Source organism: Vitis vinifera, chromosome 3, assembly GCF_030704535.1.
Source record: "Vitis vinifera cultivar Pinot Noir 40024 chromosome 3, ASM3070453v1".
NCBI classification, from domain to species: domain Eukaryota; kingdom Viridiplantae; phylum Streptophyta; class Magnoliopsida; order Vitales; family Vitaceae; genus Vitis; species Vitis vinifera.
Genome location: NC_081807.1, coordinates 17,580,890 through 17,652,978, shown reverse-complemented (window position 1 = coordinate 17,652,978; position 72,089 = coordinate 17,580,890). Strand labels below are relative to the sequence as shown.

The 72,089-nt window shown below is 31.9% G+C and overlaps 3 protein-coding genes, 1 long non-coding RNA gene and 1 pseudogene across 4 annotated transcripts; 3 read left to right on the top strand and 2 right to left on the bottom strand.

The window, feature by feature from the left end:
* The first annotated feature begins 22,449 nt into the window (after positions 1-22,449).
* LOC104878284 (uncharacterized) lies at positions 22,450-29,559 on the top strand. The gene is made up of 5 exons (XR_785217.3): positions 22,450-22,854; positions 23,004-23,078; positions 23,250-23,391; positions 23,927-23,989; positions 29,264-29,559. It is a non-coding gene; the product is annotated as an uncharacterized LOC104878284 (long non-coding RNA).
* Positions 29,560-32,432: 2,873 nt separating this feature from the next.
* Positions 32,433-36,888, bottom strand: LOC100253706 (2-oxoglutarate-dependent dioxygenase 19-like; annotated as a pseudogene).
* A 13,054-nt stretch (positions 36,889-49,942) lies between these two features.
* On the top strand, positions 49,943-51,043 carry LOC104878944 (uncharacterized). The gene has a single exon (XM_010649936.1). The coding sequence runs from the start codon at positions 49,943-49,945 to the stop codon at positions 51,041-51,043; it is 1,101 nt and encodes a 366-aa protein (XP_010648238.1).
* A 419-nt stretch (positions 51,044-51,462) lies between these two features.
* LOC132253519 (uncharacterized) lies at positions 51,463-52,041 on the top strand. Its single transcript, XM_059735698.1, has one exon. The coding sequence runs from the start codon at positions 51,463-51,465 to the stop codon at positions 52,039-52,041; it is 579 nt and encodes a 192-aa protein (XP_059591681.1).
* Positions 52,042-69,150: 17,109 nt separating this feature from the next.
* On the bottom strand, positions 69,151-71,500 carry LOC100265791 (uncharacterized). Its single transcript, XM_002266720.4, has 5 exons — positions 71,232-71,500; positions 71,062-71,136; positions 70,867-70,943; positions 70,594-70,775; positions 69,151-69,446 (listed from the first exon to the last, which is right to left on the bottom strand). Exons 1-5 carry the CDS (start codon positions 71,435-71,437, stop codon positions 69,354-69,356), a joined length of 633 nt encoding a protein of 210 aa, XP_002266756.1. The 5' UTR covers positions 71,438-71,500; the 3' UTR covers positions 69,151-69,353.
* Positions 71,501-72,089: the final 589 nt, after the last annotated feature.

Sequence of the window (72,089 nt, the reverse complement as noted above, 5' to 3'; positions counted from 1 at the left end):
GTGACCTTTAGCTTGCGAAATTTCGCAGCCATCTTGCACACCTACAAAATCCTCCTAAGTGCTTCCAGATATTTGCGACCGACATTTTTAGATTTTTTGCTTCAGATATTTGATGTCTAAATCCCCATTTTCTCCTTGTAATCCACCAATTATAGGATTCCTTAGTTATTATGTAAGAACAAAGGGTGAATAACCTCATATATATTGTTTTGTAATTTTCATTACACAGACATATCTCGGGAGCTTGTTCTCAAAGACAACTTTTTGTATAGTTTTGAAGGAAGTAAAATACAAAGCTTTGCTCTGCCTTACCTACTCATTTTGATTGTATTTTTTCTTACTAGCCAAACAAGCTCTAAGGATGTTTCCTCAGAGAATGAGTGGCTAGAATTTTTGTCTCTTGGAGCTAAGGTAGCCGGGTAAGGTCCCAAATGCAAGAATTGGTAGTTTTGTTGTTTCAGCTGTTAATGAAGAGAAAGTGTGACCCGTTAATATTTCTATGTTTTTAGTTAACTTAAAACGCCTTTAATTCACTTGGGTCAACACTTGGTAAGGCAAGTGATCTCCGTTCATTGAGATGCACTAGTTTACCTCTTGCGAGCCTTTGGGAGGTGACTTGAAGGTAAGATTTTCTAGAATTGCCAACACTTGGTAAGCTTTTGGACTCTAAGGAGACATCCATTAGTTATCTCTTGCGAGCTTGAGAAGGGAAGTCCAAGGTTAATGATCACCTTGAATGGTAAATCCTAGGTGAGAGGCATGATCCATTGCAAGTTGCATCAGTGAGAGAGATTTAGTGTTTGAACTCATTAAAGGGAATCATCTGTATAACACTGGTTAGAGAATTAACTATATGTTAATTCTCTAATGCGAGGAAAAGATTCAAGTGATCGAAACTCTATTCTTGCATGAGGAGCCTAACCCCAGTGAACCTAAAACTCCAAGGAACGCTTTTCTTCATAAGTAATTCCCATTACTTTATTTTTAGTTAGCTTAAAATCAATCATTTTTCAACCAAAGTTTATGTTTTCTTTTGAAGCTAACCTTGAAATGAAAAAGCACCAATTCAGCTTTGAATTGGTATCAGTTGTAAGTTGAAAACCCTTCCCAGTGAATGATCCTAGAGCCACTATGCTATATTAGCTAAGGTTATCCTAGTGCATGGTGATATAGGTTATAAATTTTGTTGATTACTCCTGTCTGAGGACCAAATTCAAGGCACACCAGCTAGGCACGTAATCAGTCATGATTCGACGTAGGTCTTGTCTAGTGTGCATCACATACACTAATGCACGTACCATGGGAAATCCATCAAAATAGCCAAGACAAGTCATGCCTCCAATTAGGAAGTAGTGCACTAGAGTCTCTACTAGATTGTCTAAATCCATGAATTGACAATGGAAAACTTATCTACTTACAAGGAACCCATGACTTATATCCTTTATGCAACTCCTAATGCACCCAAGTTATGTACAATATAAGATATATGAGTTGAATGCTCAAATCAATGTCAATGCATACAAGAGATAACAAGGGAACAGTTAAGTCCAACTTTGTTATATCATGTCTTGCTTTTAAAGGCTCAAACCCAACGATGTGGACTAGAAAAGAAGTAAAGCTTTCTCATTTGAAGGTATTTGGTTATGTCTTATATATACTTAATAGTGATCATGGCAGAAACAAACTTGATGCTAAATCACTAAAATGTAGTTTCATTAGTTATGATGATCAATTATAAGTTTTGAGATGACCAGAATAATAAATTGATTCGAAGAAAGAACGTCATATTCAAGAAGAAAATTTTGTATAAGAATAAAGATTCAACATAGTCTACTAGTTCAGTATAGCTTGAACCTATTTACTTTGAGCCGAATGATGTCTCACAAAGTAATCTGGTAGGTAAGATAAGTCAAAATTGTCAGATTGAGGAAAACACTACATAGGATGTTGATATACAATAAGATCTAATTTCAATCTCTAAATCGAGGAGATCCAACAAGCCACATGTACCAAACATGAAGTATTTGACTTATTTGCTACTAACAGATAGGAGTGAACCTAAATGTTACGATGAACATGTCGATTGGAAGAAAATTGCGAATGGGAGCTTGCAATGAAAAAGGAAATGAAGTCTCTTATTTCTAACCAATCTTGGAAGCTAGTATAGTTACTAGTGGGTAAGAAAGATGTTCATAATAAGTGGGTGTATCAAGTTAAATAGGAGCATGATGGCTCCAAGAGATATAAAACTAGATTGGTAGTAAAAGGATTTTAGCATAAAGAAAGAGTTGACTACACAAATATTTTATCTCTAGTTGTGAAATCGACTACAATTTAGTTTGTTTTGAGTATTATAGTAGCAGAGGGTCTACATCTTGAGCAACTAAATGTGAAGACAACTTTCCTCTATGGTGATTTGGGGAGGGAAAATATATGCATCAACCACAAGGTTTTGTAGTGAACAGTGAAGAGAATTTGGTGTGCAGATTAACAAAGAGCCTATATGGTTTAAAATAAGCTTAGAGACATTATAAAAGGTGTGATGGTTTCATGCAAAAAAAATGGGTGTCTCAGGTGCAATGTAGACCATTGTTGTTACTTTAAGAAGGTTAGTTATAAGTATTGGGATTGAGCCCCTAAAAGCAACACATGATGTATCAAAGTTATACTTTAGGTTATCATTTTTATGCATTGACATTGATTTGAGCATTCAACTCATATCACTTGCATTATACATTTCTTGAGTGCATTAGCAGTCGGACAAAGGATATAAATCATGGGCTCCTTGCAAAACGATAAGTTTTTCACGGTCAATTCATGAATTTGGGCAAACCAATTAATTCTATAATGCACCACATCCTAATTAGAGGGATGACTTGTCTTGGCCATGGTAAGTATACTAGTGTGTATGGTTACACATTAAATAGGACCTACAATGAATCATGAAGTAAGCTTATTAGATTGTCACAATTCATTAAGCTAGTATGTTGCATGGGCTCTTAACCTTGAGAGGATATTGAGCCTATACTGAAATCAACAAGAGGCTTTGACCTATGGGTAAGACCCTAAAGTGGTCATATATTCCCTACGAATTAGGTCATTGTTAATGAAAGCTGGTGGCAACAAGTATTCTCAATAAAGGCACTGAAAGGTGAATCTCAATAATGGACTACACCTAGGGGGGGGGGGGTGAATAGGTGTTGTTGAATTATAAAAGTAAAAAAAAAAAATCCCAACAAAGATTACCAAACCTTAGAATTTCTCAAGGTCAATAAACTTCTCTTCCAACAATTTTTCAACAAAGCATGATATCCACAATCAAGTATGTATGCACCAACACTCTCCAAACAATTTATAAATGCAATTCACGTGCAAATGCAAATGCAAAGAGTAGAGTGAGAGAGAGACAATTAACACAGGATTTTAACGTGGAAAACCTCCGAAGAGATAAAAAAAAACATGGGCTTACAATCGATCGAAAACATCCACTATGAAGAATAAAAATTAAATACAAGGTTTTACCTAGCTCAAGCCTACCAATCCTTCTTGGACCACTTGACTAGTACCTTCCATTTTCAGCCTCTCACTTTTTTCTTCTGGAGCACACTTGGAGTCCACACTAAGCTTGATCTCAACCTCTTCTTGAATCCACATAAAAAGAAATTGAGTTTTTACCTAAACCCAAATAGATTAGAAATTAAGAGATGAATGAAGAAAGAATCAACCTATTTTTTTTATTAAGAATATCCATTGAAAACAATTTGGAAAACAATAGGAAACTTACATTTTCTTGGCAACCAAAGACCCCAAAATAGGAAAAGAGAAGATGATTCGACTCATGGTAGCTTAGCTTTAAAGGCGTATCAACAAAATTTATACCTTAAAAACTATTACTAAAGTAGCCAAGCTACTATAGCATAGTGGTTCTAGGATCGTTCACTGGGAAGGGTTTTCGCAAACACAAGTGATATTCAAATTAGGAAAATAGGTGATTTTCTTATGGATGTTAGCTTTAAAAGAAAATGTAAATGTTTTAGAAAGATTTAAACTAATTTAAGCTAACATTAAAGACTAAAATTAAAGGGTGTAAAACAAGTTTCTCAAAGATAGGATAGCTATGCTCTGGCTCTTATGCAAATTGGAAATCTCAGGATAGGCTCCTCGCGTTGGGGTTGCAACTATGGTGATGCTTGCTTCTTGAACCGGTATGGATTTAGCAAATCAAGTTTTAATCCTTTAAAATGGCAAAACAGATGGTAGTGAATTTCATCAATGGTTATTCACCTTAGACTTCCTTTGAATGGCTCGTAAGAGATAACTAGTAGTCTAAAGCTAAAAGCTTACCAAATATTGGCAACTCAAAGTCATTCCAGGTGATAAACTCACCTTTCAATGGCCATTGAAATTGGTTCTAACGGATTAATGCAAAACTTGGAATTGAAAACCTCACCTTCCAATAGCTCGTAGGAGATAACTAATGGATAGAAATCCAAAAGCTTATCAAGTATTGGCCGTTGGAAGTTCTCAAAAGGAAATAAAACCAAACTTTGCATTAATGAACCATTAATGAAAAACGACAACCTTACCTTCCGGGTGCGAGAAATTTCCATGGGAGTGTATCCAAGCCATCACATAACATCCATACTTTGAGAAACTAAAAGGTTTTAGCCTCTCATCCTTGGGGATTTCATCCACCAAGGATGTTTGGCTACTAAGAAAATAGAAATGGGGAAGAACCGGAGAAGAGAGAAAAAAAAAGCTTTATATATTTCTATATCTATATATCCATATTTGTTACAACGGATGCAAGGGGATATAAATAGAGAAGTTTTTCCAACCTTCCTAGCTAATAAATCTTATGATTGGTGGATTACAAGGAGAAGAATGGAAATTTATACAAAAATATCTAAAAGAAAAGATCTAAAGTGGAGTCGGCAGAAACAGGGGAAAATTCGCACCACGCATGGGGTGTGCGAATGGTGTGCGAGTTTCGCACACCGTTCGCACAGCTGAGGGGGTGTGCGAGTTTCGCACACCATTCGCACGGCTGATGGGGTGTGCGAGTTTCGCACAAGCCTGGAGCAGTTTTCTTCCGAAGGCCATATCTTCCTTGTTTCAGCTCCAAATCGTACACGGTTTGAAGCGTTGGATTCTTGACTTCCAGAGATTTCAAATGGTATATAGTATGTAAAAAATGGACTTTGGGAAGTACTCCAAAAGTTCCAAAGAAGACTGCAGCTGCTGTCCTCTGTTTTCCTCTTTGCTTCTTTTTGCTTCTCTTTGCTTCTCTTTGCTTTTCTCCTTTTGTTGGCTTGCTTTGGTGTAGCTAAAAGCTTGCTTTAACTTGTCCAAGTAGCTCCTCCATCATTTGGCATGCTTGAATTGATTCATAAGCTGATATAAACATGTAAACTTGCCACAAAATGGTTAAAACCAATTACTAAGGACCTTAATGAATTAATTGGGTTAAATGAATATGATTACTACTCAAAGGTGCTTAAAACCATTATAATTAGGTCTACAAAATAGCACTTTTTGGTAGTAATCAGAAGAGAACTAAAGGGGATGGTTGATGTTGTGTGTCTCTCACTACAGCACATGAAGCAAGATTTGAGTTTTTAAATGAAAGAAACCCTTAATCCAACAGATGAGATTTCATAAAAAAAAAAAAATGTAAGTTGGATCGATTCGACCTAAAGCTAGATCGATCCTGGAATAGAGCATTTTGAACACTTTGTAAAATAAAATAAAAAAACTGCTTCCTAAACCTTTCTAACTCCTTAAAAAATATTTTAAGTAAAACAACATTTAAATAATATGGTTGATTCAATTCCTTCCAACCCCAACCTCAACTACAAACCTTGGTCTTTTGACAAACTCAACAAATTGATCTCCATTAGCCAAGTAGTTCATAGAAGGATTGGAAAAATCGAGTTAGGAGACACTTAAGAATTTTTTTCCGAAATTGCCAACTTAGCTAAACACTCACAATCTCCCCCTTTGGAAATTTTAGGACAAAACCCTTTACAACACGAACAAGTACAAGTAAGCCCCACCCACTCTTATACAAGGCCACTTACTTACCCACTCAAACTCACAACCTAGGTACTACAAAACCTATAATTAAAAGCTCACAAACAAAGCAATTAGTAGTACCTGTGTAAAGTAACTAAATATACATAATATATCAACAAGTATATCCAAAAGGTCCAATGTATATTCAAATCCAAATGAGACAAGATCACATATCAACATGTATCTCAAAATATCTTATATCCAAAATAATCATCAACATGTAGATATCCAATCACCAAAATAATAATTGTAATGTTTCTCTCCCTTTTTGTCCTAGAAAGAGACAAAGGGCCATATTCTCCCCCATTATATCCAAAAAAAAAAAAGACAAAGGGATGACAATTCAATAGTTAGATATCTAACATACAAATCAACAAACATCCACATTTTAGCAAAATGTCAAATATCCAAAAATCAAGTATCCACATGTTACCAAGTTTCCATATCAACATCCCAAAAAAATTAATAGGATACAAGAATCTCCCCCTAACTCCCATCACAAGATATAGGAAACTCCCCCTAAATCTCATCACATGGTTTCATTTAAAAAGTTCCAAAAAAAATGCTCTATCACCATGAAAATAGATTCCAAGCATGAAAAATGTAAAAAGAACACTCACAATGAGCAAACAAAGCCTAGGATTAACATTGCTAGAAACCAAGAACAATCCAAAGCAAAATGAAACTCCAAATAAAAAAATCTCTTGTGAAAGGATTCCACCAAAAGAAAGCATCCAAATTAAGCTAATGGTGGAGAGAAAAATGTACAACCCGAATAACCAAGGTTGTCGAAGAAGATAGCTTAAGCTAAGAAACCCGTGAATGAGCCACTTTTGAAAAAATGACACCAATGAAACCTTGACGTATAGATTTTCGACGTTGAAAAGAATGATGATAGAGAAGGACTTCGTCGGATGCAACCATGGTGGTGGAAGTTTGTGCAATAAAGGAGAGAAGAAGATGATGATGAGAACCCTCTTTGAAAATTTTGGAAATTAGGGCTCAATTGAGAATGAAAGAGGGGTTTTTAAAGATTGGGGATTTTGAGTTTTTCATTTTTTTTTACACGAAATGACAATTTTACCCCTCAAACCCTCTTTTAAAAAACACAAGACCAAGGACAAAATGGGAATTTTCTTCACTAAGAGATAAGTGGTGTCGATCTTGGTGGATCAATCCAAGTTTCGTTGAAGAGCTCTCAACGGAAAAAAATTATGCAACTTAATTGTAGGAAACTTTTCACAAAAATTTCAAAGTGTTGAAGCCAAGTAGTATCGATCTTGGTGGATGGATCCACATTTCGTTCAAGGGCTCTCGGTCACTAGACTGTGCACATAGTAGATCGATCCACAAATTCAACAGATCGATTAACACTACTGAAAAATGACTTAGGTAAAAAAAACTTATACTAGCTCATAAGAAATACACTAAGAAGCTTTCTAAAGACCAAAAAGTGATTCAACAAAGTTGAGAAACATGAGGATGACACACTAACCTTCTAGTCAATGAGCTAGTATTGAATCATATTGATAAAAAATGCTACCAAGAACTTAAGATTAAATAAAATTAATAAACATAGAGATTGAGGAACCTTCCCAATTTATCATATGAATAAGTAAAAAACCAAATGATTATCAACATTCTAACAAGGAAGCTTAAACTCAAAGAAGACTCACTCATGACACCATAAAACAGTGAGAATGTTAATTACTTTCCACTTATAAACCTATATCCACCCATAAAGCTAAAAATCATTTTCAAGACACTCTTCCTTCCTAGACAAATTCAAGATGATGTTCCATGAAGTCAATTTATACATCTCTTGACCATATTTCTATTTAACATGACCTATTCACATCCCAAAAAAAATTTCATACATCATTTGCTTTTCACATTAAGCATTGAAATGATTACACAAACATGATCTTCACCCTTAGGATCAATTTTTGACTTGAGGATAATTAAGATGACCTTTACAACAACACAACATGAGGGATGTCCTAATTTTGCAATGGAGGCTTTTTACACCTAAAACATTGCCAAGATGCCATACCCATTCCGGAAAACTTCATATTTTCTTTTTCTTTTCTTTTCTTTTTCGTTTTTTTTTTTTTTTACATTTAATTTCAAAGAGAGGGCAAATGAACAAGGAACAATCATCTTAACCACTGAAGGAATTTTTTGGTGACTTTACTCACTCTTTAATACTCATTAAATAGGTATAAGTTTACATTTAGACTTTAAATAGCATTATTCACCATTTATGCAATCACAAGGTTCAACCATGAGCTTTTATTCACTTAAAAGAAATGATGCTAACCTTTGTAGTTTATCTAACCAAATCAAAATACCAAAGACTCAATATCATGCTTATCAATCAAGCCATGGAGATAAAACCATCTTGAAGCTTTTAAGATCATTATGAGTCAATCTAACTTTCAAACAACATGAATAAGCATGTCACTCACATGAACTCAACAATTATAATGGAAAGCAAGTGAAAAATAGAGAAAAATTGAACCAAGACAAAAAGAGCATCAACTTAATGACATTTAGGGACTTAGGAAGACAACTAGGACTCAAAGATATGCAAGAAGATGTCCTAAACAATTTCTAGAGGAAGTCAATTAAGTGTGCATAAATCTTTGGATTTTCTAAGTGATTTAAACCTAGACACATCCAAAGGTTTAGTGACAATATCAGCAATTTGACCATCTGTTGGGAAAAACTCTAATGAAACAACCTTGTCTTCTACCAAGTCTTGAATGAAGTGATGTCTAATGTCCACATGTTTTGATCTAGAATGAAGAACATGGTTCTTTAACCTATCAACAACATTGGTATCATCAAATTTCCTCCTCCTATCAATCCTAACTTTTACAATGGGATGCTATTTTTCATTTTGCAACAATCTATGTTGCAACAAGTGATTAACACAAGAAATTTTAGAACTTCCACACACAAGATAAGAGAATGAAGGAGATTTTTGGCTAAAAACATGGTAATTATAACAAGTTCTCAAGTCAATCATCCCACATGCATCATTCAAGTCCAACACTTTGCAAAAATTTTGTGAAAATTGGACATTGAACTCATTCCCACACATTTGGCTTATGCTAATTAATTTAGCCTTTAAACCTTCAACATATAAGACCTCTTCAAGATTAGGAATGTCAGGGACACAAATGGTACCTTTGCCTTTCACTCTAGCCACATTACCATCTTCAAATGTCACATTTCCTCCATCAAATTCAGTGAATGAAGTGAACAAATATTTATTTGCAGTCATATGATGTGAACATCCACTATCAAGATTCCATGAGTGTGACTCACTAGCTTGAATGAAGTGAACAAATATTTATTTGCAGTCATACGATGTGAACATCCACTATCAAGATTCCATGAGTGTGACTCACTAGCTCTAAGTGCAGTATAGATAACAAGACATTTCAACTCATTCTTTTTCACCTAAATTTGTTTAACATTTGAGACTTTTTTTTTTCATTCAAAGTGCTCCTTTTCACTTCACCATTATCAGAGATCTTTGAGCTCTTCTTGGACACTTTCTTATTCTCATTTAACAACCTACTCTTCAAGCTATGACATTCATTCATGAGGTTGGTCAACTTCCTTTGAAAATTATCAAATAATTTTTCATAACATCTATCAAAAGTGTCTCATTTTTCCACAATGATTGCAATGAAACCTGTATAGAAAATAAGTACTGCTGTGATTTCAATGAATAATTACCCACACTTTATTGATAGAAATTCTGTGTTATATACAAAGTGGAAGAAAAGCTAATTTAGGAAACACATATACGGTAATGCTAGAATTGTGCTAATGTTACAACAAACAGCTAAATAATACAAAAGTAAAATCAGCTCCAAATATAGAATTGATGACCGAATATTTGTCATGATTTCAGGCTAAACATGCTCTGTTTTGATTTTAGTAGAATTGACACATGTTTCCCTTATACGCCCCTGCAAGATTGGCTTCCATCGGCAAGACCAATCTTGGTACGTAGCAATTCTATGCGCTACTTTGACAGTGGCTTGGTTAACAAATCAGCTAATTGGTCTTGAGTGTGTACATGTCTTACTTGAAGGCTTCCTTTTTGGACTAAGTCACGCACAAAGTGAAGATCGATTTGAATATGTTTCATGTGCGAATGATTGATTGGGTTGAAACCTAGATGTGTGGCTCCAAGATTGTCACATAACAAATGGGGAAATTCTTTGAGTGGAAGTGTGAGTTCTTTGAAAAGGGTAGACAACCACATTGTCTTGGAAACCGCAATAGCTAGTGCCCAGTATTCAGCCTCGGTTGTGGATCTTGCAACTGCACGTTGTTTCTTGGAGCTCCAAGAGATTGGATTAGGACCTAAGAAACTGATGTATGCAGAAGTTGACGTGCGGTCATCCATATTTCTAGCCCAATCGACATCAAAGTATGTCCTTAGTACAGGAGTTCCAGCTTTGTGGATCTGAATACCATAAAAAATGGTTTGTTTTAAGTAGCGGATGAGTCGTTTGGTTGCTGTCCAGTGATTTGCAGTTGGCTTGTGCATAAATTAAGAGAGTTTGTTAATTGCAAATGAGATATCTGGGTGTGTCAAGGAAAGATATTGAAGGCTGCCAACTATTCGACGAAACTCAGAGCTATCCACAGCAGCCGTGCCATCAACCAATTGAAGTGATTGGGTTATAGACAAAGGGGTTGACACAACTTTTGCACCACTCATACTTGTGTTGTCTAAAAGTTCATGGATGTATTTATGTTGTGAGAGAAATAATCCTGCCTTTGTAGGAATGACTTCAATCCCCAAGAAAAAATGAAGAGAACCTATATCCTTGAGAGAAAACATGTCACCCAGTTGTTTAATAATGGAGGCCACTAGAGTTGGATTATTTCCTGTGATGACAAAATCATCAACATACACCAGGAAATAACAAAGAGTGGAGCCTTGACTGTAAATGAAGAGAGAAGAGTCTGCCTTGGAGTTCTGAAAACCCAATTGAAGAATGGCGGTTTTGAGGGTAGTGTACCAAGCCCATGGGGCTTGTTTAAGCCCATAGATAGCCTTCTTTAGTCTGCAAACATGGTGAGGTTTGGACAAATCTTTGAACCCCGGAGGTTGTGCCATAAAAACAATTGCAGTTAATTCACCATGGAGAAAGGCATTATTAACATCCAATCGCCTCAAATCCCATTCATTCATGATTGCAATAGATAATATAACTTTAATAGTTGCTGGTTTAACTACAGGGCCAAAGGTCTCTGTGTAATCAACACCAGGACGTTAATTATAGCCCTTAGCAACGAGACGGGCTTTGAATCTATCCACAGACCCATCAACTTTCCATTTTACCCAAAATATCCACTTACACTCCACGGGATTGCAATCTGAAGGTGGTAAAACGAGGTCCTAAGTCCCATGTTTCATTAGAGCAGTGAGCTCATTGGACATGGCTTCACGCCAGTGAGGTTGAGATATGGCTTGGCTCACACTCGTTGGTTCAATGGTCTGAGGAAGAGGATGTTTTGACACGGTATGGATTTGTTTGGGTTTGAAATTTTGGTTCATTGATCTTGTGGTCATGGTATGAGTGCGTTAAGGATGAGGATTTGTTTGGTTAGGGTTTGTGAAATTCGGATTTGGGAGAGGATGATCTGCACTGAGATGTGTATCAGGAGAAAAATGGTTAAATTGTGTTTACAAATTTAAGGAAGACCTAGGCTGATTATCATCTAGAGGAGTATTCGGATGGGTGGGGTTGTGGTCTAAGGCTTACAAGCAATCATGAAGTAAAGAAGTAGAGGGTTCGAAATTACCTGGGAAGGATGCAACGATGACAGGTGAGCCTTCTAGAGGCAGCGAGGTTGCTGGTGCGTTAGAGACCGTTGATGAGGACACTGCAGTCGGCTGGGCACTGAAGTGAAGAGGAAGCAAATGGTGAGGTTCTCGAAGGTACTAGGTGGGCACGGAAGTCACAGGTGAGGATGGGCTGGAGTGGAGGTGATTTTCATCAAATAACACATAGCGAGAGATGAAGAATTTTCTTGTTTGTGGCTTAAAACACTTGTAGTCATTTTGAGTGGGTGAATAGCCGAGAAAAATACAGGCTTTTGATTTGGCTTGCATTTTATTTGAGTTATAGGCCCTCATTAGAGGATAACAAATACACCCAAATTTTTTAAATTTCAAATAATTGGGTGATTGACCAAAAAGAGCTTCAAAAGGTGATTTATTTTTTAGGAGAGGTGTGGGTTGTCGGTTTATGAGATAAGAGGTTGTTTGAAAACCGTAAGGCCAATATGAGAAGTCAAGATTTGCATCATAAAGGAGCGTAAGGTCCGTTTCAACTAGATGACGGTGACATCGTTCAAATACACCATTTTGTTGTGGGTGTGGGGAGCAGTAGTGAGGTGAGTTATGCCATGAAGTAAGAGATATGATTTTAAAGCAATAAACTCACCTCCATTGTCGAAATATAGTGTTTTGATTTATTTTTGAAGCGGGTTTCAACAAATTTTTTGAAATGCGGGAAAATTGTAGAAACATCGGATTTAGTGGCCATTGGATAAAACCATATATATTTTGTATAATGATCAACAAAAATAAGGTAATATCGTTATCCATCAATCCCAGTATAACTAGCAGGTCCCCACACATCCGTGTAAATAAGTTCAAGGGGCTCATGACTTTGGAGACTTGTGACACGAAAAGGTTGTTGATGGGCTTTATTAATAGAACATGAATGACATAATGAAGACAAATTTTTGTGCGAGGAAATAGGAAGAGAAAAAATCTTAACAAGATGATGGACAATTTTAAGAGAATGATGCCCAAGACACTTGTGCCATCCATCAATGGAGGTCCATTCATGCACATTAGCAACCTTTTTGGACACCACCAGTGATTCCGGGAAGGTGTAGATGCCATTGTTGCATGCTCCTTTTAGTAGGATCGCCCCCGTGATCTTGTCTTTCACAAGAAAATAAAAAGGATGAAATTCAACAAAGACATCATTTTGTTTGGTGAGATGATGCTCATAAATTAAATTTTTGCAAAGATTTGGAACACAAAGAGTATCATGTAATGTAAAAGTTCTGTGCGGAGAGTGTAAAGCTAAAGAATTAATGTGTGAGATGGCCAAACCTGAACCATCACCAAGAATTACTTTGTTAGTTCCATCATCTTCGAAATGAATAGATAAATTGGAAAAATCACATGTGATATTATGAGAAGCGGTCGAATCAAGTAGCCAATTTTTATCATTTCCCGTAGAAATGGTAGCACAATTGATAGAGACATTCTGGGAATGAAATTGAGGACGAGGATTGACAATGTGGCCTAACTAGTCACAAAGTTGGCACTTGGGCTAATAGCGCTGAGTGGAATTATTGGGCTTACCAGAGTTTGTGTTGGGACGTCGCCCATCACGTTGGGTTCCATTGAAGTGTCGGCCTGGACTGGAGCCTTGAGGCCCACGAGAATGATCATGTTGCTTAAAGAACCGCTGGTGACTCCCCCCATTTGCAGACGACTTCGTCTTCGTAAAGTTAGCATAAACAACTATGTTCTGCGTTGCGTCTTCTAGACGCCTCAAATAAGCCTCGTGTCCAACCAGCAGGTCGTGCAACTCCTCAAAAGTCAGTAATGATTCTCGGGCTCAAATAGGTGCTACAATCTCCCGAAAATTTGGACCTAAACCATTCAACACATAAAGGGTTAGGTCATCATCTGAAATTGAATGATCTATGATGGTTATTTCATCAGCTAAAGTCTTCACAGCATGGAAATATTCTGTGATGGTCTGATTTCCACGTTGGATTAAGGTGAGTTCCTCCTTTAACTGCATTGCACGAGTTCTGGATCGGCTAGTGATTCGTTCCCAATTGGTGTTCTACTTTGATTCAGTCCTCAGATGGGAGTTATCAATAAAATTTATAAACCTAATCACCATATACTAGGGTAACTAGCTAGCATAGCATAGTGGTTCTAGGATCGTCCATAGGGATGGGTTTTCATTTCACACGTGATATTAGTTACAACACTGAAATGGTGGTTTTTCTTTTCTGAGTTAGCTTTAAAAGAAAACATAATCTTTGGTTGAAAAATGTTGGTTTTAAGCTAACCAAAAATAGTAACTGAGATTAATTACAAAGAAAAGGTTTCTTGGAGTTTCAGGTCACTAGGTTCAAGTTCCTTATACAAAATGAGAGATTCCGGATCTTTTCCTCGCATTGGGGATTTAACCTATAGTTATTTCCCTAACCGGTGTGTTACACTGCTTCCAATTAATGGTTTCAAACACTAAAATCCTCTCACTGATGCATCTTGCAATGGTTCATACCTCTCACCTAATATTGGCCATTCAAGGTGATCTTTAACCTTGGATTACCCTTCAAAAGCTCGCAAGAGATAACTAATGGATGTCTTCAGGGAGTCCAAAAGCTTACCAAGTGTTGGCTATTCTAGGTAATCCTACCTTTAAACCACCTCCCAGAGGCTCGCAAGAGATAACTAATGGATCTCTATGGACTGAGTCCGAAAAGATTACCAAGTGTTGGCCTAGATGATTATAAGGGATTTTAAGTTAACTAAAAATATAAAAACCATTAACGGGTCACAACTTCTCTTCATTAAAAACTAAAACAAGGAAAACTCCCCCTTTTGTACCCGGATCCCTTACCTAGCTTCCTTCAGTCCAAGAAACAAAAAGCCTAGCCACTCATCCTCTGAGAAAACATCCTCAGAGGTTGTTTGGCTAGAAAGAAAATAAAATCAAAATGAGTAGGTAAGGTAGAGCAAAGCTCTATATATTTCTTAGTAAAAATGTACAAGTGATCCTCAAGAATTTCTTCCGAGATTCTGAGATAGATATTACAAAAAGAGATATGTTAAGACATATATAGAGAGATATTTTTAACCCCTCAATTAGATATCCTAAATATCTAAAAATATCTTTAGCTAATTACAAGGAGAGAATAGATAATTACACAAAATATCTTGAGATAAAAATCTAACGGAGTCGGTGCAAAAAAATCTGAAGATTTTAGGAAGATTTTGCAAGGTTGCGAAAATTTCGCAAGGGGTTGCGAAATTCATCAATTTTGCAAGGCTTTGGTTTTGCAAGGCTTGCGAAATTCCTTCTTGGGCAATTCGCAAGCTTGCAAATATTTCACAAGGGGTTGCAAAATTCATGAATGTTAGATTCCTTCTCTGATTCTCTTCCTTGCATACTTGATTGATTTGGCAAAGGCTTCGAAGCTCTCCCAAACTTGGATTATTTGTGTAATTTAGCTTCAATCTTGCTTTGCCATGGACTATACCAAGTTCTCCCTCATTCTTGGCTTGTTTTAATGATAAAAAAACTATCAAAAACATCAAAACTTGCCAAAAACTTATTAGCAACACTTGTAAGGGTCCTTAATGTGCCAATTGAGTTAAAAAGTAATAAATACTACTCAAAAGTGTTTAAAAGAGTTTATAAGAAGCTATAAAAGAGCACTTTTTGAGTAGTAATCAGCTAGCATATAGATGAGTGAGCTTTTTCCAAGCTTCATGGGAAGATTTAGCCGTAGCAATGAGGGGTGTGATTGAAGGAGATGTAGAGGCTAAAATCGCACTCAGGATAAGTTTATCCTGTCGACCCAATGGGTCTTGCGTAGCTCTTCAGTAGCGGTACCATCTGAAGAGGGACACCGAAAGGTGCCTTTGACATAGTCGAGTAAGTATAACCAATAAGGAGTGCTTCAAATTGAGAACGCCATTGAGGAAATGTGGAGGGAGTTAATTTTTCATTGATTTGGGCAATGATATTGAGAGCAATAAGGGGTTTTGCTAATGCGGAAGGGGGTTGGGTGTTGAGGGTAAAGTGGGGAGATTGATCAGAGGAGGAAGACATTATAGTGACTTGGATCGGTGGCTCGGTGGAGAGTGGCTGCTCTGATACCATGTAGAAAATAAGTACTGCTGTGATTTCAATGAATAATTACTCACACTTTATTGATAGAAATTCTATGTTATATAGAAAGTGGAAGAGAAGCTAATTTAGGAAACACATATACAATAATGCTAGAATTGTGCTAATGTTACAACAGACATCTAAATAATACAAAATTAGAATCAACTCCAAATATAGAATTGATGACCGAATATTTGTCATTATTTCAGGCTAAACATGCTCTGTTTTTATTTGAGTAGAATCCACGCATGTTTCCCTTATAACCTAATTTGAGAATGAGTTTTCTTACGAAATTATTTTTCACAAGGCTTAACAAAAATTGTTTTACTAGTACTTGGAGTAGCATTTCCACCAAGAAATCCTAAGCCTCTTTTATCAAAAGATTTACGCCCTGAATTAATCAACTCATTAAGTCTTTTAGAGCTAGGATATAACTCTCCCTTCCAAAGACTTAACTCATCCTTGAACATTTGATTTTCACTTTTCAACACATCGCATTTTTTCTTCACTTCCAAATGTTCATTTTCAAGAAATGCAATTTTTTCAAGAAAAGCCTTCTTTTCTCCCTTCAAAACATCAATCTCATTGATTAAAATCTTCTTAAAAGCCTTCCACTTGACTTGTTCTTGCTTAAGGCTCAAGCACTCCTTATACAAAGTCTTATATGTTGTGTCAAAACTAATGTCATTATCATTGGAGTCACTTGACTCACAAAACTCACTTAAGACCTCTTTCTTAAGTGGTTTCTCATTGACACTTGCAGCAAAGGCTATGAAGTTAATGCATTCTTCACTTCCATTGGATTATTTTTCACTTGATTGACAAGATTTTGTATCACTCCAAGTGACTTGCATGACCTTGTTTTTCCTTTTTCTTTGAGGGACATTAAGCAACATAATGTCTCTTTCCTCTACATTTAAAGCACTCAATCTCCAATTTTTTTTTTCACATCTTTCTCCATCTTCTTCTCTTTTCTAATTGAGTTCCTCCATTTTTTACCATCATTTGATTTTTTTTTTGGATTTTCTGAATTTCATGTACTTCTTCAATTTTTTAGCAAACTTAGTAAGCTCACCATTTGACATTTTCTCATCATCCTCACTTTTGGAACTTAGGGACTCTTCTTTAATAGTTTTTAAAGCAATTCTCTTAGCTTTCTTAGGTTATACAAGGGTCATTTCAAAGGTTTGGAGGGAACCTACAAGTTCATCTATCTTCAAGGAATCCACATCCTTAGACTCTTCAATGGCGGTGACCTTAGCTTTAAATCTCTCCAGATATGTTAAAATTTTTCTAACCACCTTAGAGTTAGAGATGGGTTCACGTAGATTGAAGCTAGAATTCACTATATCCATCAAGTTTGCATGAAATTCTCTAAAAGTTTCATGATCATCCATCCTAATGGTCTTAAACCTAGATGTCAACATTTGAAATTTGGAAACTTTCACGGCATTAGTTCCTTCATGAGTCACTTAGAGGATATCCCAAGCCTCCTTAGCCGAAGTGCATGTAGCAATCCTATAGAATTCATCCATACTAATGGCATTGAAGATGGAGTACATCGCTCTAGCATTATTCTTACTAGCTTCATTTTCACCTCTAACCCATTCCAACTTAGGCTTGATAACATTTGTTGGTCTACCTTCTCTATCTAACACCTTAGGTGGAAACCAACCAAATTCAATGGCATTCCAAACTTTTTCACTTTGCATTTTGAGAAAATATTGCATTATCACTTTCCAATGAGAATAATATTCCCCGGTTAAGAATGGTGGTCTCTCAATGGAAGCTCCCTCTTAACGAGGTTCCATAATTGAGATTCAAGGATCGAAAATGATTTTTGCTTACCTGCTCTTATACCAATTGAAATGTGAATCTCAATAATGGACTAAACCTAGAGAGAGGGGGTGAATAGGTGTTGTTGAATTTAAAAAAAAAAAAAAAAAGTCCCAACAAAGATTACCAAACCTTAAAATTTCTTAAGGTCAATAAACTTCTTTTTCAACAATTTTTCAACAAAGCATCATATTCACAATCAAATATATATGCATCAACACTCTCCAAACAATTTATAAATGCAATTCACATGCAAATGCAAATGCAAAGAATAAAGTGAGAGAAAGAGACAATTAACACGGGATTTTAACATGGAAAACCTATGAAGAAATAAAAAATCATGGGCCTACAACCGATCGAAAACATCCATTATGAAGAAAAAAAAATTGAATACAAGGTTTTACCTAGCTCGAGCCTACCAATCCTTCTCGGACCACTTGACTAGTACCTTCCACTTTCAACTTCTCACCTTCTTCTTTTGGAACACACTTGGAGTCCACACCAAGCTCGATCTCGACCTCTTCTTGAATCCACACAAGAAGAAATTGAGTTTTTACCCAAACCCAAATAGATTAGAAATTGAGAGATGAATGAAGGAAAGAATCACCCTTTTTTTTTTCTCAAGAATATCCATTGAAAACAATTTGGAAAACATAAGGAAAGTTGGATTTTCTTAGCAACCAAACACTCTAAAATAGGAAATGAGAAGATAATCAAAGGGGATGGCTACTGTTGTGTGTCTCTCACTACAGCACAGAAAGCAAGATTTGGGTTTTTAAATGAAAGAAGCCCTTAATCCAACGGATGAGATTTCATAAAAAAAAAAAATGTAACATGAATCAATTCAACCTAAAGCTAGATCGATCCTAGGACATAGCATTTTGAACACTTTGTAAAAAAAATGCTTCCTAAACCTTTTTAACTGCTTAAAAAAATATTTTAAGTAAAACAACATTTAAACAATATGGTTGATTCAATTCCTTCCAACTCCAACCTCAACTACAAACCTTGGTCTCTTGACAAATTCAACAAATTGATCTCCATTAGCCAAGTAGTCCGTAGAAGGATTGGAAAAATCGAGTTAGGAGACACTAAAGAATTTTTGTCCAAAATTGCCAACTTAGCTAAACACTCATAGGCACTATGATATCTTATGGGATTGAAACAGTGTATCTCCTTCGGTGATCTAAAAAACATGTGATCATGAAATATATGGTTGTAGTAATTCCTTTAGTGGAATTTAACATATGCTCCTTGAAGGTAGAGTATGTCGGTTGATCACATAATAGGAGAATTCGTAACTCAAGGCTTAGAGAGGTAAGCTTGATGGGTTGATAACATGACCCTATTAGATTATGGACATTAGTTCATGGGGAGTCTACATGCAATGAATAGTAGGTCACAAACCTAACCTTTGTCTCATTTTAATTTCATAGAATATTGGAGTGCAATTGATTCTCTTTAGTGGAGTGTTGAGTTAACTTCAAAATTGTATTATGAGAGAGCCCGTAATTTCTTATAGGTCCTAGTGGTCCTCACTCGAGCTCCTAGTTCATGTTGGCACGAGCTTTAAGGGTGTTTTGGTAAAAACACGTTATTGCACTAAATTGTCTTTATGGATTGGGATAATTAATTAATTGGAGCCCATTAGGCCTGATTAATTAATTAGGACCTAAGTAGACTGGATTAGATCAGCTAAGCCCAATTCGAGCTTAGTATAAACTCCCTTAGGGGTTAGGGCTTCAATCTTCCACTTCGATTTTATGAAATTTCAAAGAGAGGAACCCTAGTCATCCTCTAGAAAGAGAAAGAGAGGCTCATCCTTCTCTTATGCCAAGACCCATGAATGGAGAGATCGGGTGGAAGATCGTTGGGTAGACGAGTTCTATGATGACCATCGTAGTTTGAGAGTCTTTGTCAAATGGAAAATCGATCTAGGAACATCCAGATCATAAGTATTAGTTTTTTTCTTTAGATTTATACTTTAAAATGGTTTTTAGTGCCATATATTTCCATTGCTATAGATTTAGAGAGCCTAAAAATAGACGAATACACCCTATGAGATCAGGGCCAGGGAATGAATCAATCTAAGGTTCTCAACACTAACTATATCATTTTGTTACTTTATGTTGATGCCATGTTAATCGTTGACATAAATTTAGATGAAATCAACAACTTGAAGAAATAGTTGTCCAACGAGTTTGAGATGAAGGACTTGGGTGTAATAAAGCAGATACTTAGGATGACAATTAGTAGGCACAAACAAACAAGCACCTTATGGTTACCTTAGGCTGAGTATATTCATAAGGTATTGTAGAGGTTCAACATGAGTGATGCTTAGGCAATTAAAACACCTCTAGAAAATCATTTCAAGTTGTTTAAGAAGCATTGCCCATGGACAAATGAAGAAAAAGATTTCATGGCTAAGGTCCAATACGCCTCATCCAATGGAAGATTGATGTATGTGCATGAGACTAGACATTGCCTATGCAATTGAAGTTGTAAGTAGATTTATATCAAATCTAGGCAAGTAGGATTGGGAAATAGCGAAATGGATATTTAGGTACTTGCAGGGTACTACAAAAAAATGTTTATGTTTCAAAATGGATGAGTTGAAATTATAGGGATATGTGGATGCTGATTTTGTTGGTAAGATGGATAGTAGGAGAAGCATTATAGGGTATGTGTTCACTTTGGGTACTATGGCTATTAATTTGATTTCTCAATTGCAGAAGATTGTTGCTTTATCTAAAACTGAAGCAAAGTATGTAACCTAGCAGAAGCCAACAAAGAGATAATCTGGTTACAAAGTTTGTTGGTAGAGTTAGGATTCAAATAGGTGATAAATGTTTTGCATAATGATAGCTAAAGTGAATCTAGTTGAAATGTTGACCAAGAGTGATAATAGAGAAATTGGAGCTATGTGTAGCTTCAATGGATCAAATGTGGGGACAGTTTGTTTGAGTGCATCATACTCATTAATCATTTAAGGAAAGTGTTTACTTGTGCTTTAGTTTTCAAGTGGGAGATTATTGGATTATGAAGCTTAAATCAATTTTGTTGTGCTTCGCAAGGGATGTTGGGATTTGAGTTCCTCGTTGAGCTCATGGGAATTGAGTTAGTGCACTCCGCAAACGTAGGGATCACATTGATCACTAAACCACGTCAAAAATCTCTTGTTTTTCTTTATTTTCTACTTTTGTGTGTGTGTGGTTTGGTGAAAAGTAATCTTTCTCATTATAAATAATGCCCCTTTGATTATTGATTATTCAACCAATCTATCAAAACAATAAATTTTTATAATTCATTTATAAAAAAATATAGTATTCAAAAAATCAAAATTAAATTTAAAATCATTAAAAAAAATAAAATAAAATAAAAACTCCTTTAGTTGTGGGATTAATTTCTTGCAAAACAAATTTTAACATAGACGACACAAATTCTTATACATCTAGCACGCTTCACACCAACCATGCCTTGTCAAGGGATAAGCTCTTCACTCACTAGACTCTTACTACAATTATGATGGATAGGATTGATGTTATAAATATTATTTCATTACATTGATTTTACTAATGTATAATTAATACTGTAGCCTCTTAAATTTATAGTCCTTTTTCTAACTATTGAAAGAGAATTATTATAGTACAAAAAATTATTTATTAACATAAATGAATTACTATAACCAACTTCCTCCTTTAGAAACTCTTAACTATTGTACTCAAAGAAGGCAAACCAAAATGTTGTTCTTAATATACTTGTTGTCGATTACCATCTCTTTTTGTTTTTATTGCACATTAATGTGCCAAGTAATCATTGGACTTATTAAAAATTCAATTATTATTTTTCCATATTAGAATGCAATAAAAAAAAGATGATTGAAAAATCTTTTTCTTTTTAGAATTTTCTTAAACAAAATGGTAGTGATATAATTTTTCTATTATTTCACTAACGACGAAATAAAGTATTTATAAAGATACTAAATGGGTGTTTGGTAAACTGACTTAAAGTAACTTAATAACTTAATTTAATTCATTAAGTAAATTAAGTATGTTTGGTGATTTAAAGTCGAAAACAACTTTAAGTAATAAGTAAAAATAATTAACTTATTCTTAAGTCTACATCTTCATTTTACCTTTTTATTTCCATTTGTCCTAATTACCTCAATAATCTCTTTTGTTACTCCACAACTTCCATTGTTACTTGAACCCCTTTGCTTTAGTTATAATTAATTTATGAGGATAAATATGTCTTTGATAATTTCACTACTACAAAAATCGAAATTAATGATGCACTACTACAAAAATACTAAATAATGGCGTTTAATTTCTTAACACTTTTAAAAAACGTCAATGAATTAGATCAATAATGGCGCTTTCTAAACAATGACGCTTCTTGGATATTTACATTGGCGTTTGAAGAAATTTGATTAACATTGGCGTTTATGTATATAAAATAATGACACTTTTAATAAGATGGCACTTGAAAACGTGTCATTGTAAAATAAGAACAACCTTGGCGCTTGTTACGAGTGTCATTGTCTCCTCTGTATGCATAACTGGATTCCTTGGCACTTGTTCTAAGGGTCATTATCTCCCGGCCATTATATATATACTGGCCATAATTTCCCTCCACTAACATCTCATTTTCACGAACCCATCTCAAATCAATAAACCCCCATTTGTATAGGAAAGCTACCTACCGGCAATTTCATCGATGAACACATCGGCGACCACCAAAAGCCAACTAGTGACCACCAGCAACAAATTGGTGACGACCAACCATTACTCAAAAACTTTATTGGAAATATTTAGAAACCAATCAATGAAGCCCTAACCCATTAGAGACTCCCAAAAATCCACCACCACTACCTTCGCACCAAGATCATTATCATTCTCAACAAGGAGTGCCAGAAGCTTAACCTTCTCGCTGCCAATCACCTACACATGAATCCTCTTGAACATGGGTAACCATTTCCTCTTTTCATGTTGAGATATTGAGTTTTAATTTTGTTTTATTGTTGGATCTATTCTTGTACGGTGAATTTCGAATACTGCATTTCATTGTGTTATAGATCTGACTAGTTTAGGGGTATGTGTTTGGTAACGTTCACAGATTTGGTTTGGTGGCTGGGAGTACTAAGGAAAGGGATCGAGAGCACTTATGTCATCTCAAGCACCAATTGAATAGGTCAGCCATATAATTTCTTTACCTTGAAAAAATCTGACGCAAAACAGAGACTTATCAAGTTTGTTCTTTCATATATCTCTTTTGGACAAACCCCTCTTGTTGTTTCTCCTTTTGACCAGTATTTTTCACAAAGTTGATTCTTTCTCCCTGTATTTGTTTCTTTGGGAGAAGAGAAAAAGAGAAAAAGAGGGAAGAGGAAGGAAGGTGATGCTCTTCTGCATGTGAACAGTTGCAACTGCTAAGCTGGTGGACACAGTTTGAAGCAGTTAAAAGTAGGATAAAGTTGTTAGGTGCTGTTGTGCTTTAGTTTCAAGTGAGCTTTGAGTTCTCAGATTGCCTGTAAGATCACATAATTTGAATACTATGAGCTTTTTCTAGGGCACAAAATCTGGTTATGATCACACCCACGCCAATAACCCCTTACTCCTGCCTTTACTCTTTGCCATTCATGAACCTGTTGCTATCAAGAGTTTTAAAAAAGACAAGTCTCTGCATGCCTGCTTTCATGATTTTAAAAAGGATGAGCAAGCCCAGGATATGATTTTATCCACTAATAATACAAAAGCATAGTAAATATGACTAGTCTCATGTAAATTTGCAACTTGCTAATATTGCGCACCAATGTCACTTACATGAATATTTATCTAAGAAGATCCTCTGTTAAGAGAAATCACTGTGAGTCATCGACAAATGTCAGTGATTCCAACAAACATTACCATGATATTGTATAATAATTCTTAGCTGAGTTCTAAATCATATATCAATCTATGCCGTGAACCACATTTTTATGCCATCTAACTCATGGATCATTCTCATTCTCATTATTTTTATTTACTTATTTTTGGTAGATTAAGCTTGGGATCAAGCTCACAAGTTTCATAGCGGCAAGTCATGGCACCATTAAGTGACAGGTAAGAGCTCAACCTCAATAATTAAGTCAAGTTGTGCTTGATGTGGAGCTTTCTGTCCCTAACTCCAGATTCCATATGGGCCATGTCATGTTGGTTGCTGGTTTTTGCTATCTTTATTTGAGAGACTCACACATATCATTTTACCAAAACCGAAAACTTTAATTAAGAAAAAAAAAAAAACCAGAGTTTTTCATCTGCTATGCTTCAACTTGCACTATCATATAATTTAAATTCTGAACTGTTCTTAGTTCAAAGTTCAAACAAGGTGTCTGATGAAAGTGAAGATGTTGATTAGGGCCATGCCTCATTTTGTAGTTACAGATAATACAGCTTGACCCTTTAGAGGCATATCTCCTATCTCTTTTCCCAGGATTAAGCTTTTGAATGTGGTTTCTGGGAGAGATTCTATATTTTTTCATGAATGCCCTCAATCTGAAACTTATAGTAGCATAAAAATCTGACGCAAATATTATTCAAGTTAAATGCATTTGTAGCTAGTACACTTAAAGTAGTGTTGAGAAATCTAAAACTTTTTTATTCTAGTCAAATGCATCTGTAACTAGTATTGAAGTAGTGTTGAGAAATCTGAAACTTATTTATTCTAAGAACAGAGGATTAAATCATAGATTGTTTTCTTTTTAGCTAAAAGCTCACTTTTTCGTCTTTTTTTTTTGTCTAAATAAGAGTTTTCCTTTTCTTTTTTGCATCTTGAGATGCATTTTTTGATAAATGATGCATTTTTGGTAGGTGTGGAAATTTGAAGATCAATGCATCTGTGGAACACGAAAGTAAGTCCTTAGGTACAACTTTTCTTTTAATTTGATGGTATTGTTCTATCATTTACTAATCATATCTTAAGATATTAGAAGAAATACATTTTTATTAAAGGCCTCTGGAGCATACATCTTTAGGCCAAATGGTACAAACCCCATTAACTCTGAAGAACAAGAATGCATGATCCTCTTAGAGCCTTAACTCATCCCTGACTTATAATTAATGGGAAATGGAAAAAAAGTTATTACCATATACTGCAAGTTGCTTTTACAGTTCTTCTTGGACCATTGTTGGATGAAGTACAATAGATAATCAATTCATGGATATATCACATGATTTACCTTAGCTGTCATCATTTTAAATCTTCCATTGTTCGCTTCATCACTAACCTACCATTGATTGCATATTTGAGAAGATCACTAGAGTGTACAAGGGAAAAGAGCATGCTGAAGATGATTTTATAGTAAGCTCATCATTTCTATTTTTGTTCCACTGTGAGCTTAATTAGAGTTGTATTTCTCAATGACACATTGAATTTTCATATTGGACCAATATTGATGATAGGCAAGCCAATGATTTAGAAATCATACCTTTGTTAAAAGAATCTATAACTATAATCTCTCTTGAAAAATTATACTAATGAATTTACTTATTTCTTTACAAATATAATTGCATGGATTGGAAATTCCCATCCTTTTGTGTTTTGGGTATTACGTTTTTTTTTTCCTTTATTCCTTTTTAGAAACAAGTTTTGCTATTTTTAAAAAAGAAAATTCTGGAACTACATTTTTTTATTTTTTTATTTGTGGGTGTTATAGTGGTGTTTGGTCAGAGGGAAAATTGAGAGTTGGTTTCAAGCAACAAAGTTTAACTATGTTCTTTATAATAGGTCATAGTGTTCAATAGTGAATATACTAAACAAAGTTTGACTATGTTCTTTTATATATAGAGTGAGGTGAAACCTATCTAGACCAACTTTAAAAGATAAGACTTCCCTAGTTGTGTACAAAGGGCTAAGATGCATTTACCCTAGTTGTGACTAAGGTACTGGAAGAGTAGTTATCTTGAGAAATAATGATGAATGTGAGTGAAAAAAAAAAAAGCAAAGAAAGCAAAGTTGCTAATGAAGAATGTGACTCCAAAATAATATCTGGATGAGGAAATCACTCCATCTTACCTTCCAGCAACAAACAAAACTCATGTTATTAGTGATACATAGTATTTAGAGAAATAAGACTCTAGTTCTCGTCGCTACCAACAAAGAATTATTGCGTCCAATCATGCTATTGATGATAAGTAGCATTAGAAAATAGCTTTTTTTCCTCTTTCTTTGTTCTTTTTTTTTTTAATTCTAATTCACATAAAGATGAATTGTTGCTTGTAGTGTTAAATCAACTTTCTAATTAATAGAATATATTTATACTAATAATTAATTATCTTTTACATATTGTTTAAACAATTATACTATTTTTTCTAATCACAACTGCACCAAAAAGGAAGGCAATTGAGCTAAATAAAAGCAAAATTATAACATTTATGTTATTAGTTAAGTCAATAATATTTTTTTCATCTCTCAGGTTTTTACAATAATTTCTAACCCATCTTTATTGTAAATTTATTAGGATTACAATATTAAACTTTTATCTATATATATGACAAACTTTTATGCTTAGATTTGGTTCATAGAAAATTTGAGGATAAGAATAAAGAGAAAGAAAACATGAAGTTGAAAATAGAGAAGAACAGAAAGATATAAATAAAAAATTATATTAAATTCTATTTTTTTTCTTACTCCAAAAATGTATACATTCTCAAAAAAAAAATTATTATATTATATTTTTTTTATCTTTGTGACCAATTAAATTAAATTTGTATTATTTATTATATTTTCCTTACTATTCATATAAAATCTCACAACAACTATTTATTTATTTATTTATTTACAACCAAGTAATTACCTAACTACGAATCGTACTTTTCATCACTTTTCCAACCAAGAGAGATTCCAACACAAATTTTATCGAACAATGTTGATTTATAATCATATGGCATTTGGAAAAAACATAAGACGAATACTTAATTATTTAATTTTAAGTTTGATTATGTTAAATGATTGATTAAAGTTATTTTTAAATGATAATATTATTTTTTTAACCAAATATACTTAATATATTCAATAACTTAACTAAATCATTAAAATCATAGTAAATTATTAAACTAATTTACAATCAATTTAAATTTATGGAAATACATTTTTTATATTTATTTAATAGGATTGTGAAGGTGATAGCAACACCTATTATTTGGAATGTAGTGGTCCTTATTTGTTAGTTCAATTGATTCTCAGAATTCTTGCATGTTGTTTTTGTTTTTAATTACTTCAAGAAACATACTCTCAATCCCCTAGAATTTCAATTTAATATCTTCTTTATAATGTCCTACTATTGATTTATTAGTTTTGATTTTAGTTTTTTTTTTTCTATTTGTGTTCAAATTTCAGAAACCTATTTTCAGAAATTATTTTGGAGTCTCAAAAAATTTTATGGAAACACATTTTTTTATGTTTATTTCCTCTCATAAAAAATACTTGTGCAAGGCAATGTCATGCTTCCTAGTAAAAACCTGAACATCCAGAAAGTTGTCCAAACTTTGGTAATTTTATTTGAAGTTAAGGTTTATCTTCCATTTTTATAACCCTAACTTTATTTATTTATATGCATATATGCATGTCTGTCCTTCGGAATGGCATGGTGGATAATGATGTAACAATTGATCCTTCCATTATTATAATTAGTCTTATTGATAAACAATTCAAAAAAGCCTAATAGAAATAAATCACTAGTCCAACAAGTAATAAAATTATGACATAGTTGAAACAACAAGCTAAAGAGCTAAGAATTGAAACTAATTAGTAGAAAGCTAATATTGATAAAAATAGAAATCTTAATTTTACTCATGTAGATAGGAATCCTAATTTGAATGAAAGTAGGAATCATTCTTATATTCTATGCCTTGAATAATCTTGTAAAGAGTGGTTTTGATTGCCATCAACAATTTGGTCATGAGGTGGATAATTTTGTGAACCCACTATATGTTAACTCAAATGCATTATCTTAAGCAAATTCTAATATGGGCATTCGCAAACAAAAAATTCTATTGGTAGGTAATTGTACCATAAATCTTGTAATTACTTTCTCTAACCTCTTGCTCATACCCTTGATGAAGGCTAGATATTTTATTATATTGCCCCTCCCCCCTCCCCAATGAAGGTCAACATTCACCACAACTAACTTAGTTTGTGGTGAGTTCAAACCAATCCATTGTTAGCCAGCCACTACCACCTTCATGTACCTTACCTAATTATAATTAGTTTTATTTGTTTGTAGCTAGGCTTAAATAAACTACATATTGGTTATAATAATATATCAACATGATGGATTTGGGGTGAAAATAGATTCTCAAATTCAAATTCTTAAACCAAATAAGAGAATTAGTGGGATGAAAATATAACACAACATTCTTAAGACCCTATTAGGTGGACCGGAACATGATGGAAAGGATAAAATATAAAAATCATTTAAAGATGAGGGGACTAAATGTATTCATGTTAAGATTGTTAACGCAATCTTCAAAGTCTTGCTCTTCAACACCATCCTATAGAATATGCATATGTATATTAAAAAAATGCAACCATTTTTCATTTTTGTTCTTTTCCTTTTAGAAATAAGAAGTATTATTAATATTAATAATTGGTCTTTATACATTAAAATATATAGCCTGATTCTACATATATGTGTCTCTTCTTCCATTTTTCCATTTGATCAATAAAGAAAGATGAGTGATGATTGAATGGGAAATTTTACTTCTATAAGAAAGCAACCTATAAAAAAATTAATGAAAGAAATTTTCTATCTAGGTTTGAAAATTTCTAAGAAAATATAACATGAAAATAATTAATGGTAAGGAAAATTTACATCTCTTTTCTTTATTTTCCCCATTATTTATAGCTTTTAAAGTTTTAGAGAAGGAACTCCCCTAGTCTTGTATTCCTTTGGTATTTTCTTTGTATATTTCAATTTTTTATGTTCACTACTTTGCTTGTAGAACATTTATTTTGGGTTAGTCGTTTATATCATGTTTCATTTATCCTCTTATTGTTTTGGGGTACCATGAATCATTATTTTTAACTTTTTGATGTTATATCATATTTAGAAATATATTACTTTTGAATATATTTTTTTTTTTATACTAATGAAACACTATTTTATTACAAAGTTTCTTTGTTCAATCAGTGAAAGACATTTTATCTTTAAGTGATAAGTTCTAACTATTTTTCTCTAACTCATGTTTATTTTTCTCAAAATTTTCTACATTTCATTTTATATTTGTTTAATGTTTTTCTCCTTCAGATTTTTGTGAAAGTTACATATAGTTTCAATTGCATTTATTGGTTGTTACATGTACAATTTAGAGGTTTTTTTTTCCTGTATTTGTTTACAGGTTGCGAAGAAAATTGATTTGCCAAAAGAAGAGAAATCATTATGTTAAAGGAGGTGATGTCGAAAACTATGAAGATTACATCAATAAAGTCATTTGGAGGCTGAACTATATTTTTTATATAATATAGATGTTAATAGTTGCACTAAATATTTGTTCTTTTGTTGAAAGAATTAGATATTGTTCTTGAAATATTTTGATTTAATTAACAGATTTGTATATAATTATTGTATATAAATAGTTACATTGATGGTTTGAACTAAGTTATTGTATATTAATATTTCAAGATATTTTCATTAGTAAAATTCAATTTAATTTTGGGGGGTTTGTTTTTTCTTTTTATTTAATTATATATGAAATCATTATTTTAACAACAGAATACAAATATTATTTTTAATAAGAAATGTTCAAAAATGGTGTTTCTATTAAGTGTCATTGTTAACATAAATCAAAGATGACACTTTTGAAAGTGTCATTGATAAAATATATTAACGATGACACTCTTATAAAGTGTCAAGATAATCAATTTTATAAAAAATATTTCTCTAGAAAATGTTCAAAGATGACTGGTTTTACAAGGGTCATTGTTAATGTTATTCAAAGATGACACTTTTTTAAATGTCATTAAAGGTATTCATCAAAGATGGCGCTTCCTAAAAGCGTCATTGTTGGTTAAAACATACAATGACAGGCCAGAAGACAACGCTTTAGAGAAGCGTCATCTTCTACATTTCTTGACACGTAAAAAGCGTCATTGTATCTCATTTTTCTTGTAGTGATGCTTGATTCCTTGACACTTTTAAAAAACATCATTATTTAGATTATAATATGAGATTCAATGTCGCTTATTGGAAGCATCACTGTTTACTATAGTATTTTTCAATCCATGGCGCTTATTAGAAGCATCATCGTTTGATAAGGCTTATTTAAATATTATTCGCTACATAATGGCGCTTATTCAAAGCGTGATAACATTAATCCCATAACTTTGGCACTTTAGACAAGTATCATTGAATTATAGGTATAAATATACCTCCCTACAATATTTCCCCTTCCACAATCTCTCATCCACCAAACATTCCTATGCCATTTCAAACCCCCCAAATGCTCATACCAAATAAACTTGTGTACAAAACCGAATAGGATCTCTCATCCATCAAATAAATTCTTCTGAATACTTTCCCAAAATTTCCTTTGTCACCATTATCATTTCCATCATAGAGAGAAAACTTTAGTCTTGATATCGATTATGAAACCCTAGATTCTCTTGATGTTTTTCTGACTTCGTCCTTCTGGTGGAAGAAGTTATGGCTATTCATGGATGAGTACTACATTTCTTAACCCTGGAAACCTAGAAGGGGATCTTGAGGCTGGAGTCAATGTAGGATATTCATTGTTATGGGTATTGATGTGGGTAATGGCTATGGGGTTCTTGATCCAGTTATTATTAGCAAGGGTTGGGGTGGGCATGGGCTATTATCTTGCTCAGATTTGTAATGAAAGAGTATCACATGGGTCGTTTTTGTCATGGGTTTTTGCCCAAATTAGGGCTAATATCTAGGAGCTAATTCTTAGTCATGGGTTTTTTGCCGCTTTGGGCTGGAGTTGTAATTTCTGCATTCAATTGGTAAGACTTTTGATTTTTTAAATTGTCTTTTTCTTTGTTCTTGTGTTTTTGCACAAGAAATTGAGATGAAGTCCGCCTTTGCTGATGACTTCTAATATGTCTTTTTAATTTGTTTAGCTTGCTTTTGTTATTTTGTTTGGCCCTCCACCTCATATCATTATCATATTCCATTGCCAAAGTGGTTGAATACTCCAAATTCTCTATGGATCATTCACTTTTCACCCCCTTCTAAATACTCTATTTTTCACTTCTTTATTCTCTGTAGAAAAAAAAAAAAGGTGAATACTAATGTTACCTTTCAAAAAAATTAGAATAAATTTAAAAGTAACAGAAAAAACCACAAACCAGTGATAATAAAAAAAGGTTGAAGATTATACTAGAGGAAGCAACCTTAGAACTAAAACAACCCATATTTCTCTCTTGAGTTGAGAAGGGTTATGTGACTCAACATGTTATAAGAAAATTTCCAAGGTGCGTGAATGGAAAGAGAATTTTTCTTTAATTTTTTTTTTTTTTTTTTTTTTGCCACAGGAGAATTGTTTTTGGCATTTCAATTTTTATTAAAATAAGAAAGTGGTTTGCATAACTTGGAAAGTTAAAATTATTCAATATTGATAAAAAATAGTTACTAAGTTTACGCACAAAGACTACAAATATTTTATGAGAAAATTTTATCTTTATATATATATAACCATTAAACAAACTATTTAATAATTTTATCTTAATATATATATAAAAACTATTCAATACAAGCTTTGGTGTACCTAACCATTAAACAAATTTATGAATTGAAAGTAGAAATAATTTTTTTAAATTTAAAAAAAAGTAGAAACTATACCTTAAATAAATAACATTATGTTCTATTTATACAAATATATATATATATATATATATATATATATATATATATATATGGAAAAAAAACCTTTTAATTGAGGCTCCTTAACTATTGGACAATGATATTTTACTTTCATAAATTTACAAATTATAAAATTTTATTAAAAAAACAAAGGAAACTAATAAGGGAACTTAGATAATGATATATGTTTTGGTGTTTTTTTATATTTGTTTTGTAGGCTATCAATGAGAATGGATCATATGTAATGGGGTTTCAGTGAGCAAAAGAGATGAGATGCAATAAGGAGAATCTAAGTTTTGCTATGATGAAGAAAAGACACTGGTTAATATTTTCAACCCTGTCAAGTCTTTTCGTATTTATTGATGTTTATATCATGACCTATTTATTGTGATATTTTATTTTCTTGTCCCTTACCCATTTTCCCATTTATTATATATTTCTATATTACATATATGAACATATTTAAGAAGTGATTTTTTTGTGTCTTATTAAACAAACTTAATATTTAAAGTAAGAATTAAATAATAAGTTTTAAGTCAACAACATAAGTATAATTTAACTTAAAGTCAACTTAAGTCATTAAGTAATAAGTGTCAAACTTTACCAAACACCCCCTAACTGATTAAATTTTCAAGTTTGCTAGAAAATTAGTGCTTTAACCATGAACTCTATCAAGCCTATGGTAATAAAATAGAAGATAGAAATTATTTCATTAATTATTCTCTCAAATCACACAAAAACATCCACCATAACATTAATAAATAAAAGCATAAATGTTCCTTAGCAATTCCTAGCATTTACATATTATCCATGTTCTAAGAACATTTTAAATTTTTTGAGTATTGATATTACCAATATTCTCAAATGCAAGGCATGGGGATGAAGTTCACATTGTTCTGATTCGGACTCGATCCAAGCAGGTTTTCCCATCAAGTTTGTTTCCTTGTTGAAGTTCCAAGTATTCTTTATATGCCATTCCAACATATTTCAATGGATGACTTAGCTCTGGTACTGGTTCAACGACTGTGTCTAGCGATGGTCCATTTGAAAGAGCCAATGATATCCTAGTGGTTTTGTTGTTCACCACCGCTCGATGCAAAACACTCTTGTACTTACCATTGCTCAAAACCTTGCATAAAAATAATGGATTTATTGAAATAAAAATTAAGAAAAATGATGCTCACTCCAATTCTTAAATAGAAAACAAAAAAATATTTAAAACTTGTGTTAAAAGAAATTAGTTAAGATGCAAGAACAAGGGTTTTTGAAATAAATATATATCTATACAATGTTTTTAGAACCGGACCAATTATTACACCGGAAACATTATCGATTCACAATTCAATAGTCGGACCAACCGTTAAACTATGGTCAAATCGATGATGTCATAAATATATAATTTATATATATTATTAAAATTAAATTAATTATAAAATTTTAAATATATATTAAAAGAAATAATATTTATTTTTCATCTTTGATGTAATCAACTTAAATCATAGATAAATATAAATGTATGAATATTTTGAATTGTATTAAATAGAATATATATAGTATTTAAATGTGAAATAGAAGAAATTTCCTTATATATTAAAAGAAAAAAAGATATATATCCTATTATTTCATATATTTTTTTTAAATATGACATTATCTTACTTATTTTTTGTAATTTGCAACTTTTAAGAAATAAGCAGGCACATTAGTCACAACCTCATCTTTTGTGCTCAAGGTCCACGATTCAATTTGCGAAAAAAGTTTCATAAGTTATCCTACCCAATTATCTTATAGAATATTGCATCTCGCAAAACAAAATTGGCCTAAAAGAGATATTTACCATCTTATTTTCTCTTTCCTCATTAATTTTAATGGTATTAAAATATTTTATTTTTATATCTCACATATAATATTATTATTTAAATATAATTGTAAGGTAATTTATGTGTAATAAGACTATATTTGATTGGTTATATAATTGAATGAGACATTTATATCATAAAATATTATATCCCACTATATAAGATATCTATATTTCGGATATCATTTCTAGTGGAGTATAATATCTTTAAATATTAATATAAACTTAAACATTATAAACAATTGAGTATAGGAGATATTGATTTATAAAAAGAATAAATAATGGAGCTAAAAGCATCTTACATTTTAATGTTTAATATTTCTTTAAAATAAAAATTATATTACATAATATTTGCTATTAGAAAAGTAGGAAATCTCCCAAATAATTAATATTATTTGATTGTTTTATAATTTATAGTTTAATAAGTATTTTATTTTTTAATAACATTCATAATTAAAATATTTATAATTTATAAATAAAAAAATATATCTATATATATATATATATATATATTATTTTATAATATATTTTTTGTACATATTTTTATTTCTTTTTTAAAACTACAAATTTAATTTTTCAATTAAAATTTACTCTTTTGACAAAATGTATAATATATAAAATAGAAAAAATTGAAGAAAATGTATAAGAAAAACACATTTATAATAGATGGTTATTTATTACTCGTATTTCAACTTAAGATTATCATATTTCATGAGGTGATAAAAAAATAAAAAATAAATAAAATTGGATAATATATCCTATCATTTATAATATCAATAAGTCATATCCTATATTATATCCTGTAAACTAAATATAGCCTTAAGTAAAAAAATGGAAGAGTAAAGCTAGCTACCCTCTTGCACTTTTTTATTTTTTATTTTTCTCTTTCTTCAATAACATAATCATTGATTTTAAAAATAAAACACCAAAGAATATGTTATTTTTTGTCAAAAAAACCAAATAGGAGAACCAATCTCTAAATAGAACAACAGAATAAGCAAGGTAGGAAGGTACCTCAAGATGGTCGCCTGTGTTAACCAAAATGGAGTTGGGGATTGGATTCACATCGAACCATTGTCCTTTGTGCTGCACCTGAAGCCCACCAATCCCATTCTGTATGAGGATGGTCAAGAAGCTGTGGTCTGAATGAGGCGGCATTCCCATTGCATACTCTGGCTGAGGACAGGGTGGATAGTGACAGTGAGGATTTGTAAACCCGAATCCATATTCATGGTCTTGTCTATATACCACTCTTCCAATCCCAAGCTCTTCGATATCCCTTTAAGTAATTCTCCAGCCACTTTTCTCATTCTTTGTGTATATTCTAGACAAACCTCACTGCAGTGGCAGCAACAAGAAGCAAAACAAAACTTTTTAGCTATTCTGCTATCTCATGTGATTGGAACTTATGAAAAATTAAAGTAAGTAGCTACTATGTAATTCTAGATGGACCCAAATTCATGAAATAAGCAAGTATTAACATTCGGTTTTATTAATGAATAGCATGAATCACTTAGTGAGTCCTAGCAACCGATCTTCTCTCATCACTCAATGCACAAAAATTGAAAATATTCTTACTAAACAGTAAGAATACGTTTGATTATGGGAAAGTGGTAATGATTTTATCGTGTTTTATTATGAAAAATAATAATAAAAAATAAAAAAATAAGTAAAATTAGTTAAAAACTTATTAACTTTCAAATTATTTAATTTTTAAATCTATTTTTAAAATAATATATAAAAATAAATTTATTAGTTTTAAATTTATTTTTTATTCAATTCTTTCTACGTTTCCTTCCATTTTTCCTCAAATTTTTTAAAACCAAAGACTAAGGGTACATAGTTTTGGCAAATTTATACACCTTCTACTTCCTACCATCAGAAAATAGACAACATGCTTTATTTTATGGAGATCTAATGGAAAAGTAAAAAACTAACGTTCAGAGATTGGCCTCTCAAGAAATTTGTGTCAACTGCTAACCAATATGAACTATTTCTTGAACAACATGCATGTTTAGGTGGATGTTATTTCAAGAAATTTCACTTTAAAATTGTTAATTCAAAGTCGATTTTACTTAAAAATCTGAATCAGTGTTTAAATTAGAGTGCAAAAAAGAATACTTTCTTTTATAATTTTATGGAGTCAGTAATTAGAGGTAAAGTGTTACTCTTTAATAAGTTTGAGAGGGTAAAGTGTTGGATTTGGATAAAATGTGGGCAAAGTATATTTAACCATTTTAATAATGTATTGCCCATGATAATCCCGCCACTTGTTGGCCATGTCTCCATCCAAAGACTGGGACTCTCCACCCACCGTTCATGATATTGATATCATCGGTTCCATTTTGTACTCTTTTTTTAATTAAAAAAATCAATTTAATGTAGATGATATGACATTTTCTCTAATCTATAAGAATAAAATAATATTATGTACTGATAATTGTGATTAGAGTGGGAGAAAGTGGTGGTACCTGAAGCCCGCTGGTTTGCTGGGAGAGTGGAACTGTGGATGCACGAAGACCTTCAGAAAATCCCTCCAGAACAAAATCTGGTCCACCCTAGCATTGAAGCTTGTGCCGCACCTGATCGGAGACAAAACGTGGGTCCCCTGAAACTCACGCTTCTCCTCCTCCGTCAGATCAAAGAACCCTCTACACGCCTCAATCATCCCCGTCATCAGACTCTCCGGCACACCGTGATTGATCAACTAGCAACACATCAACATCAATACACATACATGATGCATCTACTATCACACACAAAACATTAAAATTCAATTGAATTCCATGTGGCGATTACCATGAAGAAGCCCCATTCCAGACAGGCTTGGTCAAGGTCCTGGATGGCTCTGGAGCGTTGATCAGGATCACCAGAAGTGAGTAAGGAGAAGTCGATGATGGGGATGGAGTGCTGTGGCTCAAAAGCGAGGAGTTGATTGGGATCAGTGGTGAAGGTGTAGGTGGAAGGGATGGAGGTGAGAGCAGAAGATTCGGATAGGGATTTGACGCATGTAAAGTTAGGAGGTTGGAGAAGGTTTGGAGTGGCGGTGGCCATGGCGATTGGCGACTGAGGGAGATAAACAGAGAGATTGTAGAGATAAAAAGGGGTTGATATGTGGGAGGAAAGGACACGTCGTCACAACGCTACAGTATTTGTACACGTGGATTTAATTGTTTGCATGAGGTAGCGTCTCTATCTTTTCTTTTTTTTCTTTTCAATTTTAATGTTTTTTATTTCTTTGTTATTTTGCTGTTTTGGGAATACTTTGAAAATATATTCAAATTCGACATAATTAAATTTCATATTCCAGGGCCTTTTTTAAAATCACTCCACTAAAAATGTATAAGATTTGATTAGTTCAAGAAAACATATTTAAAATAAATATTTATTTCATAATATTATCATTCATAAAAGATTTATTTACTAAAAATATATTCATATAAATTTTTTTACTAAAAAATTTATTTGTAATGAAGATTAGATAAAAATATTAGTTTATAATTACCACTAACGACTTTGTTAAAGAAGAAAAAAAGCAAAAAAAAAATAATGTGTTAATTAAAAAAACAAATTTTAAAAAATATATATCATAACTAATACACATAAAAATGGTTTCTTAAAATCAATTATTTATATAAAAAATTATTTACCATAATGAATAGATAAAAAAAAAAATTTTACTAAATTAATAAAATAAATTAGTGAAATAAAATTTTGTCTTAAGGAAAATAAATTTTAAAAATATTTATTTCATGTGCATGATCATATAGCTAGAATTTGAAAATTAAAATTTATTTATGTTATATTTTATTTAATATAACAAGGAAATGAATAAGTTAGAAATATAAGTTGTAGAAACTACGAATAAATATTATGTTCATAAAATCAATATAATTCATTTTCCTGCAATTATATACTTCGCTTCCAAAATTATTAATTTCACTTCATAGATATGTCATTTCAATTGCAAGGGTGGACTAAGAACATTGTTTCTAATATAACAAGTTGTTCAATCAAAAGAATTTTCAATATGAAAGGCTACAACCATATGGTGGATTTAAGTGTCCTCTAATGGATGGTAAATGTATTTTGTGATCAAGAAAGAAAATGGTGTGAATTGAAATGAAGATGTCCATAAGTGAAATGTTAAAAAATCATAGATGAATTGATTTACCAAATAAAATAACTGTTAGATTTGAAATTCACTAGAGATTATTATCTATGGTGAAAATATCATCAGGATATACTTTATCAAATTAAGTTAAAGACCATAAAATCTCGTCTAAACTTATATATGATTTAGTTTTAAATTTAGATCAATTTTATTGTCAAATTATCAATCTCAATTGCATTGATCAATCATCTAAACTTAATTCAGGTCATTTTCAATTACCTTGTAATAGATCCTATAGCACAACTACACAACCTCACAAAATTTAACATTTTGCATTTGATGAATTGACAAAGATTATACTATATTCCTTACTTAAAACAACTAAAAGATAAAATTATCTCAAAATTATCAATCAATCAATCAATTTAAATAAAATTACCTTCTCTTTGGCTTCTAGTACTTATTCTAACATAGATTTTTAAATTTAGATCCTTCTTCCTTTGACCAAAGTGAGATCAAGTCATGTTTTGAGATTTTAATTTTCAAGACATGTTTGGCTCTTAAGAAAATAAAAGAAAGTTGGATTTCTTAAAAGAGGGTATTGGTGTAATTTTAGAAACTTGAGGAATTAAAGTATAGTTATCGTATACCTTATGAGTGTAGGGATGATAGTTTCACGGGTTAATTGGGTAACCCACCCCGCCTCGCTCTTATTAGGACGAACATGAGAATATGCTAATCGGGTATGGAATTGATTTAGGGAGTTTTTCTAAACTTGAATCCGGTTTAGGGTGAATATGGATTTGGTAGTAACTCGTCTTAAATGTATAATTACCAATTCACCCTTACAATATTATAAAATACCAAAAATCTCCTTATAAATAATTGTTTTTTCCTATATTTTCAAGGTTCCTTTCACTACTTGTAAGAAGACTTCTGTTCTCTCATCTCTTTGCCCTAAAATCATACCTCTTGCTCTAAAACTAGATTATAGACAACAAATTTTTAGGGTTTGTGTGGATTTCTCCTCTCCAGATAAGAAAACTCTAAATTTTGACTTATTCATATTTGTGGATTTAGTAAATGGGTTTGAGGAGTTTTTTTTTTTTTTTTTTTTTTGTTTTTGTTGGGTGGGAGGGGAAAGGGGAGAAGAGAGGGGGTTGTTTACTTGTATATTTGTTTCTTATGTGCATTTTATCTACTTTGCATATTGTTCATGGTGTGTTTGTTTGATTCATATATTTGAGGGGATTTGAGGTTTCCCAAGAGGGAGTAGATTTGTTGAAGGCAAATGGTTAGTTGGCCTGTTAGTTTGAGTGCTGAATGGATATTGAAAATCTCTCTGTAAATCAAGTATTTGTGTTACTATAGTCCAATAATTTTCAACTTATTTGACTAAATTTTGTGAGTTGCCCAAAAAAGTAACTTAACGAAATGAACTATAAATATGAACAAAATTTACTATTATATTAAAATATTAATTTCAAATTTGTGTTTGGGTACAGTAACTATTAGGATTGAGCCCCTAAAAGTAAAACATGATATAACAAAGTTAAACTTCACTATCCCCTTGTTATCCCTTTTACACATTGACATTAATAATTACTGACAACTAATACAACACATATCACTTACCAATAATCATTTTGCACATTGACTATACCTCCTTCAACTTCTATTCTTCGAGCCCGTTTTAGTACATAAATATGATCATAATCATAACTATGGGATAACATCATATGCATGTCCTCATCATCATCCAACTATTGAAGTGCAAATGGATCAAACTTAAGGGTGCAATGAAACGTATATCCATTCGGATTAATATCCAACTGTTCACATGCCTTTGAAACAAAATCAGCATATGACATCCCTTGTCCAATGTACATGCCTTTTTGTTGCCCACCTTTGTATTGTATTTATTTATCCTCCTTAGGTACAATCTCCCCTCCTTCATGAAGTTAGCCATAAATGGAATTTCCCAAGTCCATTTACCAATGGAGAAGTACGTTTTCTTTCATTGACAATCAAATCAATCTATTTTACAATATTACAAGCAAGGAAATTTTTACAACAAATACAAAATAAACAAATGCCAATTGTAATCAATTGAGACATATTTTATATCATAAAGAACAATATTTATTGTATATTAGACATGTTAAGGATATGCCAAAGAACCCACAACTGCCCAGTTTTATAAGAAATTTGAAATTTTCAAAATTTTACCTTATCATAATGTATCGTAATGTTATTGTACTTGTATTGTAATTGTAGTGTATTTTTATTGTACCTCTGTATTTTTTTTTATAAAAAAATTAATTTTATAGTTGTTTTTTTATACATTATTGGATTACCATCAACAACTTCATGTATTGAAATTACAATAGTGTATTTTTGTTGTCTTTTTATAATTTTGGCTTGCATGGTTGCTTCAAAACATTGATCATGATAGGAATACAACATGATAGCCTAGAAATGCCAATTCACTAAAAACCAGTTCAATATTTTATCATTTTGGTATATTGTAATGTATCGTAATGTTAATGTTTTTGCATTGTAACTGTATTGCATTTGTATTGTATTTATACTTTATAATTGAAGTAATGGTTATTTTACACAACCTTCAAATTACTAGGCATTCAACACATCATACCAGTATAATACTCATACAAAAAAGATAAAAAATTCATAATAAAAATATAGTGATCTTAACTCTTTAACAAATTCATAATAAAAGACAAAGCGGTCCCATACAAAGTGATTTCAATTTTCAATGAAAATCCAAATACATTTATAAATACACAAACAAAGTGATCCCAAACAAGCATGAAACAATTGAGAAATTTTTTTTCCTTTGCCATGTCAAACCGGTCCCAACAATAAAACTAAAGTAGAAACATTTTCAATGGAAATCAATAATAATCATATCAAACAACTCACCTGGAAAATAAATTAAAAATAAAAGCACATATTCAATATGATCAAAATAATATAAAAAAATTCAAAAATAAATAAATTTTCATAACATTTTACACAAAAAATGTCATTTCTTTCTCAAAACCTCCTTCAATATTTCAAATCTAATATTTCATATCTACATTGTTAAAATTATTAACATTTCGTTCCTTCAATCCAAGTTTTAAATTATTTAATCTTTTTTTTTGTATAAATTGAGGTATTTTTGTTTTTTTTGGCATTTTTTTCAAAAAAAAAATTCTTACCTTTAATGGATTTCTTGCTAGATTCACAAAAAAAAAAAAAAAAAAAAAAAGCTTTGTTGAGACGGTTTCAAATCATGACATGAAGTACTAGAACTTTTTCCTCTTTGCTTTTTTTCTTCTTCAATATAGATAAGTTGCAGTTGGGTTAAAGAACACTTTTTTTTTAGCTATTGCTTTTGACTTATTAAGAGTAGTCTTGACATTTAAAAAAAAAAGGCATTTGGAGGAATTATTATATTTTCAGTCTACCCTTCAAAAGAATTATCAAATCTACTGATCCTTTTGGGTCATTTTTTTACCCCGCCCACCCTAAAGGGTAATTTACCCATTAAAATTTTAAAAAAAAAATCATTTATACACGTTAATCATTGCCTTAATCAAACTCTTATGCCTACCATAATTGATTAACTAACAATCATCAACATCAATACACATGCATCTATTCTTATATATAAAAAATAAAAAATAAATTAAATTGAATTTTGTGTAGCAGTTAGTAATTACCATGAAGAAGCTCCATTATTGATGGCTTGGTCAAGGTCTTATGATTTTGGAACCTTCAAGAAAACATCAATGTTAACAAATTAATTTGACATTAAAAGTGTCAACATATATGAATAAGAAGCGCCACTTTTAAAAAATAGTCTCCTAATTTCCTAAATATTGACTATCAATATTTTTTATTTTTGTAGTAGTGACATTTATTTGTTTATGCATATATGTGAATGATAGATAAAGTTGTGTTAAACCATGGTAAAGGATTATTGTGTCTCAATAAGTTCAAAATAACATTCCTCCAAGGAGCAACTAGAGGTTGCAACACTTAAAAACATAAAAAGCTAGCATATAAGTGCAGATCAATCTAGGTCTCACGAAAGTTGTGAACATCACAGAAGGCTATAAAATTTGGTAATTCTTGTTATTACTTAGTAAATTATCTTTGCAAGCCAAGGCCAATGGTTTTACCTAAAGTAAATAATTTTTCCAAGGGGTTCAAATTCTGTATGTTGGTGTTTTCTTATGCAATTATATATGGTTTGATTTAGTTGTGCGTTAATTTTTCATTAGGTAAATTTGATGAAGAACTATTTGTTTATGAGAGAATTAGGTTGGCAATAGAATCCAAAATTCTATTGGTCTACCTATCGACCTCGGTTAGTTTCATAATCCAAAAATACATTTTCATTTTAAATAAACAAGAAAAGAGAAATACACCTAAATGAATCATGTGTGAAAAAATTCATTATGTTTAAATATCTTTTCATGTTGATTTTCACCTCTTTTTTTTCATCTATTTTTTATCTTTGCTCTCTTATTTGCTTTTTCTTCTGGTTTTCCTTACACTCCCCAAGCCTTGAAGCTACATTTGGTTAGTGGAATAAGATAGAATAGGATTTGTATATCCTAGAATATCATATCCCATTGGATAGGAAATGCATATTAAATGATATGATATCCTTAGATATTATATCCAATTGACATAATATTCTATGGTAACGTAAACAATGTGATATGTTGTGTTATGTTATGTTTATATCTAGCATGTGAAATGAATAAATAAATAATATGAAATGTATATTATTTTTGAGCGCTAAAATAAATATTATATTATATTTCAATATTTGCTATTAAAAAATGAAATCTCTCTTACGTTTAACAATATATTTATAATCAAAATATTTAAACTTTATAAATAAAAATTATATACAATGTTATCCAATAAATAAAAATAAAACACACACAAACACACATATATATGTATATATATAAATTATACATATATTAATATTATTTAACAATATATTTTGTAAATATTTTTTTAGTTTTTCATTTTAACCATAAATTTAACTTTATAACAAACAAATTTTATTTTGCAAAATAAGTAATATATATAAAAAAATTGATAAAAAAAAATTATATTTATGATACATAAGAATGCATATTCTACATCTTAGTATAGAATTAACATATTTCATATAAAAGGGATATAAAAAAGAAAGTGGATATTATATTCCACCACTTATCTCATATTTGGTTGAACATAAGATTTGGTAGATTATGGGATAATTTATCTTATCTCATGACCAACTAAACATGGGAGAAGATATAATATCTCATTTCTTATCTTATCTCATGTTATATCCAACCAATAAAATATTGCTTAAAAGTTTTTAGTTTCTTTTGGTTTATGGAGTTATCGAGCTTGTAGAACCCAGATGGTCTAACCAAGATCGGTATAACTAAGCGTAGGCTCTTTGATTGGGTAAGCCTAGGCACCTACATCACTCTAGAGACAAAGTATGATCATTTGAGTTTAGTCATACACAACCACCCCAACCACCTTATGCATAAGAATGCTTCCAAGTTATGCAAGCCTTTAAAAACCTATTACATTTTTCATTATGGGTTGGACACCTAGATTTTGTGATGCATTACAGGGACCATTTCCTTAATTACTTGGCCAACACCTCTAAAAATTGTTGAAATTATAATCCGACTTAAAGTCAAATTAAAAGAATTTTAGAAATTTGAGAAATATTAGGAATTGTTATTTATTTAGGTTTCATATGTTAATTATGACTTTAGGTCTAATAGGAATTGAAGTCCTAGTACAAATATGATTAGTTTATTATAAATAAGCTTGTTATTATGTTGAAAAATAGAATGATTGACATTTTTATTTTTAGCAAAAGTATTATCAATACCCAATTATGTGGGTTCGAACAAAAATAACTAGTAGGCCTACAAAATGTGTTCGGATGGCCAATTGTAAGCATGTGACATTGATTTCTAACTAATATAAGTCAAAGATGTCTAGTAATTAATTGCAAAACCACCCATGATTAGGTATGGCAAGATTAATGCTTGGTTAGAGACACATCCCATTAATAGAAGACATTTTTGATAATTCATTGAGCGCCATTTGACAAAGCTTTGAGCAACCAATAACAACCTCAACACTACATCTCGAGCACCACTTGCCATGGCAAGGACACCTACCCAATTGTCAGCTCCTTCATGAGGAAAAAGTTGAGTTTGATTATTTCATCCAACTAATCAGAATGTAATGTATCAAAACTATATAAACAAGTCCTAAAAACGCAAAATGTGTTCAGATGGCCAATCGTAAGCATGTGACATTGATTTCTAACTAATATATAATATAAGCCAAAAATGTCTAGTAATTAATTGCAAAACCACCCGTGACTAGGTGTGGCAAGATCAATGCTTGGTTAGAGACACATCCCATTGATATAAGACATTCTTGACAATTCATTGAGCATCACTTGACAAATCTTTGAACAACCAATAACAAGCTCAACACTACATCTAAAGCACTGCTTACCATGGCAAGGACACCTTCCCAATTGTCAGCTCCTTCACGAGGAAAAAAGTGGACTTTGATCATTTCATCCAACCAATCATAATCTAATGGATCAAAACTAAACAAACAAGTCCTGACGTCTAAAGAGGACAAGTTTGTTCCCCCACACTCAAGCATTAGCCAACACTTACCTTCATTCTTCCTCTATATTCCTCCATCTTATCTCTTAAGCCTGAAGCCAATTAGGGATAGTAATGGAGCAGGTTCAAGACGACCGCTCCCATCCCAATCTCGCCTTAAGCCAAATAGGGATGGTAATGGGGTAGGTTTGGGACGGTTGCTCCCGTCTCAATCTCGCCTTACCCTATTCAACTTTTTTTTTTGAAATTTTTGAAATGTTTTTAAAAATTATTTTTAAATTTTTTTCATTACATTAAAATAAATGTATTTTACAAATAATTAAAATATTATAATTTTTTATAACTCATTTTATTGAAAAGTATATTATTATATTAAAAATGAGAAAATAAAAATTAAATTAAATTAATTTTATATATAATTGGGATGAGACAAGGCAATACCCAAACCCGTCCCGATTTAAAAAAAAAACAAATCCTAAATCCACCTTTAACCCATTTATTTAAATTTCAAATCCGTCCTATTATGGTCGAATGGGGTGGGATAGGTACCCAAAAAAAATGGCCCCATTGCCATCCCTAAGGCAGTCACTCATTACTCCACTTTGACTTGCCATCATCAGAGGGGTGTAGACAAGGTTTGTTCCCACTGCCTTATTGTAAGTATCCAATAGCGAGATCAAACAGACTAACCAACCACTAGAGCATTGTTGGATCAACCCATGCCAACAGACCTGAATCCAAAAGTTTGAGAACAAACATTTTAGTTCTCATTTTTGGAATTCTCATGAATGTTTCATATGTGGTGAATTTGTAGACTTAATTGGTGTGAAGCTATCTTTATTTAATACAACCTTTTTACTATATTTGGTTCCTAAAAAATGTTTAAAAAAGATATATGAAAAAAAAGGATAAGAAAATAAATATAGTTTTTTATTCAAGAAAAAAATTGATGGGAAGTATCTTCTTAAGAAGTACTCCTTCCCTTGTTTGTCTATTAAAGGAAAAACAAAAGAAAAATTAAATGAATATGAATAAGACTATCCCTTATATAAACGAAAATACTACTCTTATTCCTACCTCTTCATTACTTGCCCCTGTGCTCCTTGAACTTAAAGAAACATTTTTATTACATTCTCAGTGGATGATAAAAGCACAAGATGGCAAAAACAACATCTTCCTGTTCAAAATGTCGACAAAGAAATGGGGATGAAGTTGTATAAGCCAATAAAATTTTGGAATATCTCCTAGAAAATTATAGTTTAACTATGAGTTATCTACAACTTTATAATTGTTAGATAAGAGGTACAATTCATACATAGGCACCAAAATTATCAACACAAAAATATGTAGCTGCTATCTTTAGATTTCTCACAGTTGCCAACAAAAGCTTTGCATAATATTATCAAGAAAATTACCAAGTTATTTCAGCTTCAATACTATAAAAAATTTTGCATGGCAGAGAAGTACGTACATATATATACTTGATAAAATAGCAAGTCAAAGACTAAGGGATTTATTTGGAATGTATCTCCATGATAGAGGCCTACTTCAAACTGTTCAAACCCTGACTCTATCCAAGCAAGTTATCCCATCAAGTTTGTTGCTTTGTTGAAGTTTCAAGTATTCTTCATATTTCATCCCAACATATGCCGGTGGATGGCTTTCGGGATTGATCAACATGGGTGCTGGAGTAACAACCATGTCCAACAATGGATTCTTGATAAATATACTGCAATTAAAAAAAATAATATTTAAAATACCATAGTTTGGAAAATAATTCCAATTCTACGGCACTTTTGAACACGTAGGATAACACGTAGGATGAGATATGAAAACCCATTCCCCCCTTTCCATTTTCCTTCTCGTTTTTCTTCTCTTCCCTTCCCATTTTTCTTCTCTGCATCAAAACTCCTCTGCTCGAAAATCCACTATCCCGCACGCTGATCATGAGGTGGAGATCCTTGCTTCAACACGGAAGGAAGTGAAGTGCAGATCTGAGAAACCATTGCCCTCGGTGTTTTCTGTAAGTTTTGTGGTTATATTTGATAGTGTGGTTGTGTTTGGTTATCGAGAAAGTGTGGAAAAGTTGTAAAAAAAATAAAGTTTTTGTTTTTTTTTACAATGAAACTGAGTAGACTAAAAATAATGGAGAAAGTTTTAATTTTTTTTGTCGTTCGGCTTGTTGTGATTCTGTTTGGTTGCCAAGAAAGTGTGGGAAAGTTGAAAAAAAAAAATTTTCCCAATATTTCCTACCAGTCCAGCCCGCGCACAGGGTATCTATCCAATTTTTTTTAATAAAAAAACATAAGCTATTTGATAATCTGATCATGATTTGAGGGGAAAGGTGATCATGATTTGAGGGAAAGGTTGTGTTTTTCAACGTGGCTCAAAAATCGTGGATTTAGGGTTTGTGAAATTTAAATCTAATGGCACAAAAGCAAAGAGACCCCTGGACAGATCCAGAAAGCATGGAGCAAAAAAAAAAACATTTTTTTGTTTGTGTTTTTTAGGGGGTTTTGCATGGACTTTCCCAGAAAGCAAATGGGGGATGGATTTTCTTGGGAATCAAATGGGGATTGCACAAACTTGGGAATCAAACGGGGGTTGCAACAAAATAAAAAAATAATAACCTGATTAGATTAGTACCTACAATAATTGAAATTGAAATTGAAATTTTGTTTTTTTAGGGGGTTTTGCATGGATTTTCCCAGAAAGCAAATGGGGGATGGATTTTCTTGGGAATCAAACGGGGATTGCACAAACTTGGGAATCAAACGGGGGTTGCAACAAAATAAAAAAATAATAACCTGATTAGATTAGTACCTACAATAATTGAAATTCAAATTCAAATTCAAATTTAAATTCAAGGAGATTCTTCACTTTTTATTTGTTAAAATAAAAAATAAAAAATAAAAAATACTATTTTTTTTTTGTTAAAATTAAAAACAAATAAGAAATATTTTTATTTGTTTCATTGCTCTCAACTGTTGCAAGAAGGTATGTTGATCTTTAATAGGCAATCCACATACATCAGTTGAAGAAATATTTTTATTTCTATATGAATCCGGTTAGATTGATATCCATACGGAGTGAAAATTAGACTAAACTCCAAGGTAAACGGAATCAGTTAATACGATGAATAAAATTATGATATATTTTTATTAATTGAAAATTTTTCATTCAATTATAAAATAGTTATAATTAATTTGTTATTTAAAGTGTTTTTTTAATATTGTATTTATATCCTAACTTTTGATATATATTTCTTTAGTGCATATCATTTATCATGGGACAAGTTTGTCCTAGTGGAGCTGGGATATATGTTGAACCTTTTGTTGGGGGTTCGAATCCCCAAACAGTGGAAAAAAAATTCAATTTTGTATGCATAAAAACTATAAATTTGATAAGTGTACATTGATTATTAAATGATATAAAATATTATTTGATTATAATAATGTGAAATGTGATTATAACATGTTTAATTTTAAAATCTATTTAATATTAAAAATTATGATATATTATAAAATAAATTATGATAAATATATAAATTTTTAATATATTAATAATATTAAAAACACTATGAATAAAATTATAATATATTTTTACTAATCAATTAAATGAAAAATTTTCATTCAATTATAAAATAGTTATAATTAATTTTTTTTTTTAAAGTTTTTTTTTAATATTGTATTTATATTCTAACTTTTGATATATATTTCTTTAGTGCATATTTTTATGTTATGGGGCAAGTTTGCCCTAGTGGAGCTGGGGATGCATCTTGAACCTTTTGTTGGGGGTTCGAATCCCCCCAAGAGGCAAAAAAAAGCTTGTGTATGTACATTTTATAAGTGTACATTCATTATACAAAATATTATTTGATGATAATATTGTGAAATATGATTATAACATGTTTAATTTTAAAATCTATTTAAAAAAATTATGATATATTATAAAATAAATTATGATAAATATATAAAATTTTAATATATTAATAATATTAAAAACACTATGAATAAAATTATGATATATTTTTACTAATCAATTAAATGAAAATTTTTCATTCAATTATAAAATAGTTATAATTAATTTTTTATTTAAAGTATTTTTTTAATATTGTATTTATATTCTTACTTTTGATATATATTTCTTTAGTACATATTATATATCATGGGTCAAGTTTACCCTAGTGGAACTAGGGGATGCATGTTGAACCCTTTGTTGGGGGTTCGAATCCCCCCAAGTGGCAAAAAAAAGCTCAATTTTGTATATACATGTTAATAAAAACTATAAATTTGATAAGTGAATATTGATTATATAAAATATTATTTGATGATAATATTGTGAAATGTGATTATAGTTTAATTTTAAAATATATTTAATATTAAAAAATTATGATATATTATATGATGATAAATATATAAAATTTTAATATATTAATAATAGTAAAAACACTATGAATAAAATTATGATATATTTTTACTAATCAATTAAATGGAAAATTTTCATTCAATTATAAAATAGTTATAATTAATTTTTTATTTAAAGTGTTTTTTTAATATTGTATTTATATTTTAACTTTTGATATATATTCGCAATCTTATATGTCATGGGGCAAGTTTGCCCTAGTGGAGCTATAGATGCATGTTGAACCTTTTGTTGGGGGTTTGAATCCCCCCAAGTGGCAAAAAAAAAATTCAATTTTGTATATACATGTTAATGAAAACTATAAATTTGATAAGTGAATATTGATTATATAAAATATTATTTGATGATAATATTGTGAAATGTGATTATAGTTTAATTTTAAAATATATTTAATATTAAAAAATTATGATATATTATATGATGATAAATATATAAAATTTTAATATATTGATAATAGTAAAAACACTATGAATAAAATTATGATATATTTTTACTAATCAATTAAATGAAAAAATTTCATTCAATTATAAAATAGTTATAATTAATTTTTTATTTAAAGTGTTTTTTTAATATTGTATTTATATTCTAACTTTTGATATATATTTCTTTAGTGCATCTTATATGTCATGGGGCAAGTCTGCCCTAGTGGAGCTATGGATGCATCAAAATAAATTTAATTTGATTTAGTCTTATATATCTTTTATTTGATTCTTTTTAGGTACATCAATGGAAAGTTTGCTTACAATTGTGTGTTATAAGGATGGTGAAATAATTGATGGGCCAAATGGGGTGTGTTACAGTTGTCCTCCTAAAAAAGGTGTCTTAGTGAACAATTTGATCAAATATGATGAGTTGGAGGATAAGTTGTGTCATGTTATGTCGATCGATCGCACTCATACCATGTTATCCATGATATTTCGGTATCCAATTCTTATGTCGATTGGAAATGGAAACATTAACTATATACAATTACCAATTAAAGATGATGATGATGTAAGGTTAATGTTTCATGTTGTAGCACAAATCCCACCATTGAATACTATTGAAATGTATTTGCAAACACATCCAAGGGATCATTCATCTGAGTTAAGTCCATCATTTGATCAAGAAATTATGGGTCATGATGTGGAAATACCTGCAAAGGGGAATTCGGGAGTGCAGATTGATGAAATGGATGAGAATTTAGCACACAATGACGAAATGGGGGGGAATTTGGCAGTAGTAACTCAGTCAGTCATGGGAGCGACAAACAATTATGTTGTCATCCCATTTACAAATAAAAATGATGATGTGGAATTTTATGATGAGGACGAGATTAATGAGATGCATTATGATGATGAACCTTCAACAAATAAGGTTTCTTCAGATGATGGTGAGCATATTATGCCTTCCCCAATGTTCAAACAATTGAATTGGGATGCAATAAATAGCATGACTGCTGAGCCTCTCACACCACGTACTGGATTGTGGAATGAATCCAATGAGTTGTTTAAAGGATTGAGATTTGAGAGTAAAGAAGACTTGCAATATGCTGTAAAACGTTATGCAATATGTCAGAATCAACATTTGGTGGTTTGTGAATCAGAACCACAATTGTGGGCAGTGAGATGTAAGAAGTGGCAGGAAGGATGTAATTGGAGGCTTCGTGCATGTCGTCGTAAAAGCCATGGAATGTTTGAGATAACCAAGTACGCAGGTCCTCATACTTGTGTTTACCCTAAATTATCACAAGACCACTCTCAATTGGACTCTACATTGATTGCAAGAGAGATCCAAAATGTAGTTCAGAGGGATCACACTACCTCTATTGCTACATTACACCAGACAGTGAAGGATAAATTTGGATATGATGTCCATTATAGGAGAATTTGGGAAGCTAAGAGAAAAGCAATGCTTAGAGTTTTTGGTGATTGGGATGAATCTTATCAAACATTGCCGAAGTGGATGAACATCCTTCAACTAACTAATCCTGGAACAAAGGTTGTTTGGAAGACAATACCTTTAGGAGGGATTTCTGGGAACGTGCGGTTTATGCGTGTTTTTTGGGCATTTGGGGCAAGTGTTGAAGGGTTCAAACATTGCAGACCAATTATACAAATTGATGGTACATTCCTATATGGAAAATACATGGGGAAGCTTTTAATTGCTACTTCAATTGATGGAAATGGTCATGTATTCCCCCTTGCATTTGCAATTGTTGAGGAAGAATCATAGGATAGTTGGTCTTGGTTTCTTATTGCATCGAGGCATCACGTCACTCAAAGAGAAGGGATATGCTTAATTTCAGATCGCCATGCAGGAATAAATGCTGCTGTTAGAAATCCATCAGTTGGATGGAGCCCCCCTCATGCGCAACATCGATACTGTCTTAGGCATGTAGTGAGCAATTTTAATGACAAATTTAAGAATAAGGTCTTAAAAGAGTTGGCGTATAGAGCTGGATGTCAACATCAACCGCGGAAGTATGAGAGATACATGGAGGAGTTAAAACGATTGGATGAAAAAAGTGTGGCTTGGTTTTCAAAGTTAGACACTCAAAAGTGGACTCAAGCATATGTGATCTAGGATATCGGTATGGGTGGATGACCACAAATATTGCTGAGTGCATTAATAGGGTGCTTAAGGGAGCGCGAATGTTACCTATCACTGCACTTGTTCAATTAACTTTTTATCGATGTGTGTCATACTTTGAGACTCGTAGAGCAGAGATACGTGCTAGAATGGCAGTTGGAGATGTGTACACTGCGTATGCAATTGAAAAATTTAGAAGAGCTGAGGCCAAAGCTAGTGGACACACTGTCACCATTTTCCATCGAATTCATGAAACATTTGAAGCAATTACTGCTCTCCATGGGTTTCATATGGATAAAGGACGTAACAAACAAGTGGTTAAGCTTAATGAAGGTACATGTAGTTGTAATAAGTGGCAATCATTTGGCATTCCATGCTCACATGTGCTAGCTGTTTCTGCTCATATGAGGATTGATAGTTGGCAATTAGTTGAAAAATACTATAGGCTGGATGCCTATGCCAGTTGTTATGCTCCTGAATTTAATCCCATTCCTCATGAATCTTATTGGCTGTATCCTGATTTTCCTATTCTCCACCCTGACCCAACTTCAATAAGGGATAAGGGGCGTCCTAGATCATCAAGGATAAGGAATGAAATGGATTTGAAGGAACCAAGCGTTAGGATTCGATGTGGTTTATGAAAAATAACGGGTCATAATCGTCACAACTGTCCCACAAAAGATGGAGGGCAATCCTCCAACCCCCTTCCTCATGACAATTAAAGTATGAAAGATTATCCATTTTGATAATATGATATTTTTATGTAATGTCTGTAAATTTGTAATCATACTAATGATAACAAGAATTAATGGTTATTTGGTATATGTAGGTATCACCGCACGATGGAGCCAGGACCCTTGGATGCGACAGTTCTACATGGACAGGCCACACACAGGTCATTTGTAGCATGGACAGGTGTTGACTCGAAGGAGCTTCATTGTAGACGACGTGAGGCGATCTTCCATCGCACCAGTGTACTTGATGGACGTATTATTCCATTGTTACAGCAGGCAGGCTTCTATGGTGTTGCACGCTTAGGATTCATTTCCTTAGATTGGCATCTTATTACTGCATTTGTTGAGAGATGGCGATCTGAGACTCATACCTTCCACTTACCTCAGGGGGAGTGCACGATTACACTACAGGATATTGCCATGTTGATTGGACTAACAGTAGATGGAGATGTAGTTACTGGTAGCACATGTTTAGATTGGAGGCGTGTATGTTATTCTCTATTAGGACTCACTCCTGGAGATACAGACATAGATGGCCAGCGCCTTCATCTTACATGGTTGAGTCAGAGCTTCCCTACTTTGGCACCAGATGCTGATGAGGAGTCTATTCAGCGTTATACTAGGGCTTATATCTTACAACTCATTGGAGGTTTTCTATTTTCAGGGAAGTCTAGCGATAAGGTGCATCTTATGTTTTTACCCCTTCTAGAGGATTTTGAGGTTGCTGGTAGGTATAGTTGGGGTAGTGCCTGTTTAGCCTGGCTTTATCGACAGTTGTGTCGAGCCTCTCATATTGATACACATGATATATCTGGCCCACTGATTTTGCTCCAATTATGGGTATGGGAGAGGTTCCCATTTATTGCACCTCATCGTTTACGTATAGCTCCACATGATGACCAGTTGCCTCCACTTCCATTGGCCATTCGGTATATATTATAAAATTACGACAAATTTTACTATTATGAGGATACATGCATAAACTTAAATTCTAACATTTTTTATTTATTTAACTATGCTTTGTTATTTTAATTTTATAGGTGGAGAGATGAGTTTCGGACTACTTCGATTAGCATGCACGTCTTAGCTCAGTATAGGCACCATCTTGATCGACTTACAGCAGATCAGGTGATAAAAGTGTGATTCATTTCTTATACTTGTTTCTCAAAACAATTCTAAACCACTGATTATATCTAATGTTTCTTGGGTACAGATTATATGGCAGCCTTATGTTGATGACATGAATGTTGGTCTTCCTGATTATTGTACTGCTGGGAAAGATATATGGTGCACTATCTCACCTTTGATATGTTTCCACATAATTGAATGGCATAGACCTGATCGAGTATTGCGGTAGTTTGGTTTTCGTCAAGGGATTCCTCAACCATGTGATAATGAGTCAATCTTACACAAATGTGATTTGAGAGGTAGACATGATGTTGATTGGACTACTCGACATGGAGACTACATTCGACGTTGGAGCTCTAGGCGTGAGCATATTGCTAGAGGCGAGATGGCTATAGGTTCATTAGGGTATCATGATCCATACATGGTGTGGTATCGCTCCATTACTATTCGATTTCTTACTCGGACTGGGTCCTTCCACGAGTTATTGGTAATTTTCATGTTTTATCTTTTTATTAAAGTTTATTTTATTTTTATAAGAATTTAATTTAACTCTTATTTGACTTATAGACTACCAGCATACACCAGATATATGATATTGCACCTCCAGATGATTTTCGCATTCGCAGGCTATGTACTACTGTATTAGAGGCCATACATGAGATGGATCGCTTAGATGCTCCATTTAGTGTTGATGCTACTACACAGCTCCAGCCTCCATCAGGAGATGTACGACCTACACGACGAGGGCCTCGTACTAGGGAGATTAGGCATACACCAGTTGTTGCCCGAGTGCGACCATCGACTGACATTAGTCCACCACCTCATCAGCAGCCTACATCATCCATTACTTGATCAGGAGGTGTACGGACTAGAGGGGGAGGGCCTCATACTTGGAGTAGTCCACCACCTCATCAGCAGCCGATATCATCCATCACTAGATCAGGAGGTGTACGGACTAGGGGAGGAGGGCCTCATACGAGGAGTAGTCCACCACCTCATCAGCAGCCGATATCACCCATTACTCGATCAGGAGGTGTACGGACTAGGGGAGGAGGGCCTCATACGAGGAGTAGTCCACCACCTCATCAACAACCGATATCACCCATTACTCGATCAGGAGGTGTACGGACTAGAGGCCGAGGGGCTCATACGAGAGGGACTAGGCATACGTCTGTTCTTAGAGATGCACCATCGACTGACATTAGCCTGCCACCTATTCAGGAGACTCCTATTACACCTATGGAGGTGCCATCCACTCCACCTGTAGTACCACTTGTTGCATCATCACCACCATCGATAAAGGCTACATTGGTTCATGAGGAGTTAGTTCATATAGCAAATGATGATCAACAAGGACAAAAGACTAATCGTGGTCGAGGACATGGTCGAGGACGTGGTAGGAGACGTGGTCGTGGAGCTCATGGAGGGTTACATGTTAGCCCCATAGAGCCAATAGTGGAGCATGCACATCATAAACGTCCACTACGGAAGAGGAAGGCTCCTTCGTGCGGTACACATTGAGGATGTTGCTACATATGACTTATATTTTGGATACTATTAGTATTTTGCATATCATTATTTTGGACAAATACTCAAGATGTATGTTTTTACTTGTTATATTTTGGATTAACTAACTTTTTATTAACGTAAGTTCTATAGTATTCTATCTATTTTGGACTTATTTTATACAAAATAATATTGTTACTATTTTGGAAAGGTGCTGATTTTGACATTTGGTTTACTTGTTTTCATTGGTTTTGGATTGAATGTCAAAATACTGATTATAATGTATACAGGTGATAAACTTTAAACATTTGGTTGTACAGTAGGTAATACTAATTAAGAGATAGAATTTTTTTTTCTTTTGTGGAAGGTGTCTCTTCAAGAGACACCTTCAGCATAAATTCGAAATTTTCTACTGTGTATGGAAATTGTGGAAAGTGTCAGTATAAAGCAAAATTTTTTAACAAATAATGAAAATTGTGGAAAGTGTCTCTTGAAGAGACACCTTTAGTATAATTTTATTTTTTGGGAATTGTAGAATGTCCCTTTTCAAAATTCGAAATTTTCATTGAAAAATTGTTGAAAGTGTCTCTTCAAGAGACACTTTCAGTATAAACCCAATTTTTTAAAAATATGAAAGGCGTCCGAATATAATTCCATTTTTTTGTGGAAAGTGTCTTTTGAACAAGCACTTTCAGTATAAACCCAATATTTTTAAAATTGTGGAAGGTATCAAGAGACACATTTCACAATTCCCAAAAAATTGAATTATATTGAAGGTGTCTCTTGAAGAGACACCTTCTATTATTTTAAAAAAATTGGGTTTATACTGAAAGTGTCTCTTGAAGAGACACTTTCCACAATTTTTATACATTAAAGAGAGACATCTTTAGCTTTAAAATCATTTCCACAAATAAAATACATATTGGATTTTGTGGAATTGTGTAAAGTGTCTTTCCAAGAGACACATTTAGTATAAGTCTAATTTTTTGGAATTCTCAAAGGTGTCTCTTTAAGAGACACCTTTGGTATAAATTAAAATTTTTAGGAATTGTAGAAGGTGTCTCTTCAATAGACATCTTTAGCTTTAAAATCAAATTCATAAGACATTTAAATTTGTCAAATTGTGGAAATTGTCTTTTCAAGAGACACCTTTAATGCATATTGGATTTTTTGCCATGTGGAAAGTGTCTCTGCAAGAGACACCTTTAATGCATATTGGATTTTTTGCCACGTGGAAAGTGTTTTTTCAAGAGACACCTTTAATATAAATCAAATTTTCTGAAATTGTAGAAGGTGTCTCTTCAAGAGACACCTTCAGCTTAAATTCAATTCTTTCATGATTTTAAAAATTGTGGAAGGTGTCTCTTCAAAAGACACCTTCCACATGGCCAAAACTGCCGTAAATCTATCAATATTTTCAAAACTACCATTTTTTAATTATAATTTTTTAAAATTGCCGCAAAAGTTAAAAAAGCCCGTCCAACAATGGTCTATTTGCAATAGCCAGGGATATTCGTGTCGCTTTGTTGTTGACCACAACATGATGTATAACACTCATGTACTTGCCATTGCTCAGAATCTTGTACAACACATAATGTGTTTTCGCAATTATTAAAGTTAATTAAGATGCAATTGCAAGGTTTTTTAATAGAATATTAATCTAAGGAATGGGGAGAAGAACTAAATAAAAGCAAAACTTTCTTGATACATCAAATAACACAAACTATTTTATTATCTTATTGTTATTATTGGTATGTATCTCACTATCAATGTAAAAAGTGAAGTCATCTTTTTAAAAAATGAGTTGTAAGCGATCTCGTCTTTTCAAAAAGAGGAGCTCAATATATAAACAAAATATGTAATAAAACATGTATTTTTATATTTTTAAATTAACATTTTTTTAAAAAAAATCCCATTGTCAGCTAACTTAACCTTCATTGCACCATTAATATGGTTATCTAGCAAAAATAGTCATAAAGATGGACATTTTAAAAATGTTTTCAATATTTCTTTTGTTAAAGAATATTACTCATTGAATGTAAGAAAAAAAATTAATTGATAAACTAATTTATTAATTTAAGAAAATGATCAATAAAAATAAAAAATTTAATTAAAATGATTCTGAAATTATTTTCCAAAAGGGTCATTGCCCATGAAAACTTTCTTGAAATAAAAAAGAAATAAATGTAACTTCATTTTAAGAATTACTAAACATACTAAATCATTATACATTCATTTCAAATTTTTCCTATAGTAATAATTTTTATTATTTTTTAGCTTCTAACATTCAACTAGCTAGAATCCATATGACATAATTCACGTTGAAGGTTGGTATGGGTTGATGGAGGTTAGGGCATTGCATTTTTCTAAAGGAAGAGAAGGGAATAGAAAGAGCAAAGCAGGAGTAGTGCACCTCAAGTTGGTCACCGGTGTTGACTAAAAAGGAGTTGGGAATGGCATTCGCATTGAACCACTTGCCCTTGTGCTCCACTTGAAGCCCCCCAACTTCATTCTCAATGAGGAGGGTGAGGAAGCCATGATCGGAATGAGAGGCCCAATGCATATTCTGGCTGTGGACATGGCGGATAGAGGTTGGCAATCAGGACTTGCAAACTTGAATCCATATTCATGGCCTTGTCAATATACCACTCTTCCAATCCCAAGCTCTTTGATATCCCTTTAAGTAATTTGATAAAATAAACTGAGCAAAAGTAAAACCAGAACAGAGAAGCAATTCCACACTTAATTTGTACTGAGACAACCAATAAATAGGCAATACAATCAACTGGCTTGACAAAGCCATAACAACAAAGACATAAAAATAGGACCATGAAACCATGTTTCAATAAACCTGCTGCCACCATCACAAAAAATCAAGAGATAATAAAGAGACTCAATAAACAATTTCCTATAGACCAGGACAACATAACAGATATAAGACTCAACATAAAACAATTTAATATTATTAAAGACTTGGTCAAATGACCCATTGCACGAAGATATTTTATCACCCTTCCTTAAGACAACATAACAGATATAAGACTCAACATAAGATAGTTTAAGAATCAATTTGCAAAGCCTTTCCTGAAGCAGCCACAACCTCCTTTGAAGAACAAACTCCAAGCATACTTCGAAGTTTCATAAAAATAGCAGGCTTGAGGGGCTTAGTCAAGATATCTGCAATTTGATCTTCACTTTTGCAAAATACCAAATCAATAACTCCATCTTTACATAAATCACGCAAGAAGTGGTACCTCACATCAATGTGTTTGCTTCTCCCATGTAAGACTAGATTCTTTGAGAGTTTTATTGCAGAGAGGTTATCAAAGTAAATCACTGTTGGACCTTGCTGCTGGTTGTACAAAACTTCAAGTAACCTTCTCAGCCAAATAGCTTGACATGAGCTTGATGCTACAGCAATGAACTCAGCTTCCATAGTTGACAAAGTCACAATCTGTTGCTTCTTTGATGACCAAGTAATAGCTCCAGAATTCAACATAAACACTGCTCCAGAAGTGCTCTTTCTATCATCAAGATCTCCAGCATAATCATTATCTGAAAAACCAATCAAACTTGATTTTTCACCCCTTTTGTATAGAATCCCAAAGTCCACAGTACCTTTCAAATAGCAAAAAATTCTTTTTGCAGCCAAAAGATGAACTTCAGTTGGATTCTCCATGTATCTATTAATTAAATTGACTACGTGCATAATGTCTGGTCTTGTAGATGTCAAATACATAAGACTTCCAACGATCTGCTTGTAAAGAGTACTATCCACCCTCTTTCCTGCTCCACTCTTTGAGAGTTTCAGGCCAACTTCACTTGGGGTGATGACTGAATTACAATCCTTCAACATAAACTTGTCCAAAATCTCTAGAGCATATTTCTTTTGAGAAATGAAAACACCAGCAGATGATTGCACTACCTCAATGCCAAGAAAATAGTGCATTAATCCCATATCAGTCATATCAAATTCTTTCATCATAGACTTCTTAAAATCAGCAAGCATTGTTTTATTATTACTAGTATAAATGAGATCATCAACATATAAACACACAATTAAAATCTTCTTATCAACACCATATTTAGTGTAAAGAGTGTGCTCATATGGACATTTAATAAAACCTTCCTCAGTAAAATAAGCATCTATACGACTGTACCAAGCTTTTGGTTCTTGTTTTAGTTTATATAGTGCTTTCTTTAACTTATATACCTGATTCTCATAACCTTGCTTCACATACCCAGGGGGTTGATCAATATAGACTTCTTCTTCCAACTCTCCATGCAAAAATGCTGACTTCACATCTAACTGATGGATAGACCATGAGTTTTGGGCAGCCATGGATAACACCAAGCGAATAGTGTCAAGCTTTGCTACTGGAGCAAACAGCTCTTTGTAATCCACTCGGAATTCTTGCTTGTACCCCTTTGCAACAAGCCGAGCTTTGTACTTATCAACTCCACCATCTTTGTTCAACTTCGTTTTATAAACCCATTTAACACCAATGGATTTCTGCTCTTTTGGAAGTTCAACTAGCTCCCAACTATTATTTTTCTCTATAGACCCGATCTCCTCATTCATAGCCTTATGCCACTTTAAATCCTTGATAGCTTCTTGGAATGTAATGGGATCACAATCTGATAACAAAGCATAATGGGCAATTGTATCATAGTTATCAGATTGAACTCCAGTTACCTCAAAATCTTGCATCCATGCGGGCTTTTTTCGAACATGGCGAAGTCGTGATTCAGCAACTACATTACTCTCTACTGCTGTTGATGAAGTTTCAGCGGCTGTTGGAGCATCATTTGGTGTACTTTCAGGTATAGAAACCGTAGGAATTTGTTGTTGTAGAAGCTGCTGCCTTTCTTCTTCAGCATCATTGTCAAAAATGACTTGAGTAGGCTGCTGCCCATTCCAATTCCAAGTGCTCTCCTCATCAAAAATAACATCTCTACTGATCACAATCTTCTTCGTGAGTGGATTGAACAATTTATATGCTTTGGATGCTTCACTTACGCCAAGAAAAACACATTTTTCACCTTTATCATCAAGTTTCTTCCTTTTCTCGTCTGGGACATGTGCATAGGCGATGCAACCGAAAATTTTGAAGTGATCTACAGTTGGTTTCCGTCCACTCCAAGCCTCTTCCGGTGTCATGTTTTGAACAAAAAATGTAGGACTTCTGTTCAACACATGGATACTCCAATTCACTGCCTTCGGCCAAAAACTCTTTGGAATTTTGCCCCTTGCAAGCAAGCTCCTCACCATGTTGAGGATGGTTTTATTTTTTCTCTCTGATACACCATTCTGTTGCGGTGTATAAGCAGCTGTGAGTTCTCTTCGTATGCCTTGATCATCACAAAAATGTTCAAATTCATTTGAACAATATTCTCCACCACGATCAGTACGGAGAATTTTGATGGATCTCCTTGTTTCTTTTTCAACGCGTGCCTTGAAGCTTTTAAATGCACTAAAAGCTTCTGATTTTTCCTGCAAAAAAGAAACCCACGTTTTTCGACTATAGTCATCAATAAAAATAATTAGATATTTTTTACCCCCATTAGAAGTTGGATTAATTGGACCGCAAATTTCAGAGTGAACCAGTTCCAAGACATTCTTTGCTCTTCGCGACTTTCCTTGAGGGAATTGAGAACGATTTTGTTTGCCAACAACACATTCTTCACAAACTTGAGAAAGAATGGAAATTTGAGGAAGACCTGTCACCATATGTTTATGTTGGAGAGTTTTTAATCCACCAAAATTCAAATGGCCATAGCGTAAATGCCAAAGCCATGAAAGATCTTTCACTTCAGCCATTAAGAAAGACTGGACACTATCAATCTTCAATGGAAACAACCTGTTTGAAGCCATTTGAACAACAGCAATAGCACCTCTCAAAGGATCATATATCTCACAAGCACCCTTCTGAATTGTTATTATATAACCCTTTTCTTGCAATTGACCAGCACTTAACAAATTACTTTTCAAGTCTGGAACATAAAAAACATTGGAAATTGTTTCTACAAAACCATTCTTGGTTCTAATATTAATATTACCCTTTCCCATTACATTCACAGTAGAACAATCACCAAAGCTCACTGTAGAACGAAAACCTTCATTTAGAAAACAAAAAGAAGACTTACTACCACACATGTGGTTGTTGTAGCCTGTGTCCACATACCACACTTCTGCCTGAGGTTGTTCATTGACTTGAGCATCCATCAACAAGGTTTCAACTTCTTTCTTTTCTGCATAATTAGATTTCTCTCTTTTTTCTTTGTCGTTAGGTAATTTAGTATAACATTCAGAATGGTAATGGCCAAATTTATGACATCTAAAACACTCTACCTTGGATTTGTCAAATTGTTGATTTCGGCCTTTGCCTCTATTTTGGAAATCTGGTTGATCTTCATTAACTCTAAAATTACCTCGTCCACCTTTTCCTTTACCTCCATCTCTAACTCCTCGAACTCCTCTTCCTTTGCCTCTACCTCGATCTGCTGATCTATTCGTTGTTAAAGCATTGTTGTTAGTTGAAGCCTTTAAAGCTTGCTCCTCCTTGTCCTCCTGGATGATTTTCTGCTCATGAACTAACAAAGATCCTTGCAACTCGTCAATTGATAGTTCATCAAGGTCTTTCGATTCCTCAATAGAACAAACAACATAGTTAAATTTTGGCGTCATTGACCGAAGAATTTTCTCAATAACAGTCACGTCCTCCATCTTCTCAAGCATTTTGTTGATGATTGCCATTGTTCTTGAGAAGTAATCAGAAACTGACTCTCCCGGCTTCATTCGAAGCATTTCGAACTCAGATCGAAGTACTTGAAGCTGCTGCCTCTTGGTCCTCGTTGATCCCTAGTACTTCTTCTGCATGGAGTCCCAAATCTACTGGGAGGTGTCCTTGCACAGAATAGTTTCCAAGATTGAGTGATCAATAGCTTGGAACAAATAATTCTTTGCCTTTAGATCTTTTAATCTCTGTCCTTCAATCTCTGTTTTCTGCGCATCCGTCATTGGTGAGTTCATTGCTGGTTCTGCTATCCCTCCAGAGACTACTTGCCAGTACTCTTTAGATCATAAGAAATTCTCCATCAACATGCTCCAATAGTCATACTGACCATCAAAATGTGGAATTGCAGGTTGCACAAAATTTTCAGAGGCCATTGTTTTTTTCTGCTGCTGAAAGAAAATAAACAAAGTTGCTGCTATATGACTCTCTGTCTCACAAACTCCCTCTCTCTATTTTGGCACTCTCAATTCTCGCTTTCTGGTTTTAACCCACTTTTCTAACGTTAACCGGGCTCTGATACCACTGATAAAATAAACTGAGCAAAAGTAAAACCAGAACAGAGAAGCAATTCCACACTTTATTCGTACTGAGACAACCAATAAATATGCAATACAATCAACTGGCTTGACAAAGCCATAACAACAAAGGCATAAAAATAGGACCATGAAACCATGTTTCAATAAACCTGCTGCCACCATCACCACAAATCAGGAGATAATAAAGAGACTCAATAAACAATTTCCTATAAACCAAGACAACATAACAGATATAAGACTCAACATAAAACAATTTAATATTATTAAAGACTTGGTCAAATGACCCATTGCACGAAGATATTTTATCATAATTCTCCACCCACTTTTTTTATTTTTTGTGTATACTCCAGTGAAAGCTCACTACAGACACAACCAGACTCAAAATAGAACTTGTTAGCCATTGTTCTCACTTGTTAAAGAATTAGGAAATTATTCTCATGTATTTTCAAAATCAACTTGATTGCATAATACCAACCATCTAACAAGAACGCTTACAATTTTTTTTCCAATGAAGTAAATAAACTGACACTCAAATTAATTTCATTTGTGACGTGAAGTATTGAGAGGGGATAATCCATGATCAAATCTTTGAATGAAAAATAGCATATGGTATATATATATATATATATAACAATATTAGGTTAAATTTGATAAGAAGATACTCATTATTAGATTGGGATGCTTAGGCTATGGTACAACTTAGCAAGGTTGAAATAAATCGATCGGTATTTTAATTTGTACTCTTATTGCTTTTTATGGATCGAGACTTTAATCATCTTATTAGATATGAGCTTTTATTTAATAAATGCAAGTGACAAATTAGGTTTTACATATTTAATTTATACTATTATTGCTTTTCATGGATTGAGGCCTTAATCATCTTGTTAGATATGAGTTTTTCTTTAATAAATGCAAATGGGTCACTCCTTGACATGGAAAGGTGGAATTGTTAATAAAATTTGACTAGTATTGTGGCATTATATGGGTTATAGATGTTTACACCACATCATGACTTAAGGGTATGAATTATCTATTGTATTATGAAAGTCTGAATCATTTTTGTTTTGTTGTGCTTTGCTAAAGATGAGGGGAGTTGAGTTGTTCAATTAGCTCATGGGGGTTGAAGGGAATAGTAGTCCCTAAGAAATATTTTTTATGTGATGATTGATGAGTTTGTTCTTATTATGTATTTTAACCATTTTATATTTTAAGGCTTTGTTTTCAAGATAGTGTAACTACTCGATTGAAAGTTTTTTTTTTTTTTTTAGAATTTCACCATTATACTCCTTTTCATTCCTTTTGGTTAGTGGGTTCTTGAGTGTTGGTATACTCCGTGGACGTAGGGATCACATGATCATCGAGTCAGGTTAAAAATCTCGTGTTCTTTATTTTTTGCTTGTGTGAGTGTGATTTGATTAACATTATCTTTTCAGGTTTGGGGACTTTAACCATCTTATTATTTATGTATATTTATCTAATAAATAAAATTAGAAATTTTGTTATATATATAGTTTGCATGTGTAAATTTTCTATTTGTTTATATTCATTTGTTGATTTTCTATAAATGTGTTTTTTGTAAAAACAAAATATTATCAATACAAAAGTTAAAAGCCTAAAAACATTTTTATAATATATACATATATATTTATCAATAAAATTTTAGATATTTTTATTTAATCTATTTTTCAAAAATATCATATTCAACTGAAGGAAATAATATTTCCTACAAAATTTTAATTTAGAAATATATATCTTAATTCAATTGCGTTGAATTGGTACCTAAAGTCGGTCGGTTTACTGGGGAAGTGAAACACATGGAATTGAAATACTTTGGTGTTAAAGAAGAAGTTTAGAAATAAAGAGTGTCAATTGAGCATATTAGCTCTAACCTTATGGTTGTGTATCCTTTAACAAATGGATTGTCGCTAAAGATATTTGGTGAACATGTCAAAAGAATGGACATTATTGGGTACCATTATTGACATTAAGTTGAGTTTTTATATTCTTTATGTATTTGATACTCTGAACTCATTTAAGTACTATTTCTAATTTGTTTGTACCTTGTTTCTTTTTGTTGGTATATACATGAATGAATGAATTATATGAATATTAATAGAATTTATCTCTAACAAAGACATTATCAATGGATTATTATTATTCTTTCTCATTAGAGGTTAAGTATAAAAGTAATATTGGGACACATGAAAGGGACTTTGTCGAAAGAATGGCATACAACCATTGTAATTAGCATTAGTTTTTATTAATGATGATTTATGATCATATGACCAATTCAAGAAAGGATTCAGCTTCTATTATGTGCATTGTGTTTTATTATTAAACCATAAAGTCAGATATGTTTACGACGGGCCAAGTGAGAGAATACTAGTATTTTTTTTTATGTAGTAGCCCACATTCCATTTAAGTTTTTAAATATCAATTGTGGTTTAATAAATAAATAATATTAGCTAAATCCTATTGGTCAGCTTTGAAAAAAATTTGATCACTAACTGCCCACTTTGATGGAAAGCGGGACAAATGGGTATATTTAAAACTAGTTCTCTCTACCTAAAAATAGATATTAGTTTTTCTCTCCATCCAAAAAAAAGTTTGTCAAGCTTAAGGAGTTAGGAAAAAGAAACACAGTTTTCTTCTACAATTGAGTTTTTTTCTTCAATAAATCATTCATGGATCAAGGTACACTTTCTCTCAATTTTATATTATGACAATCATAATGTTCTATGATCTTTAGGTATATGATTTATGAAAAAATTAGGGTTTATTTTGCATTATGAATATTGAAAATTTCCTAACAATTCCTCCTTTAGAAGTGAAATTAGACAACTTGGGAGCACATTGGGAGACTAGAGAGCGAAATGGAATGTACGAAAGTGAAATCACAAAAAATTGTTTAAAACTCACATTTGTTAGCTTGCAACAACACATATGTTGCAAAAATGATAAATTAATCATGTAATTTGCTTTAAGATAAAAAAATAAAAAAATAAAAAAATAAAAGTAAATAAAAAATTATTTTAATACATGTTTTTTTTAAAACAATGAATTTAGGGTACAAAAAAATTGAGACAACGTCCAAGTAAATTAGATTAGGGTACAAATAAATACGATCATAGTACAAGAAAATATGACCAAGGTATAAAGAAATTGAACCTTAAAAAATCGACAAAAACTCATGAATTAATAGACTATTTATTGATGGTTGGTGTTGAAATAACAAAAGTCGCAATGGATTGTTGATTTTCAATGATTTCTTGATGATTTTTATCATTACTTATTAATTTTTCCCATATATATATCACATTATTTTTATTTCCAAAAATTATTTACAAAAGATTGCATATTTATCACAATATTTTTTACAATTGAAATTTTTGTTGATTTTAGTAAACTATTAGTGATTTATTTTTCTTTTATTTAATTATTTCAATAGGGTATATCTATCCATTAATTTTCTTTTAAATTAGTTTTTTCATATTTCTCATATCAATAATAAATAAATAAATAATTGTTCACTCTTCACTTTTAAATTTTTATACATGATGTATAATTTTAATAAAGGTATAAATAAAATATCAAATAAATTAATAATTTATTAGTTTTATAATATTTTATTAAATATAGGTTTAAAAAAATTATTTCCACAATATAAAAAATAAATATAATTTTATTATTTTAAATTAAATTATCAAAACAACATGAAACAAATATTTTAATGTCACGTTTTACATTAGGAAATTTCAAATAAATTATTTTATATAAAATATTATCTAAAAATTCTAAATAAATTAATTTTTTAATCAAAATACAATAACAATTGTCTCCTTAAATTTTATAACTATTTTAAATTTTTATAAATAACTGAGTGGATATATATATAATAAAGAAACTTAAATACTTTCGATATAAAACAAAGATATATGATCAAGGTATAAAGGGTTGCCATCGCAGTACAATGAAGTAGGACCTTGGCTATATTACTTTTAGAGTACTAATAATTATGTCATTAAGAGTGAAATTGGACAAATAGGGAGTTATATTGAGCAATCAGGGATCGAATAGCTTGTGAACATATAAGAGCGAAATCATTAAAATTATGAAAAATTGATTTATATAAGTGTCATTCATGTGTACATATTCCAAATAATAAGAATTCTTTTTCCTTAGTGAAAAAATCTATATTACTTAATTACCTTCTTAATTAAAACAATCGACATAGAGTATAAAGTCATAGGACATACGGTATAAAGTCATAGGACAAAGGCACAAAGACATGAGAGTTGAGTACAACCAATTGAGGCTTTGGGCACAAAGCCATGAGACTATTTGTAATTTTTTTTTCCTTTGAAACCAAATTAGATAATTTGGGAGCACAATGGAAAGACTTAGGAGTGGAATGAAATCATATGGGAGAAAAATCACAAAAATTGTTCAAAATTCGTATATATTAGCTTCAAACAACACATATACGTTATATAAATGATAAATTAATTATATAATTAACTTTAAGGTAAAAATTACTTAAATGTACAAACAATGATGAGCCTAAGGTACAAAGAAATGAGACAAGGTCCAAGAAAATTCGAACATAATACAAATAAATGGGACCAAGAAACAAAGAAATTGGATTTTTAAAATAATCTACAAAAAAAAAAAAAAAAAATCAATTATTCCATGATTTATTGATAAACAATAAAAATCATACAATTGGCATTGTAAAGATCATAAAGTTGTGATTTATTGTAGCTTTTTGTGACTATTTTTACACCTAAATTGATGATGATTTTTTTTTTTAATACAATACCATTGTTTTTTCTTTTTTTATTCTTGCCCATACTTATTATTTTAAATTTATATCTTAATAAATTATTTTTATATAAATTTATTCTTCAAAAATAAATTTATTTGATTGGAAAAACAAATATATTTCAATTACATCTTCATAAAATATTTTTAAAATTTATTTATTTGCTCTAGATTAAACAAAAAAAAAATTGCTCTCTTTTTTAAATAGTTTATTTTAATAAAATATTAACAAATTTTTACGTCTTCATAAAATATTTTTTCTACATTTATTATAGGCTTTAGATGGAAGAAAGAATAACTCAAATTTTAAAATGGCTTATCATATTAAAATACTAATAGATTTTTGTGTTATCATGAAATTTAAAAATAAAATGAAAATAGAATCCGTCAGCCCACTTCAAGCTTAACGGAAGAAACAAATTTTGAATTTTTATCTTTCGTATGCCTATAAGTTATTTACCACCCACAGAAAAGCACGTCTTTGATACCTTAACCAGAGCCAAACAAAAATAATGCTTCCCATCTGTATACAAATCTGACATGCTCTCAGGACAGCTAGCATAATAAACTAATTTCCCTTTCTAATAATTGTGTTTTGGACCTAGTTGGATCCAAAAATTAAATTTTGGTCCATATAAGTTCACCATTTAAGCTCAAGACCTAGAAAAAGTGTGAAAATTAAGAAGAATAATATAAATTTTTTATCTTTCCAAAAATAATCTTTATTGACTATGAAAAAAAAGGTAAAAAAATATTTATTTAAATTTTATTCATTTTGTAAACCTCAATAAAATTCAATTTAATTTAATGATTTGGAAAAAAATACACCTTTTTCCAAAAAAATAAAAATAAATTATTATTATTATTTAAAAATCAAAGATCTTGATATATATATATATATATATATATATATATATATATATATATATATTTAAAATTATGTATGTAAAAAATAACTAAAAATATGTCAAAATTAATTTTTTTAAATGATATATTTTTTGAATATATATATATATTTTAAAATAGTTTTCTAAAAATAATAAATTTTCTAAATAATTATTAAAAAAAATTAAGATAAAAAATTTTATCAAACATTGTGATAGAAAATGCTTAAAATAATTTTGAAAGATATACTTATCTTTTCACATTTTATATCATTTCCATCAATTATGTAACTTTTATAGGCCAAATCTTAATTTTTTGGCCCAACGGTTCCAAAACAAGATTGTCCTTCCAAATTTTGTACCATAATGTCAATAAAAAATATGTGAAGGGTTGGTGTCGTGCTGCAGTCAGTGAACATGTTAGGCAAGATTCCATGCTGTACAACTCATGCTATGACTGGATTGCTTTTCATTTCAATTTATCTATTTTTTTTTTCTCATATATGAAATGGGACCTCAAATTTGGAAAATTCTAACCTATGTATTTTTTACAATCTCATTTATTAGTACATGGAAAATTGTCTTAAATTTGTTTGTCCTAAATTCCACATTCTTCCAAAACCAAACATAGCATTAGAATAACATTGTTGAAAGCATAATATGTCTATTGAACTCAAATCTTATAAGTTTAAACTTTTAAAAAAATTGATTAATCAATATAGTATCAATCTATGTTTGTAATTAAATCTAAAAGAGGTTATTTGCATTTGTTTGTCTATCTCCCTACATGTCTCTCTATGTCTCTTCACATGTAGGTATGGGGTTGTACAAGAAAAGGGTCCAAATCCACATATAACCTCCCGTCAAATCAAGTTCTGATCTCATGTTCAACAACTAATTTTAAATTTGTAGGATTTAGGTTCAATATGAATTTCATACTCTTAACAAACATGTCTAGACATTGGTGATGATTGCAAATATAGGACTTCATAGAATTCCCGAATACAATAGTAGGATTACAATCACATTCTTTGAAATAAGATATTTTTGTGCAAATAAAACTTTAATATTAACATATTAATTCAAGAACACAAAAATAAAATTCTATACATAAAAGTATATGCGGTTCGATCAAAATGTGTATATCTATGCAAGAGAAAGAACCATTCTGCCATACAATAGAAAAAATCATAAAAAATATAAATCAAATATAACTATTGGGCTCCCGAAATGTTCCATGTTTCCCACTCCTTCTATCTACCCTCAACAACGAGCTCCATCATTCCATCAATATTTCTCATTCTTCTTCACATTGTATAGTATTTACGAGTCCATCTCCATCACTCATAATAATGTTCTTTATTCAATACATTAAAAAATCTAATATTATAACAACATATGAATATAAGAAATATTTTATATAATTTTTTTTTACAAAAACGAATTTATATTAATTCCAAAAAGGAATTTAACACATTTTATATCACTTCAGATGAACAACATTAAGATTAATACTTTACATGTGTACGTACATATTTGGTAAATTATTATGTTCCACTGGATTCTTTCTCTGAGATATTATGAATAATAGGCTCAACCATTCTCTCCAAGTCTTGTACGTCTTGCTTCAAAACATCGACCTGTGTTTCACGTAGAAGAAAAAATAAGATTGCTTGAGCTACAACTCTTTAGTTGTTATGCATATATAGCATGCATACTGAATAATGAGGTGATGCTGCATTAATTCTTGAGATTACCACTTTATTATGTCATTATATATTGCTCATATCAACAAGCGATGGAGAAAAATCAAATGCTAAAAACCATTTGAAAGTGATTTTGGAAAAAAAAATGTTTTTATCTTATGACATTTTTTTTTAATGATACGTATATTAATAATATTATTGAGAATTAATTACTATTTGACATAAATTAATAAAGAAATATTTTTAACAATATGTTATATAATTAAAATAAATAAATTTGAGTTTTGGAAGAATCACCTTTCTAAACTATAGTCCAAGAATAATTTCAATTGATTTTTTAAATATTTAAAAATAATTTTTTTTCTAATGCAATGGTAAAAGCACATACATTACTTCACTGATGCAATTTAGTAAAAAAAAAAAACATCATTGTTATTTTTGGTTTTGGAAAATTATTAAGGAAAGAAAAAAAAATACTAAGACTATGTTTGGTTCCCAAAAAATACTAGGGAAAGAAAAAAAAAAGTGTTAAGAAAAATGGTTTTCTCATATTTGATTTTACTATAAAAAAAAATATAATATAATTAAGATTAATTTAAAATTTATATATTTTAAGTTATTTAATCTTGTTGTAATAGAGAGAAATAAGTAAAATGAGTTTGAAGAAACATATAAAATAATTTATTAAATTTAAACTTATTTTTTATTTTTCTTCACTTTTTCTTTCATTTTACTTTTCCTCTCTATTTTTTTCTTCACAATTTCTCTCAATTTTTCTAGAAACCAAACATAGTTTAAGAAAAATGGTTTTCTCATATTTGGTTTTATCATGGAAAATATAAAAGAAAATCAAATACAATTATAATTTGTTAGAATTTTATATATTTTAAAATTGTTTAATATTTATATAATGAAATAAAATAAGTGAGATGAATTTGAAAAAATATATAAAAATAAGTATTGACTTTGAATATATATTTTTTTTTCTTGACTTTTTTTTCCTTCTATTATTCTTCTCTATTTTCTTTTATATATATATATAAAGAAAAACATTAAAAAAAGAAGTATTTTTAAGATATACCTTTTGAATAAAATGCTCTGTTAATTCAGCATCTTCAGCAGTGACTTTAGATATATGTTCCACCAGCAAAGCTGCATCCTTAAGTTTGGACTTATCAGGAAGTATATTGGCCACGTCGCCTGATACTTTCTCGGTCACAGTCGCCACCTTTTCCACCTCTGCCACAACTATCTCCGCCTCTCCTGAGTGCCCCCACATTTTCAAAATTTTAAAATTAGAAAATCAACATGATGAAAAACTTATTTAAATACAATAATTAAAATAGATTTTTACCTTCTAGTCTCATAAGTTTGTCCCACTTCAAAAAAGGAAGCAGTAGCGATAATATGGAGCCCGCAAGCACCTTTGCCCTTCATGGTGTCAAGACAATACGGCAAAGGAATTTAGTTGACACATATTTGATTCTCATATTCGAAGGAAATAAGAATAACCTTCAATAGGATAATCGGAATTCAAATGTATTGATACCAACTAGGGAAGATGGACCAAGCAGAAGCTGCTGGGACTGTTGCTGGTTGAACTTTCTCCTTGCCATCTTTTGCCCTAGAATGAAATGGAGAAATTAAAAATATTATGGAATGTTCTGATTAAGGCACAAAGGGAAACTACATGGAGGATAATCAGAGAAAATCAATCACATATTGGTATGGGATGCTCTACAAAATCCACTACTGTTGGCGCTGATGGACCGCAGCCCTTTGTGTATGGAATATCCAGAGCGAAGTTTAGCCACTGGCAAGTTGGAGCCATGTACATGAGAAGGGTTGCCAGAGCAAGACCTGTACAGATAAAGCAGTTCAATCATGCTTCTCAGTTTGTTAGAAGAAGAACTTCCACTCGGCATCCCTATAGTGAATTCTTTCTCTGAAGAGAAGTTGATGAAGAACCCTGAGCTTGATATAGGACGGCATATGATGGGGGCTGAAGGTTTTTCTAGCTTCTACAATGGCGTTTACGTGTGGGAATGGTTGCTGGGTCACGTAATGAAGTTGCAGTAAAGATCCGAGCACGCCAAGGGACTATGGCTTTATTATTAATTTGGTGGCTTCAGGCTTACCTTTATGCCTAAGATAAAGCAAAGATCGTCACCTGTTCCTTGCAAGTTAAAACTTCAAAAACCGTTTCAAGGCCAGCCACAAGAGATAATGGATGTTCTCCCTAATTATACTTTAATTATGGTTTCTTAGTTATGTTTGTTTCCAAGAAATTACCAAGGAAAACAATGCTAAGAATTTTTTATTTTTTTTGGTTTTAGTATAGAAAATATATATCAAAGAAAATCAAATAATCAAAATTATAAATTATAAATTTTCAAATTATTTAATCTTTATATGGAAGGGTTAAAATAAGTAAAATAAGTTGAAGTAGAGGTGGGATTTGGGTGGGTTGACAACCAAACCAGAACCCAACCCAATGTTTGGACAAGTTTGAGTTAAGTTTGAGTTTGAGTTAGGTTTTTTTAACTCAAACTTAATTTGGATTAGGTTTGAACCAAG

What these genes read in the sequence shown, in the direction of transcription:
- LOC132253519 (XM_059735698.1), top strand. Translation starts at nt 51,463, where the DNA reads ATGTTACCTATCACTGCACTTGTTCAATTAACTTTTTATCGATGTGTG.
- LOC104878944 (XM_010649936.1), top strand. Translation starts at nt 49,943, where the DNA reads ATGGGTCATGATGTGGAAATACCTGCAAAGGGGAATTCGGGAGTGCAG.
- LOC100265791 (XM_002266720.4), bottom strand. Translation starts at nt 71,437, where the DNA reads ATGCCGAGTGGAAGTTCTTCTTCTAACAAACTGAGAAGCATGATTGAA. An exon ending in AGAGCATCCCATACCAATAT is followed by an intron (nt 71,137 to 71,231) that starts GTGATTGATTTT and finishes ATTTCATTCTAG; the next exon opens with GGCAAAAGATGGCAAGGAGA. An exon ending in CAAACTTATGAGACTAGAAG is followed by an intron (nt 70,776 to 70,866) that starts GTAAAAATCTAT and finishes GGGGGCACTCAG; the next exon opens with GAGAGGCGGAGATAGTTGTG.